The sequence below is a fragment of the Hemiscyllium ocellatum genome, chromosome 2 (genome assembly GCF_020745735.1).
Source record: "Hemiscyllium ocellatum isolate sHemOce1 chromosome 2, sHemOce1.pat.X.cur, whole genome shotgun sequence".
NCBI lineage: Eukaryota > Metazoa > Chordata > Chondrichthyes > Orectolobiformes > Hemiscylliidae > Hemiscyllium > Hemiscyllium ocellatum.
Genome location: NC_083402.1, coordinates 93,014,090 through 93,075,037, shown reverse-complemented (window position 1 = coordinate 93,075,037; position 60,948 = coordinate 93,014,090). Strand labels below are relative to the sequence as shown.

The following is a 60,948-nucleotide window of genomic DNA, read 5'->3' as shown; positions in this document are numbered from 1 at the left end:
ATGCATGGTTATTCATGACCTTTCTTCTATAACAAAAGTAACTATTGTACGTTCATGTTAGAAATATCCAGATTGTAATATTATTGCTCATCTTTTTCATTTGGTCATGTAATCATCTGAACATTTACTTCAATCAACAAATCACCTCTGGTCAGTCTCGGAAATGTGCCAGAATTAAAAGTCAACCTACATATGGCAATGTGAATATCTAACTGTCCTCTAAACCCTTAAATCAGATCGATATTTGTTCTCATATCTCACTGCTAACTTGCTTATGTCATTTTCCTAGTAGATTGGATAGATTCTTCACAAAGTGTCACCAAGTTTCATTCTCTTCAGATCCACAATTTTGGTAGTGTATGTTAGAGCTGTAGGCTTAGAGATACCCTTGTAGTATAAGCAGGAGCTGTTTCTGAAGCAAGGAAAAGAAAGATTGTTTTATTTTATTGATAAATAGTCATAGAATTCCTACAGTGTGAAAACAGGCCATTTGGCCCATCAAGTGCACACCAACCCTCTGAACAGCATCCCACCAAAGACCCACCCCAGTACTCTATCCCTGCATTTCCCATAGCTAATCCACCCATCCTGCACATCCCTGGACACTATAGCAATTTAGCATGGCCAACCCACCTAACATGTATATCTTTGAATTATGGGAGGAAACGAGAGCACTAGGAGGAAACCCACGCAGACATGAAGAGAATGTCCAAACTCCACACAGACAGTCACCCAAGGATAGAATCAAACCAAGCTCCTTGGTGCTGTGAGGCACCAGTGCTAACCACTGAGCCACCATGCTAGTGTAACCTGGTTATAGGTAATTTTAACTGCTGCGCCAAAAAGCTGGTGGATTAGATTACCTTGACTTTTATAGAACACACCCAATTTCATTCTCTGAAAGGTCACAACTTGAAGAATAATTTAGTCAGGTTGGAGCCTAGGTATTTGGTGGTAACACACTTTGGGTCTTGCAAAATGCCTGTCCACCATCTACAAGGCACCAGTCAGGAGTGAGAATGAATATTGGCCTTGATGAATGGAACTCTCACAACACAAAAAAAAACTTAACACCATCCAGGACGAGGCAGCTAACTTGATTGGCACTCTACCTACAATCATCAACGTATGTTCTCTTCGCCATCAATGCACAGTGGCTGCAGTATGTAACCATCTATGCACCCCAGCAACTCATCAGGGCTCCTTTCTAAACAAAATAAAACAAAGAAATGCGGATGCTAGAAATCAGAAACAAAACCAGAAATTGCTGAAAAAACTCAGTAGGTCTGGCAGCTTGTGTGGAAATTCTGAGTTAATGTTTCAGGTGCAGTGACACTTTTTCAGAATTGACTGGAGCTAGAAAAATATTGGTATACAGTATATGCTAAAGATCAGGTGAGGAATAAATGATAAATGAAGAAGGAGCCCAGCGGTCTGGTGTTGGGGGTTGGGGTAAGGACATTAGAGAAAATGCCCAGGCCCTAAAATTATTGACCTCAATATTGAGTCCGGAAAGCTGCCCTGCAAAGGTACTAATCCTTGTCATTATACAGGCTGTTACCACAACCAATTCATTGTCACTACTAATGGTCCCTGTTAACAGCTATTAATTCTCTTAGGCTGACCTTTACCCATTCCTTTATCTATCCATCTGTTGTTCTTTCTCTCTCTGGGGTCTCCTTCTCCCCACCCTACCACATCTTTTATTTCCCACGTCCCCCCCCGCCAGCCCACCTTCAGCATACGTACCAACTTTCCCCCACCTACAATCAGTTCTGAAGAACGCTCATTGTACCCGAAATTTTAACACTGCTTTTTCTCCACAGATGTTGCTAGACCTGCTGAGATTTTTTCCAGCAATTTCTGTTTTTGTTTTCCTCGTGCCATCCACCATGTAGAATAGGCAAATGACTGAGAACACCACCATTTGCAAGTTTCTCTGCAAACAGCATATTATCCTTTAATATGTGACTGGGTCAAAATCTGGAATTCCTGGTATACCCACACTTCAAGGACTGCAGCAAGTCAAGAGGACAGCTCTTCACCATCTTCTCATGGGCAGTTCTGGAAGTACTATGAATATTGGCTAAGCCAGAAATTTCAATATACCATGAACAAATAAAAAGGAGAATTCCCAGGAACAGAAAATTATAGGACTTACTTTTCTCGCACCATCCAATTCTTTTTAGCTCTGGTGATGATAAACCTCTTCTTCAAAATTAGTCTTTACTTAGTTTTTCAATTTAAAAATGTCCCCAATTTGCATACAAATGAACAGAACTGCTCCAGCAAAACTGTGATCTGGATCTTCAGCCTTTGTGAGACAGGCTCTGAGACAGATAGGCAATAAAATTAGTGCTATTGGCTAATGTGCCAATTCTCCAGTACTTCTTTATTTTTTGGCTATTGTTGTATAGCCGTTCTTTCAAAGTTGCCTGTCTGCCTGCAGTCATTAGGTGTCTGATTAAGACCAATTGATGTAGTTAACTGAGATATTCCAATTTGTCTCCAGAGTCCTGCAAGCGGTGCCAGCCAGCTCAGGAACCTGTAGATGGGCACCTGATGGCTGGCCAGGGGACGAGCACTCCAGGCAGGTCTGTGAGTAACCATGTGCTACTTATAGAGGATTCCCATCTTCTACTCTACTGTGCCGCACAGGCTTGTGATTTTAAAAAATGGAAAGGGAGGAACTCCATACTAAATTGCCTTCTCCCTCTTATTTGCCTTTCACTGCAATCTGCTGTTTCTTTCAAGATTGGCCCTTCAGATTCAAGTGAACATATCCACTGACTACCATTTGGTTGCCCCAAGGAAATTCAAAGGTGAACAACTGTTTCCATCCAGGGACAGGTTTGGAGCCCAAAAAGAGTTTCAACCTCTGCTTCTGGCCATGGAGGGAAAGCCAGCTGTTCATCTTTATATCATTATGTCCCTTTGCTGTTGTAAGGAATGAATTTTAAAGATACTCCAGTAGTTACCTCTCTCTTCCAAATCCTTAAAATACATTTGCATCAAGTCTTTTTCAAATTCTTCTTGGTCTTCATCATTTTCAAAGATTTCATTGAGCACCCAGTCTTCAAGCAGATTTTCCCTCAGATCAATATATCTGTTAATAGGAAAAAGAGATTTAATCCATCCTTTTTGTGTTACATTGACCTTTTATTCAGGACACTGAGCACTTCTTTTTGCAAACTGCTGAGTTTTAGGAAATATATCTGAGATCACTGTCTGACTGTTTGCCCTCCATTAACTGGCAACAAGGGATTTTCAACCACTATTTTTATCAATACAATTGATAGAGGGGGCCTCCATTTAATATCATGGCCATTTTTTTATTCACTAGTGAGACACGGGTGCTGCTGGCTGGCCAGCATTTATTGCCTGACCCGAGTTGCACTTGAGAAGGTGGTGGTGTCCATGTATTGTAGGTAGACCCGCAATACTTTTAGGAAGGAAATTCCAGGATGTTAACCTAGTGACAGTGAAAGGGAAGGAACCATGATGTATTTCCACATCAAGATGATGAGCGGCACCATTGCAGCTGGTGAAAGTACCATATATCTGCTGCCCTTATCCTTCTAGATGGAAGTGGTTGTGGATTTGGAAGGTGTTGTCTCTGGCAAATTTCTACAGTGCATGTTGTAGATGCGACACATAGCTGCTACTAAGCATGAGTAGTGTAGAGAGTGGATACTTGTGGATTTGGTGCCAATCAAATGAGCTGCTTTGTCATAGATGGTATCAAGCTCATTGAGAGTAGTTGGAGCTGCACTCATCCAGGCAAATGGGGAATATTCCATAACACTCCTAACTTGTGTGTACTAGGATGGACAGGCTTTGGGGAGTCAGGAGGCGAGTTACTCACCGCAGTATTCCTAACCTCTGCCCTGCTCTTGTAGCCACTGTATTGATCTGATAAGTCCAGTAGAGTTTCTGCTCAATGGTAAACCCAAGGGTATTGTCAGTGGGGGGTTCAGTGATGGTACCATCATTGAATGTTGGCGGGCTGTGGTTAAATTGTTTCATGTTCGAGATGGTGATTGTTTTATATGATGTGACTTTCAATAGTACTGTTTTAACACTTTATTAAATTTGTTAGCTCCAGGAACTGGATTTGAGTCACAACCCAATGACCAAAAAGCAGAACTGTTGTCAAATGAGCTGTAAACTATATCATTGGTAAATCCTTCCATAGAAATATAAAAGATGGAGCAGGAGTAGGTTATTCATCCCCTCAAATCTGCTCAGCCATTCAATATGATCATAGCTGATCATCTAACGCAATACTTTAATCGCACCACACCCCCCATATCTCTTGATTCCTTGGCCAGAAAAGCTACATCTAAATCTGTCTTGAAAACACAAAGTTTTGGCTTTAACCACTGACTGTGGTAGTGAATTCCACAGGCTCACCACTCTCTGGTGAAAACTCTTCTCACCTCTTTCCTAAAAGAATTATCCCTTACCTTAAACTATGACTCTTGGTTCTAGAGTTCTCCACCGTTGGGAACATCCTTCCTGTATGTAATCTGTTCAGTCCTGTTAGTGTTTAATAGTTTAATGAGTGGTCCCCTTATTCGTCTGAACTCCAGTGAATACAATCATAACTGACTCTATCCCTCCCATACATCAGTCCTGGCATCCCAGAAATCAATTTAATTAACCTCCGTGTATTCTCTATTGCAAGAACACCTTTCCTCAGAGTCCAAAACGGCACACAATATTGCAGGTGTGACCTCAACAGTATCCTGTATAATTGTAGCAAGACATCCTTGTTCCTGCACTTAAATCCTCTTGTTATGAAGGTCAGTATACAGTTTGCCTTCTTTACTGCGTGCTGTACCTGCCGCTTACTTTCAGTGACTGGTGGATGAGGACATGCATGTCTTGTGCCCCACCCTTAATTTATAGCCATTCAATTAATAATCTGACTTCATATATTTGTTACCAACGTGGATAACCTCACATTTACCAACATTATACTACATCTGCCATGCATCTGCCCACTCACTGCCTAAATCTCACTGCAACCTCTATGTATCCTCCTTGCAACGCACCCTTCCATGCATCTTTCTATCATCTTGTAAAAGGAGGAGATGGCCTTCAGCTATTATCACTGGACAATTAACCCAGAGACCCTGCCAATGTTCTCAGGACTCAGGTTTTAGTCCTGCTATGGCAGATGGTGGAATTTGAAATCAATTCATATCTAGATTTAGGAGTCTAATGATGACCATGAAACCATGTTGATTGTTAGAAAAAAAAATCTGGTTCATTACTGTCCTTTAGGGAAATAAACTGCTATCTTTACTTGGTCTGGCCTACATGTGACTCCAAACCCACAACAATGTGGTTGACACTTAACTGCCCTCTGGGCAATTAGGGATAGGTAATAAATGCTTGCCTGGCCAGTGACACCCACAACATATGAATGGACTTCTTTAAAAATCATCTCTGGCACCTAGTTTTGGTCTTCCCCACTAGTGGACTCATCATTTCTGCAACTGCCCTATCAAACCATTCCAATTTTTTTTTAAACATATGTATTACTTCACCTCTCAGCTTTCCTTTTTTAGAGGAGGAAGTCCCATCAGAATAATTTTTTCCCAATATAACTTTTCAGTTGTGATGCCATCCTAGTTAATCTTTTGTGCACATTCTTTCGTGTTTGTATTGCGGAAAACTTAAGAATGCAAACCCAGGAAAACCCCAGCAATTATACATCTGATCTCACGTGAGAATTGTGCATCCAATTCTGTGTACCACACTTTGGAAAGGATATGAAGTTCTTAGAAACGCTATGGAAAAGATTCACAAGAATTGTTCCAGGGATGAGGAACATCATCATGTGAAAAGGTTCTCTTCTTTGATAAAAAGATTGAGTAGATTTGATTGAGGTACTCAAAGTCATCAGGGGTACGGACAGGGTGGATAGAGATCATTTGTTTCCGTAGGTGGTTGCATGATTTAAAGTTATTGGCAAACAGCAATGGTGATATGGGGAAACAAATTAAAGGGTGTTTATGATCAGGAATACACTGCTTGAAAGTGTGCAAGAGACAGATTTAATCAAAACATCCAAAATGTAATTGAATAATTATCTGAAAAAAATACATGTACAAGGCTACAGTTAAAAGCCAGGAGAAGCCTTTAGGTGAGTTGCTCTGACACAGACACTGAAAGACATGATAGGAGAAACGGCATCCTCTTCTGTCACCATTCTCTGATTTTGTGTCTAAAAAAAATGTCATAGCTGTTTTAAAACCTCAAACATCGGAAACAAAGAATATTCCTGATTATCTGCCTAATTTGCAATGTTTGATCAGATGCAATAATCTTGTTTAACTTTTGTCCCTCCATCTCAGCATTTTCAGGTCATTTTTGTTGGAGGAGTGGACAGAATTAAATTCTGTCAGAGTCTTTGATTCAGGGACCCTGGGGAAAAAGAAGTAGAGTCCCACATAGTGAAAGACAGGAAGACAGCAGCTGTTGTGGACAGCATGGGTAAAGGTTGCTTTCTGATCACTACTTTCTTAAAATTGAAAGAGACAGGACTGGTAAAGATTGAAGGAATGCACGATTTATCTTAACATAGCTAGGAGAAGCAGTCACTAAGGTGGGCATTCTGTTGAAAGTTGGTTCTGGGGTGCTCAGCAGAATGTTAGAAATAACTTTTGATGGATACTCAACTTTACAAATCTCCAAAATGGAGAGAAGCAAGCCTTTTAGAAGGTAATTATAACTTTGAACTTGTTTTGATAAAGAATACACATATATGGAGAGTATGCCATGAATCTAAAAGGGATATCTTTCTGTAGTTTAGTGAATCATTTACCTACTAATTATTTTTGATTCATAGTGATTCTTGTTTGCTTGTTATAGTAAAAGTTTTAAAACATGAAATCTGGTTGTGTGATCCTTTGAGCCAGTCACAGGGCCTGATGAAGGGCTTTTGCCTAAAACGTCAATTTTCATGCTCCTTGGATGCTACCTGGCCTGTAGTGTTTTTCCAGCACCACACTCTCGACTTTACAAATTATTGGCTTGGCTGGGAAATTGGTTAAGTGGCAGGCAACATAAATTGGCACTGTGCAACCAGTGATCTTCCACATAGATTTTCAAGAATGATACCTAGGGGTTAAGTGATGAAGAGAGGTTTCACAAATTTGGTCTGATTTCTCTAAAATTTAGAAGTTAAGGAGTAATCTGATTGCAGTCTTCAACGTATTAACAGAAAAAGACAGGCTGGAAAAATATAAACTATTTTCACTGGTTTGAGATTTTAGACCCAGGGAGCATAGAATTAGGACCATACCATTTAGGAAATATGTTAGGAATTACCTCTACCCAAAAAGTGTGGTAGATGTTTGGAACAAAAAATGATGTTGCCGGAAAAGCTCAGCAGGTCTGGCAGCATCTGTGAAGACAAATCAGAACTGGGTTCCTCAAAACCAAAATATTAGCTCTGATTTCTCTACACAGATGCTGCCAGACCTGCTGAGCGTTTCCAACTTCTGTTTTGTTTCTGATTTACAGCACCCGTACTTCTTTGGTAGATATTTGGAACTCACTTCCACAATCAACAGTGGATGCTGGATTAGCTGTTAATTTTAAATCTGAGATAGATCATTTTTTGTTAAGCAAACGTGTTAAGAGCTAAGGGCCAAATTTGGTATTTAGAGTTAGGCCACAGAGCAGCCATGGTCTCATTGAATGGTGGAACAGGCTGAAGGGGGTGATTGGCCTACACCTGGTCTGATGCTCGTACATGGCCTGAACTTTCATGAAGATAAAGAGGCTCAATTCTAGCCCATGAACCTAGCACATACATGTTTTTTGTTTGTGGAGGCAGGGGGTAGGGGGGGTGGGGGGGGGGGGGGGGGGGGGAGGGGAAGGGGTGGATTTGCTAGTGAAATAGGTGAAGGTGGTAGCTATCATATCCATGGTAAATGAGAACAACTGCCAGGTCTTAATTTTGCTCAAAAGGTGTGCAATAAATGGGCTTGGCTATTGGATTCTTTGGTAATAGGGTTTAGGGTGTAGGTTTGCTCACTGAGCTGTAGGTTTGATATCCAGACGTTTCGTTACCTGGCTAAGCAACATCATCAGTGGCAACCTCCAAGTGAAGCGAAGCTGTTGTCTCCTGCTTTCTATTTATGTTTGTGCTGGATGGGGTTCCTGGGGTTTGTGGTGATGTCAAACCTTCACAAACCTTGCATAGGGTATGCTTTTGTAAATTCCTTTGGATTTATCCACAGACATCTTTGAATGTATTGGTAAGTTCCATTTTGGGATTGGTAAAAGTGAACATGAATATGTGTAGCTATGGATAAATTGTCAAACTTTTAAGGCAATTGTTAAGTTGTCAAGGGAATATTTCAAACCTTCAAATCATTCAAATCCCCTACATTGTAAATTTTGAAAAACTGCAGCTTAGAAAAATCAATCCCTACTATTTCACTTCACACAAGTTGCCATAAGTCTGAGGGCTTTCATTGAAAGATTTTGCTGCATGATCGATTTTCCATCATATCATAATTACGGTGGGATCTCTGTCAGTTCACAATTTGTTCGATATCTTGAAGTCTTTGAAGTGGGCTATGATTACAAATACTTGTTTTTGAAAGGGATTAAGTAGTTGAAGGAACTTAAATATTGTTAATGGTTTTTTTTATCAATGTATGTGTTTTTAAAATTTCAAATTTCAAATTTCTCAATAGGCACTTGGAAATCTACCTAATTTCTTCTCACCATGGGTTCTAGGGTTTCTTAGGTATGCCCATGTTAAATATTGGGTGATTTGGCAGTTCACATGAGCTTGCTGTAAATTAGCATAGAGACTATAAGGAACTATTATGGTGGGTGGACAGGCATAAGTTGGCATGGAGGGTGTCAGGGACTATGGGCTTGTGTGGACAGCATCAGTTGGCATGAGTTAGCATGGATCAGCAATATAACACGCAACTTATGGTGTTAGGAGTATATTAATGAAACTGGTACCACTTTTATCCTTGACATGAACAAATCCATAAGTCAGTCATGCAGTCTCATTATGAACACAAAGAAATACAAGACTATTCATCTCTTACAGTTGAAGATGAAATGGTGACTGAATCAAAATTGAAAACTGGAGATAGTGTTTAAATATAAATTTTAAAAACGGAAAGAAAAACATTGAATTCAGCACTTACTTTAAATTGGGGTCAGTTGTCAGAGAAGTTGGCAATTTCTTTATGTCATCGCCACTGACAACTAGTACCTTTAGTTTATTCATTCTGCACAAGACTTTGGGCAGATAGGTCAGCTTGTTCTTCTGAAGGTACAGGGACTCTAGCTCAGCAAGTCTGCAAATTATAAAAATAGCACACAAGGGTTTCAAATATTATTTTCAAAATATTTGTATCTAGATTTGTTAATGGCTTACAACGTATTTTAACCCTTAAGATTTTGATGTCAGTTTTGAAATTACATTGCAGTGGCAATATGCAGTGACTAGATGCTGTGCCTCCAAGAAAGGTTTTAGAAAGAAATGGTTAATTCATAATCGTTAAACCTGCTGTTTGTGTGTTTTGGCCCAGGCAAGGAATGTGATGGATGCATGGGCAGAATTTCTAATGAATTGCGTCTTCAAAGAGCAGATTAGCTATGAAGAAACTATTTTTTCTCAAGGTTTAGAACTAGGGCATCAGGACCAAATTAGCAAGCATTTTTCACATTAAAGGTAATATATATCCAGAACATTTTTCTGACTCCAGATGGATCACAAAATAGGAAGCTAGTATTCTAGATGAAACAAGCAGGAACCATAACTGAATAGTTAAATCTTTTGAGACAGTTTCAATTTAATCAGTTTTAAGACCTTGAGACTATACTTACATTCTTTATTTTGAAGCATATGCCATGGACATTCTATCTATTGGTATTAATCAGTAACTTGCCCAACTAATCCTTCTTTAATGGATCTTTGGAGGCTGCTCAGTAAATGGTCAGAAAGGTCTTTTATTATCATTTATGCAGAGTCAGGAGAATTGTGAAGTATGTGAAAGGTGGTAAAAACAAGATAGAGTGACAGCGCTAGGAGGGTTTTAGTTGAAGAAACAGAAATGGGGCATACAAGATATTTTGTTTAAGAAAGCAGAATAATAAGAAGCAGAGTTTAGAAGCTTATTTTAGCAATGAACAAGTCGCGAAATAATCTGGGGGCAAATAAAGTTTGCTTGTGACTGTAGTGGTTAGTAGGCAGGATCAAGAGGGCTTTTACTCAGAGTTACAGGATATGATTCAGCAGAAGCTTGAAAAACGACATGAAATTCTGTGTGGGGGAAGCATTGGAATGTAGCTTTGGGATTAAGACACTGGCAGAGAAGTGCTGGATGCAGATGGAAGGTCAAACTGGATGTAGCATCATGGAGTTTGCAGTGATGAATTGGGGTAGCGCAAACAAATGGATGTTGGATGTGGATTTTGTGGGAGGGGAGTCTAAGGGTGTGGCAGCACCAGAAAGACAATGGTAAGGCATCTGAGGCTGATTGATGCCAAAAGATATTGTGATATACTGTTGTTAGTTGCTCAATTAAAGGTTTTTTTATGGAGTTGGATTGGCAGTGAGTTTAAAATATTGAGTACTTGGCACAAGGCTGGAACTACCTCTAATTGAGTGAGAAATAGTTCAAAAAAAGGTTATATGTTTTCTGAAAACAGAATATAGATCAAACAGATTCACTTCATACAGAATCTTTAGAGGAAGCTGTTGATTTATCAATCTGGAAAGAATTTGAACGGGAAGTTGAAATGCCATGCAACATGGTACCAACCTCAAAAATGTACCCTCAAGGATCAATTGATGGGAAGGTCCCTGCATTGCAGTTTCTATTGTATTTGCATATAAAGCCATGTAGTATTAGATAGGTGCATAAATCACATTGTTTGTGTTCTCTGCTATTTTGCATATGAATTGAGCTCTAATGAGCCTAATATATGGTCAGTACACCGAGTTCAGCTGATGGAATCATTTTAGATCTTTTAGATAGCACTGTCAGCATTGACACCCCGTAGGCTTCAGGATCCCCTAATGCATCAAACCAGAGCTTTGAGGGGAACTGAATTATGACTCCAAAAATAATTTCTCCTTGAAGTTTTTCATGAGGGAGAACACCTTGGAGGGCTCATCCAGCAAGGCTATATGGTAGAGCTCAAAAATCAGATGATGCAATAATCTTTTGTGGGATTGGACTACATCCCTCCCAATAGCCAGTAGCTATCAGTACAACAGATATGTGGATAGATTATGAAAAATGTGGGTGATTTTAACTTTCCCTGTAATGATTGTGATTTACTTGGTGCTCAGGTCTCAGATAGGGTGGAATTTGTTATTCCTGTGAAAATTAAGGATGAAGATGGCAAGATTCAGGAACCTTGCATGACAAGAGAAATGGAGAGTTTAGTCAAGAAGGTAAAAGGAGGTATATGTAAGGTTTAGGAAACTGAAGACAGACAGAGACTTCAAAGAATACAAAAATAGCAGGAAAGAACTCAAACAAGGAAATGAGCAGGCTAAGAGGCAGCATGAAATTTCTTTGGCAAACAGAAATAAAGGAACATCCCAAGGTATTTTATACATATATAATTAAGGAGAAAGAGAGTAGCGAGGGAATGGGTTGGTCTACTGAAGGGCAAAGGAGGCAATTTATGAATGTAGAGACAAAAAAACTACAGATGCTGGAATCCAAGATAGACAAGCAAGAGGCTGAAAGAACACAACAAATCAGGCAGCAGCAGGAAGTGGAGAAGCCAATGTTTCGGGTGTAACCCTTCTTAAAGACTGGAAGTGGGTGTAAGGGGATCTGTAGGGGGGTTGGGAGAGGGCTTTGGATGGGGAGAAGAGTGAAGTAGTGAAATAGTGATAGGTGAACGCAGGTGGAGGGTATGGCCTGGTTGGTTGATGAGTGGAATGAATCCAGTTGGGAGCTGGAAGGAAGGGTCAGTCAGAGGAGTGGAAGGAAAGAGGAGGGACTGGAAAGAGAGTCAGAGGATGTGAAGGGAGCTTATTTGAAATTGCACAATTCAATGTTGAGTCCTCCAGGCTGTAGATTTCCCAGGTGGAAGATAATGCAGTCTGATTCACTGTGGCAATGGAGGAGGGTGAGGATGGTCATATCAGAGACGGTGTGGGAAGGGGAATCGAAATGGGTAGTGACAGGGAAGTCAGGTTGGCCCCTGCGGACCTGCCTGAGATACTCGGTGAAAGGTACCCTTAGTTTACATCAGGAGCATTGGATACAATTTATGAATGTATCTAGAGGAAGTGGCTGAGGTCTCTAATGATTATTTTGCTTCGATGTTCACAAAGCAGAAGGACATAGAGCCATAGAAATGTACAGCACGGAAACAAACCCTTCAGTCCAACTCATCCATGCTGACCAGATATCCCAATTTAACCTAGTCCCACTTGCCAGCAGCTTGTCCATATCCCTCCTAACCCTTCCTATTCATATACCCTTCCAGGTGCCTTTTAAATGTTGCAATTGTACTAGTTCTGTTCGCCGACCTGGGAGTTTTTCTTGCAAACGTTTCGTCCCCTTTCTAGGTGACATCTTCAGTGCTTGGGAGCCTCCTGTGAAGTGCTTCTGTGCTAATTCCTCTGGCATTTATACTGGTTTGAATCTGCCGCTTCCGGTTATCAGTAGCTGTCCGCTGCAGTGGCCGGTATATAGGGTCTATGTCAATGTGTCTGTTGATCGAATTCGTGGATGAGTGCCATGCTTCTAGGAATTCACTGGCTGTTCTCTGTTTGGCCTGTCCTATAATGGTGGTGTTGTCCCAATCAAATTCATGTTGTTTGTCATCTGAGTGTATGGCTACTAGGGATAACTGGTCGTGTCGTTTCGTGGCCAGTTGGTGTTCATGGATGCGGGTTGTTACCTGTCTTCCTGTTTGTCCTATGTAGTGTTTTGTGCAGTCCTTGCATGGGATTTTGTAAACCACGTTGGTTTTGCTCATGCTGGGTATCGGGTCCTTTGTTCTGATGAGTTGTTGTCTGAGAGTGGCTGTTGGTTTGTGTGCTGTTATGAGTCCTAGTGGTCGCAGCAGTCTGGCTGTCAGTTCTGAAATGCTCCTGATGTATGGAAGTGTGCCAGTCCTTTGGGTTGTGGCATGTCCTCATTTCGTTGTCTTTCCCTGAGGTATCTGTTAATGAAATTGCATGGGTATCCGTTTTTGGTGATTACCTTGTATAGGTGTTCTTCTTCCTCTTTTTGTAGTTCAGGTGTGCTGCAGTGTGTTGTGGCCCTTTTGAATAATGTCCTGATGCAACTTCGTTTGTGTGTGTTGGGGTGGTTGCTTTCATAGTCCAGGACTTGGTCTGTGTGTGTGACTTTTCTGTATACCTTCATGGTGAATTGTCCGTTCGGTGTTCTTTGTACCATCACGTCTAGGAATGGGAGCTGGTTGTCCTTTTCTTCGTCTCTCGTGAATCGGATTCCTGTGAGTGTGGCATTGATGATCCGGTGTGTGTTCTCTATGTCTGTATTTTTAATGATTACAAAGGTGTCGTCCACATATCTGACCCATAGTTTGGGTTGTAGTTGCGGTAAAACTGGTTTTTCTAACCTTTGCATAACTGCTTCTGCTATCAGTCCGGAGATCGGTGAGCCCATGGGTGTTCCGTTAATTTGTTCATATATCTGGTTGTTGAAAGTGAAGTGTGTTGTGAGGCACAGGTCTAGTAGTTTAAGTATGCCGTCTTTGTTAATAAGTTCAGTGTCCTGTTGTCTGTTATGTATGTCCAGCAAGTTGGATATTGTTTCGCTGGCTAAGGTTTTGTCAATAGAAGTGAACAGTGCCTTTACATTGAATGAGACCATGGTTTCTTCCTTGTCTATGCGTATATTTTTAATGCTGTCCAAACATTCTTGTGTTGGCTGTATAGAGTGTCTGGATCCGCTAACCAGGTGTTTCAGTTTCTGTTGTAGCTCTTTAGCCAGTTTGTGTGTTGGTGTTCCTGGTAGTGATACTATGGGTCTGAGTGGGATGTCTGGTTTGTGTACTTTAGGTAGTCCAAAGAATCTGGGGATGTTGTTGCTTTCCGGTTTCATTCTTTGTAGGTCCGACCTGGTTATCTGTCCGCTGTTTTGTAGGTTTCTCAGTGTGTTGTTTATCCTATTGGTGAGCTGTGGAGTGGGGTCAAACTCCCTCTTTTAGTAGGTGTTGGTATCTGCAAGTAGTTGTTCAGCTTTGTATATGTAGTCTGACTTTTCCAGTATAACTGAAAATGTGTTGCTGGTCAAAGCACAGCAGGCCAGGCAGCATCTCAGGAATAGAGAATTTGACGTTTCGCGCATAAGCCCTTCATTCCTGATGAAGGGCTTATGCTCGAAACGTCAAATTCTCTATTCCTGAGATGCTGCCTGGCCTGCTGTGCTTTGACCAGCAACACATTTTCAGCTGTGATCTCCAGCATCTGCAGACCTCATTTTTTTCCAGTATAACAGTCATTCTGCCTTTGTCTGCTGGTAGTATGATTATGGTCTTATCGTTTCTTAGTGATTTTAGTGCTTCTTTCTCCTTGGTGTTGAGGGTGTGTGTTTGTCTTTTCCTTGTTATCATAGGTACGATACTTTGTCTCACTCTTTGCTGTATCTCTTCTGTTAATCCATTGTTCCTGAGTGTGCATTCTAGTGCTGCTAGGAAGTCTGCTGTCTTGGCGTCCCTGTGGTTGTAGTTAAGTCCCTTGGCCAGTATTGTTCTTTGCGTGTCTGTGAGCTGTCTGTGGGAAAGGTTTTTAACCTAGGTGTGTGTTGTGGTGTCCTTTTTGTTGGGTGTTAGTTTGTCCATTTTTTCTTTTAGTGCCGTTTTTTTTGCGGTGTGTGGTCCTATTTTGTACGATAGTGATAGCTTGTTCTATGGTCCGGGTCCGGATCTCCGGACTGATAGCAGAAGCAGTTATGCAAAGGTTAGAAAAAACAGTTTTACCGCAACTACAACCCAAACTATGGATCAGATACGTGGATGACACCTTTGTAATCATTAAAAATACAGACATAGAGAACACACACCGGATCATCAATGCCACACTCACAGGAATCCGATTCACGAGAGACGAAGAAAAGGACAACCAGCTCCCATTCCTAGACGTGATGGTACAAAGAACACCGAACGGACAATTCACCATGAAGGTATACAGAAAAGCCACACACACAGACCAAGTCCTGAACTATGAAAGCAACCACCCCAACACACACAAACGAAGTTGCATCAGGACATTATTCAAAAGGGCCACAACACATTGCAGCACATCTGAACAACAAAACGAGGAAGAAGAACACCTATACAAGGTATTCAACAAAAACGGATACCCATGCAATTTCATTAACAGATGCCTCAGGGAAAGACAACGAAATGAGGACATGCCACAACCCAAAGGACTGGCCACACTCCCATACATCAGGAGCATTTCAGAACTGACAGCCAGACTGCTGCGACCACTAGGACTCATAACAGCACACAAACCAACAGCCACTCTCAGACAACAACTCACCAGAACAAAGGACCCGATACCCAGCATGAGCAAAACCAACGTGGTTTACAAAATCCCATGCAAGGACTGCACAAAACACTACATAGGACAAACAGGAAGACAGGTAACAACCCGCATCCATGAACACCAACTGGCCACGAAACGACACGACCAGTTATCCCTAGTAGCCATACACTCAGATGACAAACAACATGAATTTGATTGGGACAACACCACCATTATAGGACAGGCCAAACAGAGAACAGCCAGTGAATTCCTAGAAGCATGGCACTCATCCACGAGTTTGATCAACAGACGCATCGACATAGACCCTATATACCGGCCACTGCAGCGGACAGCTACTGACAACCGGAAGCGGCAGATTCAAACCAGTATAAATGCTGGAGGAATCAGCACAGAAGCGCTTCACAGGAGGCTCCCAAGCACTGAAAATGTCACCTAGAAAGGGGACGAAACGTTTGCAAGAAAAACTCCCAGCTCGGCGAACAGAACCACAACAACGAGCACCCGAGCTACAAATCTTCTCACAAACGTTGAGCAATTGTACTAGCCTCCACTACCTCCTCTGGCAACCCATCCACACATGCACCATCCTCCGTATGAAAACGTTGCCCCTTAGGTCTCTTTTATATCTTTCCCCTCTCAAACTAAACCTATGCCCTCTGGTTCTGGACTCATAATGGATGATGAGTCTCCAGAAGGGCATGTTGCTAGCCTAGGAAATATCAACATTAAAAAGGATACAGTGTTGGGTGTTTTGAAAAGTATTGAGGGGGACAATTCCCTGGGACCTGATGGAATGTATCCCAGAATGCTGAAAGAGTCAGGTGAGGAAATTGCTGCGGCCTTGTATGAAATCTTTGTATCCCTTTAGTCACAGGGGAGAATAATTGGAGAGAATAACCAACCACAGGAAGAAAAGACTGGAGAATAACCAACATTGCTCTTTTGTTTAATAAAGGCAACGGGGATAATCCGGAAATTACAGGTCTGTGAGCCTTGCGCAGTTGTAGGGAAATTAGTGGAGCAGATTCTTAGAGATAGGATTTACACACATTTAGAAAAATATGAACTTATTAGTGATAGGCAGCATGGCTATGTGCTGGAAAGGTTGTATATCCAAACTTGTTTAAGTTTTTTGACGAAATGACAAAGAGGATAATGAGGATAGAGCCAGTAGGTGCTATCTATATGGACTTTAGCAACCTCTTTGACAAGTTCCCTCATGGCAGGCTGATATAAATGTTGAGTCAATTAGATACGTGATGAGTTGGTAAGATGAATACAGAACTGGCTTAGTTATAATACTTAGAGTGTAGCAGAGAAGCAGTGTATTTTCTGACAGGAGATGTTTGAACAGTGGTGTTCTACAGAGATCAGTGCTGGGACCCCTGTTGTTTGTAATAATATATAAATGCTTTAGAGCAGAATGTAGGTGGTCTGAATAGTAAGTTTGCAGATGACACAAAGATTGATGGAGCTTCCAATAATGAAGAGGATTGGCAGACAATACAGCAGCAACTAGAAAGGCTGGAGACTTGGTTGAAGAAATGACAGATGGAGTTTAATCCAGACAAATGTGTGGTGATGTATTTTGGAAGATCCAGTGTAGGTGGGTAGTATACAGTAAATGGCAGAACTCTTAGTAGCATCAACATACAGACAGATCTAGATGACAGTTCCCAGAAAGTAGCAGCTCAAATGAATAAGGTAGTCAAAAAGCCATTTGGCATGCTTACCTTCATTGGTGAAAGCATAGAGTATAGAAATTGGCAAGTCACGTAGCAGCTGTATGAAACTTTAATTAGGCCACATTTAGAATATTGCATACAATTCTGGTTGCCAAAAAGATGTCCAAGACTTTAGAGAGGGTTTTTTTCTCGACTGGGACAACACATCTATCCAGGGACAGGCTAAGCAAAGACATGCCAGAGAATTCCTCGAGGCCTGGCACTCCAATCACAACGCCATAAACAAACACATAGATCTAGATACCATCTATCAACCCCTCAGAAAACGAACAGGAAATGACATCACCACAAACCCCAGGAACCCCATCCAGGACAAACATATAAATAGAAAGCAGGAGACAACAGCTTCACTTCACTTGGAGGTTGCCACTGATGATGTTACCTAGCCAGGTAATGAAACATCTGGATATCAAACCTACAGCTCAGCAAGCAAACCTACACCCTAAACCTCAACCTGAGCTACAAACCTTCACAAACCTTGCAAAAAGTACAAGGACTGTTGCCATTTAAAAACTGACTGTCTCATCACCACCTGCTCAAAGGAATTTGATGATGAACAATAAGTGCTTTGATCTTTCCAGCAATGGCTAAATTCTATGAATGATCAAAAAAAGCCCATATTGAGTGCCAATAAACTGTATTTTCATATTTAACATACAGTTACCTGTCTAAATCTTGAGGCAGGTCTTTCAGTTTATTGTTGCTAATGTCTAGATTCTTGAGGTTTGTCATTCGGAGCACACAGATAGGCATGCTTTGAAACTGGTTTGAGGACAAATCCAAGCTACTCAGTTTTTGCAGATCCCGCAGCTGAAACATAAACAAAATCCAAATCATTTTGGTTGGATGGCATTGCAAACTTGGCTGAGGCATTCTATTCCTGTACATGGTTGAAATTATTCTAAACAGTTAATGAACCCTTATCCATTTGCTCCATTTCCTAGCTTCAACAAAGCAATGTAAATCTTCAATCTCCACCCATACAAAATTTCTGATATTAGCATTATCAAAACAGGAAGTGATCATAAGGATGTACTAGTGTGACCAAACAACACCCAAAGATTATCAGGTTGTTTAGAATCTTGGATTCTGAAAATATCTTAATCTGAAATAAGTAGCTAGACTGGCTAGCTTTTTTGCATTGACCAGGTGTTGCCACTTTGACTTCATTTCTTGTTTATGTCTGAAAGTAATTTCCACATTTTGCCATGACCATTTGCACATTGAGAAATTCTGGGGTATATATGTCATTAGTCTGAGAGTTTTATCTGGTAATAAAGAAGTTTGCTATTCAACCATTTCAACAAAATGATAGCAGTGGTCACTGTGCTGCTTATTACAATATGACCAGTTGTCTTCATTAATAATAGTGTAGGGTGCTAGCTCGTGCACTGGAAGTGGACAGCATAAAGTTTTTCTCAGTTTTCAAACAAAATATATTGAAAGCTAATAGATTTCAATGAAATTTTGCATATTGAAAGGTTATGGCTCAAGGAACAACTGACTAACTTTGGCAAATATGCAGTTTCAGGTTGTGGGATTTTCTTTTTGGAACCCATTAACATTGGCAGGTTGGACAACTTTGTTTTTTGAATGCTGTGAGTTTGGATGTGTAGAATATTATGATTATTTTAACATGTTATGAAGTGTCTCAATGGCTGTAGTGAAACTTGCAGTACAATTATAAATGTGAGCAGAGTTTGCAGACCAGGTTGTTGGATATGGATTGGCATGAAGCCTCCTTAGTGAGCTGGAAATTGTTAATAAAAAAAATACCTTTTTCAGCTTTGCAGTTACAGCATGTTGTCAATCTACAACTACTCACTAATTAGTATGATTGTCCCCATAGAAAAATCTGTATCACTGGTCATGGATGCTGTTGGTGATGGGTGGCTGATGGGCTTGTGTGGCTGAAGAGCTTGATCTTACAGCCGCATTTCCAATTACACAGAGGTGGTGTTTTGTCTGTGCTTCCAGGAGGTGGAAGTGGTCCTTGATCCTGAGATTATTGGCATTCCTTTCTCTAGTTCCTTTTCTGTACTTCCTCTTGTTGAAGATTGTTCTCAAAGAATTATGTTTTTCCAAGTCAGTTTCTTCTGCAGGAGAGTGTCCCATGCATTGACATCTATGTTGCATTTCTTGAGGGAATCTTCAGTGAGTTTTAGAAACACTTCCTTTGTCCTCTTCTTATTCAAGTGCCTTCCTTAAGCTTTGCAAAGAAAATTTGCTTTTATAGTCAGAACTCAGGCATCCTCAGCACATGGCCAGACCTGCAGAGTTGATTTTGGATGATCATGGCCTCAATGCTGGTGCTATTGGCTGCTTCAAGAATGCTCTCGTTAGTACATCTGTCACCCAGTTGATACAGAGAAGCTACCTTAGACAACGCTGATGATAACTCTCAAAGATCTTGAGGTGGCATCTGTACGTAGTCTAAGTTTTGGAGCATTTGGAAGAGTGGGAAGAATGATTATCTTATACAGTATGCAATAATATTGGCATCACCAAGCATATCATGGCCATTGAAAACTCTCATCTTTAAGAGTCCAAAGGACTCAGTTAAAAGCCGTGACTATGTAGAGTGTTTTGTGTTGTTCCTGGCATTTCTCTGTGAAAATCAGGTCCATAGTTCCATGATCAGGTCAGAAGCCACACTGACTTTCACGAGGCATCCTCTGAGACTGGGAAAAGGCACCTAGCAAGAATTCCGGTGATGATCTTCTCAGCGATGGAGTGTAGGGAAATTCTTCGGTAGTTCCCGCTTTGTCTTCTTTCTTGAAGGTGATGGTGATGGCAGCATCATTGCAATCCACAGGGATTTCTTTTTTATCCCAGATTTTCACGAACAGTTGATGAAGATGACAGCTCCTTCAAATTGATGGAAATGATGGGAAAAACTCTGCACTTCCAGTATAACTACATAAAAAAGAACTATTAAGTAAAGCCATGATTATTAACCCAAACATGGACTAAATGGCAGTACCCAGAATGCAATTAGCTAGTGCATAACAACGGCAAAGTGTCTGTCCTAAAGTGATGCTTGATGACGCTTTGTATTTAGTACATAACTGCCTCCCTTTGGTAACACTTGTGCCTTCCAGATCCTGGGTGGTTTCAGCCTGACAGGAATCAACTCCAGTATTGTATCCTAGTCGAAGTCTCTTGGGAAGGAGATGGTCTTCCACTTCTCTGAGCTAGTTTTTAAATGATTTAGTGTAGGACTTCATAAAATTCTCAGCATTGTGGGATACCATAGCATTGCACACTTTGTCTCACATTTACAATAATTAGAGTGAGAGACGAATTGATAATAACAATATATTGTTGGTCTATTCCAACTTTGCCCTGTTATTGGGTACAATTTCATAATCCCTGTTGATTCATATGGCAGCAAAGCTGATGGGAACAATGTGAAGCACTCAACAATAGATCTTCAAATGTAATCTTTGAGCATATGGAAATCAGAGGAGAGCCCATGGCACCTATGTGTTGGTCTTAGATTTAATAAAAAGCAGTGGCATGTATCAGAACACTTGTTGTGTGAATATTGTTGCATATGACTTACCAATCCTCCATTGTGGTTTGCAGTTCTACAAATCAATCCATTTACACTGAACTGACGTGGGGATTGTACTCATCCACCTGACCCTCACAGTGACAGGTTTCAGGGTATGATGGTGCTGTAAGTGTATTGTGTCCAGAAAGTATTTTACTTTAAAGCCATGTCTTCTAAAACGTGCACTCCAGGATTCAGCAGCTGAGGATAATTATGAGTTGATCCTTCAAAAGCAAATTAATTTCCTCTTTCAGCATTACCACCTGATCTTGTTCAAATTTGTGCATCACCTAATGCACCCACCTCTACCTCTCTTTAAATTTGTCAGGTGGATGAACTTTGACCGGTGTTTACAAGGGTAGGAGTGAATGCAGATGGAATGCTGAAAGGTGCTGGCCAAGTTTAGATTTCTTAGCCCTGGCACAGGTGCTGGCCAAGTGTAGGCTTCTTAGCCCTGGCACAAATTCCAGAGACACGCCTGGAGAAGGAGAACAATGCTGTCACCATGGTGACCTCTAAAATGAAGCTTAGAGTGGATTAAATCAGCATTACAGCACGTCTAGGAAAGAAGTAGAAAATTGCAGAATTCCATTGTTTTAGGGGCAAACCCAGACTCATATCACGCAAGAGCTTCAAGTTCCTCTGCAGCAAAAACAGAAGTTCGGGTTCTCTGCATCATGAGGTAGCAGGCTGATGTTTCATGTTCCGCAAATATATTTGGAATGTAACCAATTAGACCGGACTGATATACATGCAGTGTTAAGTGAATTATAGCATACCAGCGTGGATTTCCACCTTCACTGCTTGTGTGGTCATTTGGTGGAGCAGAATGCCTGCTTGCTGTAGAATTCCCTTGAATCCCATTTCTTTGGAACCAACATTAATAAAAATGATCCTGTTTTTATATTTTAATCATTGCTCCCCCAATTCACCACACATCAAGGAAAAGCAATCGCACTGCGACTGCTTTTAAAAATGCAATTCGCACTGCATGAATCTGCAAGTATGGATGTCAAACAATTACTTGCTTGATGGGCCTACCCATCTTTAATATTTGAATGTGCCCCAACTTATTTCAGGTGGGAGCTTCTTGTGCACTTTGAGATCCACTGGAAAGGTTCATTATCATTTCTGTCCTGCTCATTAATTCATGTATCATATAGTCACAGGTCATAACAGACTTGAACATTGACTCCATGCATTTTTAAACATTAGTATCTAATAATCAGCATTCTTTGTGGAAAACAGTTTTGAAGCGTGAAGTGTGCTGTTAGTTCAAAGTTCGCCTGGAACTAGTAGACAGCTGCCCTCTGCAGGTGACGAATGTGTCAATCTGACATTGATACATCCAGATCTTCGATAAACTAAAGAGAAAAGAATGTTTTTAAAATGCACTCCAAAACATTTCACAGGAGCATTACAAACAACAAGCTACAGCTGCAGCTAAAATGACATATGATCAAAAGTCTGGACAAACAGACAGGCTTTAAGGAGCATATTGAACATGTCAGATCCCATAGACAGCTGAAAACATGCGACCATTGTTGGACCAACTAAATTCAGAATGCCCAAGAATACAGAATTGAAGAAACGTAGAAATTTCTGAGGATTGAAGGATGGAAAAGGTTAGTAATAGGGAGGAAAAGGGATAAGGAGGGACTTGAAGCCTGATAACTTCGAGGCTCATAGACCAAGAGGCAATTAGGTCAATAAGCACAGAGGAGGACAGAGTAGGTGCAAGTAGGACAGAGGAACAGAATTTTGAATAAGCTCAAATTTATGAACATAAATGATAGAAGACTAACCCAAAATAGTCAGCTCCAGAGGTAACAGTTCCTGAGGCAAGGCAAAGGCAGACAATATGATAGACACTTATGGTTTTGATGATAGAGTTGATATATCATCTCAGGTCAATTAGAATTCCAAGATCAAGATGTGGTTGTTTTAGCCTGAGGCAGGTATGAGAGAGAGAGAGATGAAGAATTAAGAACCAATTTGTGGTGGAGACCAAAGACCTTAGTCATCGCAAGATTTAGTTGAAGAAAATTTCTGCTCATCCTCGACCGACTGTCAGACAAGCAATATGACAAAGTAGAGGCAATGGAAGTATTAAAATGAGTCATGTTAAAGTAGAAGTGTGTGTTGCCTGCAAACAAATGCTCTATGATGAGTTTTTGATAATGTTATCAAGAAGTAGAAAGAAGCTAAGAATTAAGAGAGAACTAAATAAGAGACACTAGAGGGAAACTGCAGAAAAGGAAAATGCAGCCATTGCAAATGATTATCATGTTATCTTTATATAGATAGCAACAAAGTCAGAGGAGACAGTCCCAGCTTGATGATAAACAAAGTCAAATATTGCAGACTTTCTTAGAAGGATGAGGATGAATAGATTATCACAGTCCCAATCATGTATGCTATTTGTCACTTTGGTAAAAGCTGCTGCAGTACTGTGACAAGGTCAGAAACCTGATAGCAGTAGTTAATACATACACTAGCAACAAAGATGTGAACGGGCTTGAGAGACTGTATGCAACATGTTTAAAGATGTTGGATAGGAAACCAAGGATGGAGATGTGATATACATTTGCAAGGGTAAAGATTAGGACTGTAACTAAAATGTCTTTGATAATAATTTAAAATTATTCTTCAAGCGTGTGTCTGCTCAGTTAATTAAATGGGCTTCAAAGGGCTTCCAAATTAATAATTAGAAGGTTATACCATGATTGAAAATAGTGTGATAATATAGAATTACTAAACTTGTTTTTTTTAAAAAAATATGCTGGAAATCAACATTTGATCATCCATGCAGCAATACCCTAATGAAATATTACAACTCAAAGTGCAACCCCTTGAAAATGCATCAAATGAATGACTGGACCAAAGAGCAGTTTTATATATACAAGTGCAGCTCTTGTGATTTTTATGGAACAACTTGATTTAGATCATATATAACACAGAGATCTCAGCTGTATAAGCCAAAGATATTACCTCAAATGGGAGCTCTATCAATTCCAGGTTATTCGATAAATTCAGTTTCTCTAGATTCTCGCAACATCCAAGCTCCAGTGGGACTGATGTCAGCTTATTGAAACTAACATTCAGTTCTTTCAGGCTGACCATTTTGCCTGTCAAAACACAACCAAAAACTTTAGCTTTATCAGGACTTTAAATCTTTACAGTAAAGAAACATGGCAAACTGTAATTAAGATATAAAGTACACACTATTTGTTTTTTTTAAAATTCTTTCATCTGAATTAATACCTGCAACTTTCATGGACTGAAATAGATTTAAACAGGGACCAAAAGACATTGACTTAAAATGGTCACAGATATCATCCAGCCATTCAGTGTTCAGGTTGGAACAGGCTTGAAGGGACCAATAGCTTAATCCTGCTCCTATTTTCTTCTATGATTTCAGAAAACCTGTCCTGGGCCTTCCAAATAGATGCAACAGTCAAGAAGGCACAACAGGCAACTTAGGAAATTTGGCATGTCCATAAGGACCCTCACCAATCTTTACAGATGTACCATAGAAAACATGGCATGGCAAATGTACTGCCCAGAAACTACAGAGACTTGTGTGCACAGCCCAGCCCATCATGGAAGCCAACCTCCCAGCCAAGGAATCCATCTAAACTTCTCGTTGCTGCGGAAAGGTTTCAATTTCATCAGAGATCCCTCCCATCCAGTAATGCTGTCCTCCAACCTCTTCTATCAGACAGAAAATGCTGAAGCTTGAACACACGCACCAACAGATTCAAGAACAGCTTCTTGCTTTTATTAGACTCCTGAATGGACCTCTCCAACTTCAAACAATGTTGATTTTGTTTGTGCAGCTCCATTTCAGATGTAACCTTGTATGCCTCTCTCTTCTTAAGCACCCTATGATCTTTATGTCCTTGTTTCCCATGATTTGTCTGTACTGCTCACAAAATAAAGCTTTTCACTGTACTTAGGGAATGTAACTACATTAAATCAAATCAACATTAATGTGGACAGCTGAACTGAAAGCAATATTTTATCAAAAGGAAATGAGAGCAGCCTGAAGACCCCCTGATTAGGTATGAAAAGGCCTTATCTCTTATTTTGATTTACAACTTCTTCAACTGCTGCAGACATGGAGTAGACAAACAAGTTGATATTTCAAGGAGCTGCTTTTAGTGGAGAGGTAGATAATCTGCTGAGGCTGCAGCACAGGCTAACAACTCTGCTTCTCTCAAGGAGAAAACTTGCTGGATGACAATTGTAAAGGAAACCATAGCAGCACATTTGGAAAATCATAATTTTTCAAGCAGAGTCAGCATGACTTCATGAAAGGGAAATCATGTCTAATTTAATTGCGTTTTTCAGAAAGTTTCAACTATCGTGGATAAAGGGGAACCAGTAGATATATCATATTTGGATTTTCAAGGTGTTCGACAAGTTAATTCACAAAAAGTAAAGTCATAGGCGCCCATGATGTTGGAGTTAGTGTATTGGCGTGGATAGAAAATTGGCTAATGGGCAGGAACAGCAAGTGGGGACAAATGGTTTCTATTTCAGGTTGGCAATCTGTAGCCAGTTGGGTTCCACAGAGATCAGTCCTGGGGCCACACTGTTTACAAAATGTATTAATGACTTGAAGGAAGTACGCAAATATACTGAAGCCAAATTTGCAGACGACACAAAAATAGGTGGAAAGACAAATTGTGGGAGGAATATAAACATTTTACAGAGCGATGTTAATAGGTTGCATAAATAGTCAAGAAGTTTGCAAATGGAGTATAATTTGGAACAATGTGAAGTTGTTCATTTTGGAAGGAAGAACAAAAGAAAGGGGTATTATTTATTTACACAAAAACTGCAGAAACCTGCAATACAAAGGGACTTTGTACAAAGAGGTACTCATACATAAAACTTCATGCTAGCAACAGGTGCAGCAGGTAATCAGGAAGGCAAATGGACTGTTTGCGCCTTTTTGAAGGAGGTTGGAGTATAAGAAGAGGGAACAGCTGAAAATGTGTTGCTGGTTAAAGCACAGCAGGTCAGGCAGCATCCAAGGAATAGGAAATTCGACGTTTCGGGCCAGAGCCCTTCATCAGGAATGAGGAGAGGGTGCCAGGCAGGCTAAGATAAAAGGTAGGGAGGAGGGACTTGGGGGAGGGGCGATGGAGATGTGATAGGTGGAAGGAGGTCAAGGTGAGGGTGATAGGTCGGAGTGGGGCGGGGGCAGAGAGGTCAGGAAGAAGATTGCAGGTTAGGAGGGCGGTGCTGAGTTCAAGGGAATCGACTGAGACAAGGTGGGGGGAGGGGAAATGAGGAAACTGGAGAAATCTGAGTTCATCCCTTGTGGTTGGAGGGTTCCCAGGCGGAAGATGAGGCGCTCTTCCTCCAACCGTCGTGTTGTTATGTTCTGGCGATGGAGGAGGTGTTGCATTTCCTGCGGTTGCAGGGGAAGGTGCCGGGAGTGGAGGTTGGGTTGATTCCACCGCATCTCCTCCACTTCCCGCTCCACCGCATCTCCTCCACTTCCCGCTCCTCCGTCCTTGAGCCCCGCCCCTCCAATCGCCACCAAGACAGAACCCCACTGGTTCTCACCTACCACCCAACCAACCTCCGTATACAGCGTATCATCCACCGTCATTTCCGCCAACTCCAAACGGACCCCACCACCAGGAATATATTTCCCTCCCCTCCCCTATCAGCGTTCCACAAAGACCACTCCCTTCGTGACTCCCTCGTCAGGTCCACACCCCCCACCAACCCAACCTCCACTCCCGGCACCTTCCCCTGCAACCGCAGGAAATGCAAAACTTGCGCCCACACCTCCTCCCTTACCTCTCTCCAAGGCCCCAAGGGATCCTTCCATATCCGCCACAAATTCACCTGCACCTCCACACACATCATCTATTGCATCCGCTGCACCCGATGTGGCCTCCTCTATATTGGGGAGACGGGCCGCCTACTTGCGGAACGTTTCATAGAACACATCTGGGACGCCCGGACCAACCAACCCAACCACCCCGTGGATCAACATTTTAACTCTCCCTCCCACTCCACCGAAGACATGCAGGTCCTTGGACTCCTGATGAAGGGCTTATGCTCGAAACGTCGAATTCCCTATTCCTGAGATGCTGCCTGACCTGCTGTGCTTTAACCAGCAACACATTTTCAGCTCCTCCATCGCCAGAACATAACAACATGACGGTTGGAGGAAGAGCGCCTCATCTTCTGCCTGGGAACCCTCCAACCACAAGAGATGAACTCAGATTTCTCCAGTTTCCTCATTTCCCCTCCCCCCACCTTGTCTCAGTCAATTCCCTTGAACTGAGCACCGCCCTCCTAACCTGCAATCTTCTTCCTGACCTCTCCGCCCCCACCCCACTCCGGCCTATCACCCTCACCTTGACCTCCTTCCACCTATCACATCTCCATCGCCCCTCCCCCAAGTCCCTCCTCCCTACCTTGTATCTTAGCCTGCCTGGCACCCTCTCCTCATTCCTGATGAAGGGCTCTGGCCCGAAACGTCAAATTTCCTGTTCCTTGGATGCTGCCTGACCTACTGTGCTTTAACCAGCAACACATTTTCAGCTGTGATCTCCAGCATCTGCAGACCTCACTTTTTACTATAAGAAGAGGGAAGTCTTACTGCAATTGTACAAGGTTTTGGTGAGACCACATCTGGAGTTCTGTGAGCAGTTCTAGTTCTCTTATTTAAGGAAAGATACTACTTCATTGGAAGTAGTTCAAAGAAGGTTCATTAGGCTGATTCCTTCTATGGAGGGATTGATTGTCTTATGAGCAAACGTCAAATAAGTTGGAACTCTACTCATTGGAGTTTAGAAGAATGAGAGGTGATCTCTTTGAAACATATAGGATTCTTAAGGGGCTTGACAGGGTAAAAGGTGAGAGGGTATTGCCCCTCATGGGAGAGTCTAGGACCAAAGGGCTTGCACTCAGAATAAACAGGCACCAATTTCAGACTGAGAAGAAGAGGAATTTCTTCACTCAGAGAGTTATGAGACTTTGGAACTCCTTGCTATGGAGACCCGTGGGGACAGAGACCTTGTGAACATTTGAAACTGAGATAGATAGATTGCTGATCATTAGGGGAATCAAAGGTTACAGGGAAAATACAGGAAGTTAGACAAGAGTAATGCTGGATCAGCCATGATCCTTTTGAATGGCAGAGCATGCTTGACTGTCCGAATGGCCTGTTCCTGTTCCTGTTTGCTATGGTCCTATGAACAATAGCAACTAAAAAGAAAATCCTGAACACCAAGGATAACTACAATATTCACTCATTCTGATGGTTCAAAACAGCATCGAACTGTGGTCTCAGCTTAATTTCTTGAAACTGAACAAAATTCTAATGACTTTAAACTGCATTTTCTTTCCTTTTTTTTATATAGGACACCAATCCCCTTTAGCTTTATTGAAAACAACCAGTGCCAGAGATCACAGCAGGTCAGACAGCATCCACAGAGAAAATAAGCTAATGTTTTGAGTCTAGGTGACTCTTCATCAGCTCTGAATTCAAGTGTGGAGGGAGCAGCATTCATGCTATAGTTTGGGGTGGGGGTGTATGGAGGTAGTGAGTATAGGTTGCTGGTGGAGCAACTATCAAAATATTGATAGTTCAGATTAAGTGATCGGAATGTGAGAATGACAGACCAATAGTGTGTCTCCTGCCAGACTTGAAAGGACAGCCAGTCACCCTGGGGTGGGAAGAGGGAGAAAGAATATGATAACAGAATGTAACAGACTAAAAGATAAGGGAAGAAATGGTTCAGAATTTAAATATGAAAGGTTCAACATTGTAATGTGTCTGAAATTCATTAAGATAGGGGTGTTAGGGTATGAAGCTGAGTCCTTTGCTGAATACAGGTAAAAACAGTGACTGCAGATGCTGGAAACCAGATTCTGGATTAGTGGTGCTGGAAGAGCACAGCAGTTCAGGCAGCATCCAAGGAGCAGTAAAATCGACGTTTCGGGCAAAAGCCCTTCATCAGGAATACAACTTTGCTGAATACAGTACGTTCGGCCTCAGAGAGGGAAATGTCAGGAGGTGTGGTGAATGCATCGCAAAGGCTGGCTTTGGTTGGAGTGGCTTCAGGGAGACAGAAAGTGATGGCATCTGACGGCTGGAGAGAAATGAGTGCTAAGGGATGGTCCGCAGGATGGATTGGAGTCCTTAAGTCACTGGAGCTTGCGTGTCTTGATGCGATGGATGAGGCAAAGGATGAAGTGAGCTGAAAATGTGTTGCTGGAAAAGCGCAGCAGGTCAGGCAGCATCCAAAGAGCAGGAGAATCGATGTTTCGGGCATAAGTCCTTCTTCAGGAATCCTGAAGAATTCCTGAAAAAGGGCTCATGCCTGAAACGTCAATTCTCCTACTCTTTGGATGCTGCCTGACCTGTTGCGCTTTTCCAGCAACACATTTTCAGCTCTGATCTCCAGCATCTGCAGTCCTCACTTTCTCCTCGAAGGATGAAGTGAAACTTGGGACCAGCAAAGCTTTGAGCAAGGGTGAGTCGATGTTCCTGCAGAATGGAGTCAAGTATGCACATATGGTGTGCATATGGTGTTGATCACGGATCACAGGATCCAGCAGGAATAGCAGTCTGAGAAATGTTACACATCATGGAGATACTAGTAACCCTGGGTGGATTCGAACCATAAAAGGTGAAACTTGAGTTGAGATCCATGTGGTGTAAGTCTGAGTTGTTGGCAGTTGCTGAGGAAGGAAATTTAGCTGTGAAAATAAGTTTTGGCAAACAGCTTGTCAAACACCAGCAGTGAAATGGACAACAACGAACATGTACAGTATATGGTGAAAGATGCAACCAGAAGTTACCTTCAAATTGTGAACCATTTCTTCCCTTATCTTTTAGCTTGTTACATTGTGTTATCATGTCCTCACTCCCCTCCTCCCAATGCTGGGGGACTGGTTGTCCTTTCAAGCCAGGAGATGCACCATTGTTCTGCCGTTCTCACATTCCGAACTTAATATGAACCAGCAACATCTTTTCTCCACAAGCACCCTACACCCACTACCCTCACATTGCCCAGTCCCAAACTATAACACAAATGCTATCCCCTCCACCCTTCACCAGCTACGATGAAGAGTCATCTAGACTGGAAACATTAGCTTGCTCTCTCTCCATGGATGCTGTTTGACCAATTATGATTGCCAGCATTGATTGTTTTCAGTACAGATTCTAGCATCTGCAGTAATTTGCTCCTACCCTTTAGCTTTATATTGAGTATGTGAAAGACGGTGCCCATGTAATTTCACAGATATGCTTGATATTTCATCTTTATTATTTTTCTCAGTGTTAGCAAGTAATAAATTTGCTCTGTCCTTCACTCAGAAATTTTGTAATTGGCTCTCATTTTTTTGTGAAAGTAGGTAACTCATTTAATTGGGAAAAGATACAACCACATACCAAAAAGAACTTAAATCTTTGGTGCAATCAACAGAGAGTTTAAAAAGAGCCAAGCTGATTTGCTTCTTTCCAACTTATCAGAACAAAACTAGGCTCTTAAAACCTGGTATGGTTACCACAAGCTGAGGAAAGAATTGGTGTTTGGAAAATAAATTACTCCTTCTAAGCTAGGGAGTTTTGAGATTTGTAGCTCAGGTTGAGGTTCTGGATGTAAGTTTGCTCGCTGAGCTGTAAGGTTCATTTTCAGGCATTTCATCACCATACTAGGTAACATCATCAGTGAGCCTGTGGTGAAGCACCGGTGGTATAGCCAGTTTTTATTAATGTGTTTAGGTTTCTTTGGGTTTGTGATGTCATTTCCTGTGGTTGTGTCATTTCCTGTTCTTTTTCTCTTTCCTTTCAGAGCTATTTTCAAAAACTAGGAACGGCCTATTTAGGTTTGAAATAATAACTAGCTAAGGTAGCTATATTTGATATCATGTGTTCATAGGTCAGGACAAGAAACTTTAAAAATGCTAGAGGTATTGTCCTTGAAAGATTTAAAAGCTATGCATCTAGAGGTGGAGTTATGCCCAAAATCCAAGAAAAAAATAAATCACAGAAAGATGACAAAAATTCTTTCGTGATGGTGATTATGAGTAGGCTGTTTATTTAAAAATTCCATTATCTGATTTTAATAACGGCGATCCTTGTGAAGAAAATGTCATGGACTTTTAAAGTAATGTGCAAAAGAAAATAGTGTGATATGGGAAAATACTTTTTCACTCAATGAGCATTTAAGGTATGGATTGCATTGCCTGGTGATGTGGTGTAGGCAAGTTTATGTCTCCACCCTGGAGGCTTCCTGTCTCGATTCCTGATGAAGGGCTTTTGCCCGAAACATTGATTTTCCTGCTCCTCGGATGCTGCCTGACCTGCTGTGCTTTTCCAGCACCACTCTAATCTAAACCTCAGGTTCATTTGAAGCATTCAAGAGAGCATTTGATAATTATTTGGATAGAACGGTATGTAGGTTGTGGGGAATAGGCAAGGGATTGGCACTAGGTAATAGAACCAGTGCAGGCACAATGGGCTGAATTGCACCATAACAATTCCTGTGATTCTGTATATTGTTTTAAAACAAGTTAAAAACTGCTGACTGAAAATGGTCACAACAAACCCCTGACCACAGATCAGCTAAGCCATGAAAGCAATGTGAGAACCAAAGACTGACTGTGCTGAAAAAATCAGAAGGCTCTGAAACTTTGTCAGGTCTGAAAAACCCTTCATCTCCTATTTGGATTTAGATCTGCCTGATGGATTTTGCATATTGGAAGTGAAAGACATTGCTAACATTATAAGACATTGGAATACACAAATAAGCTGCTTTGTTACAGCAAGAAAGAAGGATTTGTGACTCAAACCAGCTGGAAAAAGCCTCTGTTCGGTTATCAAGAAGGCAATTACACAGTGACACTAGATTAAAAAGAAATATTGGGTCACTGACGACATAAGGAACAAATGAAATACGTGCTACTGTTGGAGCGCATCAATTAAACAACTGTGGGCGAGGTTAAAGCCATATGCCTCAAGGGCACCTTTCCTCCGGGTGCTCCGCTTTCCCCCACAGTTCAAATATGTGCAGGTTAGGTGAATTGGCCATGCTAAATTTCCCGTAGTGTTAGGTGAAGGGGTAAATGTAGGAGAACAGGTCTGGGTGGGTAGCTCTTTGGAGGGTCAGTGTGGACTTGTAGTGCCGAAGGGGCTGTTTCCACACTGTAAGAAATCTAAATCTAAATCTAAAAATTGTTATAATATCCCTTTCATGTTCCTTTTGAACAGGGCACTATCCCTTTTCAACTTTGTACCTCTGTAAGCTTGGCCTCACATCTTTATTATCTTTCCCACAGTTCATATATAATAGTACCTTTCTTCTCTTCACTCAAGAAAACATTGTTTTATTGTTTCTGTGAACTAGTTAACTACATTTTAATTGGGGTGAGGTACAGTATCCCACATGCTAAAAAGAACATTAAAATTTCTGTTACAGCCAACTGACAAGGTTGAAACCAGGAGAGCCAATTCATCTCTGCTCATCCGGTTGTCACAATCTAGAGGCTGAAATTGAGGATACTGAGACAGATAAATAAAAATTAGAACAGCAGAATTTAGAGAACCAGAAGTCCAACAGTAAAAAGAAGAAAGAAAATTTTCAGTCACAGGAAAGAAAGAGCGCAGTAGAAGTAAAGAAGAGTGAGAATTTCAGGAAAGAAAAATGCAAAAAGAAAGGCAGAAAATCAAAAGACTTAAAGGAGATTAGATTGAAACTGTTCAAGATGGTGGTGGGGGAATCCCAACATGTCCGTTGAAGAAATTGCCCTAATTCAGACTTAAGGGCTGAGATACATAGGTTTACCCAGTCAATGAAACTTTTCAAGAAGAAGAGGTGGAAACCTTCCATGTTTCTTTCAAATGGTTAATGGAATCAAAGTAGCCAGTCCCACACTGGCACTGCTGTTGCTGTGTGAGCCAACAGGACATACTTAAAAATTAATCCCTCTTACCTGATAAGAGTGCAAGCAACTATGAAATGAGAGTTAATGCCTCGGCACACCAGCAAATAGTCTTGGAGCATCATTTGACCTTGACATCAGAAGTCTTGAAGCCCACAGGGCAGCATGGTGGCTCGGTGGTTAGCACTGTTGCCTCACATTGCCATGGACCCAAGTTTGATTCCAGCCTCGGCTGACTGTCTGCGTGGAGTTGCACATTCTCTCTGTGTCTGTGCGGGTTTCCTCTGAGTGCACTGGTTTCCTCCCACAGTCCAAAGATGTGCGGGTTAGGTGAACAGGTTGTTGCCCGTGGTGTTGCCCGTGGTGTTCAGGGATGTGTTGGCTTGGTGCATTAGTCAAGGGAAAGTTGAGTTAGGGTGGGGGAAGGGGTCTGGGTGGGTTGGCCTTCAAAGGGTTGGTGCAGATTTTTGGGCCAACAGGCCTGTTTCCACACTGTAGGGATTCTGTGAAAAATCATGCCCTCAGTCATTGATGCAATATAGGAATAAAGGACCCTAATTTGGGCATTAGAAATATTGTTCAAATATTATTATGATAATGACTAAATTATTTTTATTTTATTAATGCTGGTTCAGACATAAATATTTCCTAGGAAATGAAGGAGGACTGCACTTTTTCTTCAAAATAGTCTTTTACTTTTGTAAACAACTGAGTGTCTTGTATGCATAATGTATTTAATAATTATACAAGTTGTTTACATGTTGAAAAGCTGTTGAAAGATGAGTGAACCAAGTCAAAGAGTGATCGGTGATATTTGGCTCTCTACAGTTGCAGTCAATAACATGTGATGAACAAAGTAGATTAGCCGATGTGTGTGACACACAGCAATGGAAAATATTATACTGGCTTTGCTTAGTTAAAAATTACAACAGAACTCTTCAAGAACTGTAACTAATTAGCAAATGGAACAACTGTTTAAAAAGGTGCCAACATGCTTGAATTGTGTGATACTTTCCACAATTTCAGGAATTCGAAAAGCGTTCTTCAAGAAATAATCCACCATGAGTAATGCATTGATATTCATGTTACAGTCTGATATGGATGAACTAACATTACTGTTAATTCCACATAACTGGAAATGTTGCTCTGTGATTTCTGAAGTACAAAGTGTACGACTAAGTCTTAACAGGAAATAGATATCATAGCGATTCAGAAAGCTTAACTAGATAATTCCAACATGCTTTGATCACAGGCATAAGAAATAGTGGGAAATTCAATAGTAATTAAATTAAGAGATCAGTGAATAATGGAATGAAAGGATTATTGTATCTCTGGAGTTTAGATTTTATTCTTAATGACATGATAAATAAATAAATGATAAATTTTACATATGAGAGATTACAAATTAACATTGGTTCATTATTAAGTGGGATATTTCGAGATCAGAAATGCAGCATGAAGAGTAATAAAGCAAGATGGTACTACAAGGTTAACCTGTCATTGAGACATTTAAATGCTGCTGGCAGATTTAGCTAAAGGGGGAGAGATTAGTGATTCTGTTATTAGTGAGCTGTAAAGCTCAAATCAAAGGAACACAATTATAAAACTGAATCTATTACCAACTGAATAAACTACTTTTCTACCAATATTCTGTACTCATGCATAATAACCAGTACACTTATTCAAAATAATATCTGACAACATCAAACTTCACGTTAATGTTTAAAGAAGTATTATTTGCATACTGAATAACTATCTCAGTTGAATATTTTTCAAACAAGAGCTAAAATATTTAGCAGCAGATAGTGATGCAGTGAAGTATGGAGGTCCAGTGAAGTAATATAGTTCTATTAACTCTTAAATCGCTGTGACATTAGAATAAAAGTGTTTATAAACACAGTTTCATAGCATTCATTTTTATTAACATTTCTAAAATAAATAAGTTAACAACATGGCTGCAAATAGAATAGAGGAAGTTCATATTCATGGATTAAGTGTTTACACATTTATTTAAACAGTAATTTATAAGCTATTATTCTTTAAAAATGGAAAGGATTTGAAAAGGTCTGAGATATCATAATTACTAAATATACCATATGAATCTCAACTGGATTGATTAGCTTTGACCCTTGATCTGTCATACATTAGTTCAGCTAAAACAGCACCATAGTGGCAGAGTTCGCTTCAGCATTCATGATTGACAAGCAGGAGGCTGGGAGAACACAGCAAGCCAGGCAGCATCAGGTGGTGGAGAAGTCGAACGTTTTGGGTATAACCCTTTTCAGGACTGCATGAGGCAGGGAAGGAAAGCATTTGTAAGGGTTTCTGTTTCATATTTCTATTTGATTCACCATGTCAAAAGTATGCATTTTAATGATTGGTGAAGGCAGAACATGGTTCAGATTCCTCCATTGGGCATTAGTTCACTGACACTCAGTACTAATTAAAACTTGAAGAAAGAATCACTCCATTCCATTAGCACGCCCATGTACAGAAAGTAGTACAGTGCTGGTCTGAAGTAACAAATGAGCTCTGATATGACTGCTTGGAGTCGGGGGTGTGATCCATAGTCAGAACTCAGCAGCCAACCCAACTGAGTATGCTACTACCATCACAGACGTCATCATTAAATGTGCAGAGGGAGAGATCCAAGATGGTGGCGACTCAGCAAGTCTGAGTCTACAGAGCCCTTCCCAAAACCTGGGAAAAGTGGGTTTCCTGCCCCCACCACACTTGCCAAACCACCCAAAAAATTTCTTTAATCTTAATTAGTTGCTGAATATTATATTTAAACAGTCTAATACTGAGTGGATAATGAGTAAATCAAAGGGACCCCGCAGCTCTCAGAAAACAAAGACCCCTCCCCCACCCTCCTCTCCTCCTCCGGCTGCAGCTGATGTAAAAACAGGCCTTATAGAGATGATTGCTAGATTGGAATCGACACTCGTCAATTTCATCGCAGAATCCCGACAGAGATGGAATGCATTCGAAGAAAAGCTGCAGAAACAGAATCAAACTATCGGAGAATTGCAGGGCCGAGTGGAGGGGGCGGAACTAAAGGCCACGACCTCCGAGGCTGCAGCTCAAACAGCTGCAGAACAGGTGAGAGCTCTGGAGCAGAGAGTCCGGGCCTTTGAAATCTACATGGATGACCTGGATAATAGAAATCGGAGAAAGAATATTCGATTGCTGGGCCTTCAAGAACAAGAAGGGAAAGGACAGTTAGCAGCATTTCTGGAGCGATGGCTGCCCCAGCTTTTAAACCTGGGGGCTGAAACTGACCGGGTAAGGGTGGAGTGGGCCTACCGGGTCGCAGTACGCGGATCTGGCCCAAACCAGCGCCCACGCCCGGTCCTGTTCCTGCTACAGAGTTATAGGGAGAGGCAGATACTCCTGGATGCCTCCAGAAAGCTTGGAAAGGATCCTAAAGCCATGATCCATGAAGGATCCAAGATTATGTTATTTCAGGACTTCTCCCCGGCTTTGGCACGAAGGAGGAAGGCGTTTGATGAGGTGAAGAAATGTTTAAGGGACTTAGATATTCAATACACCTTACGCTACCCAGCGACGTTATGCTTTACCCACGAAGGATCCGAGTATAATTTTAGATCATCGGAAGAGGCCAAGAAACTTTTAGACTCGGTTAAATAAATCGTAAGAGACAATTTATGTTGGCTTGCCTCTCCCACACTCCGTGGGGAGAAATGGATACTTTATTCTACGTTACTTTTGCCTCTGGGAGCGGGGTTGTCTTCCTTGCTATGTTATTATACTTAACTGTAATCTGTTGGAGTTGTAATTTTATAGTTATGTGTGTTTGTACGTGGCATTGATGCTATTAGATATACTCAGGTATGGGTGGGGAGGGGTGGGGGTGCGGCGCTCACTGTTAACTCTAGCTCGGTATTATATCTAAATCCTATTAAGGAGCGCCCGGGTTGAGGGTGGGACACTGTTTGGGAGAGGATATGGTGGAACGTTGGAAAGGTAGTAAGGCCCCCTGAGAACAAGGGGGAAGATCTCCATTTAAACATGTTTAATTTTTTTTTGTTCTTATTGTTTGGAAATAACTTCCTTTTTATCATACTGTTATGAGTGTATTAGAGAACATTTTCTCTTATTTGAAGGATGTAAGCGACTCAACTATACACTCTGGATGATTGTGGATTAGTTGAATTTTGATGATTATATATTTAAGATCTATTTTTATATTAATGTTTGTGCTTGAAAATTCTGCTTATTTTTGTAAATTTGTCAAAATGTTAAATTCCCAATAAAAATATCTATTAAAAAAAAAATGTGCAGAGGACTGCATGCCAAAGAAGATAATCAAAGTGTTCCCCAAATGGAAACCATGGATGGACTGGAAGGTTCATTCCCTACCTAAATCCAGGTTTGAGGCATTCAAGTTGGATTACCCTGATCTACACAGAAAATCTACGTACAATCTTTGCAAAGCCATCAGGGATGCCAAGAGACAATACCAGACTAAACTAGAGGACCAGTCTAACCACACAAACACATGTCGACTATGGCAAGACTGACATGATATACATCAAGTAGAGTTGCTGGCAACAATGCATCCCTCCCTGATGAATTCATTCTATGCTTGTTTTGAACAGGTCAGTGCAATCCTGTAACCTGCCCAAATAGCCTCAGGTACACCTGTACCCATAGCCACTGCTGCAGATGTCACATGACCTTAATGAGAGTGAACTCCCAGAAAGTGTCTGGCCCAGTTGGAGTCTTTGGCTTTGCACTCAGCTACTGCATAGATCAGCCGGTAGGAGTATTCACATACATCTTTAACCTCTCCATACTTTGATGTGAGGTTCCCACTTGCTTCAACAAGACCACTTCATCTTAGTTCCAAGGGAAAATCAGGCAATGTGCCTTAATGACTATTGTATGGTAGCCCTGACATCCATCATTATGAAGTGCTTCAAGAGATTAGTAATTGCACACATCAACTCCAGGCTTTGATCCATTCCAATTTACCTACCACTGCAACAGATCCATGGCAGACACTTTCTCCCTGGCCATGTACTCATTCCTGGAACCTCTGGATAACAAGGAGACCGTTATCAGACTGCTATGTATTAATTTTAGCCCCACCTTTAACACCATAATCCCAATCAAACTCATCTCCAAACTCCGAGACCTAGGGCTGTGCTCCCACATTGCAACTGCATCCTCAATTTCCTGACCGACAGACTGCAAACACTAAGGATAGGCACAACACCTCCTCCATGATAATCCTCAACACTGGTGAACCACAAAGCTGCGTATTCAGTCCCTTACTATGCTCTTTATATTCATGACTGTGTGGCCACAGAAAGCAATTGACCCCAGTAGGTGTCTTCCGCTGTGCACGCAGATACTGCATGAGTTAGAAGACTCCAGTCACTTTCTATGGATCCACTGTCAATAAGACCAATTTGGTGTCTGCGGCAGTGACTATGAGTACAGGTGCACCTGAACCTATTTGGATAGGTGACATCATTTCGGGCGGCAAGGTGGCTCAGTGGTTAGCACTGCTGACTCAGGTTCCCAGGCTCAATTCCAGCCTCGGGCGCTTGTCTGTGTGGAGTTTGCACATTTTCCCTGTGTCTGCATGGGTTTCCTCCGGGTGCTCCAGTTTCCTCCCACAGTCCAAAGATGTGCAGGCCAGGTGAATTGGCCATGTTAAATTGCCCATAGTGTTAGGTGCATTAGTCAGAGGGAAATGGGTCTGGGTAGGTTACTCTTCGGAGGGTCGGTGCAGACATGTTGGGCCAAAGGGCCTATTTCCATACTGTAAGGAATCTAATCTAATCCAATTTCACTGACTTGCTGTTCAAAATGAGCATGGAATGCATTGTGCTCATCAGGGAGGAATGTATTGTTGCCAGCAATCCTACTCAACTTCACTTTGTAGCCAAGTTATATCATGTAAGTTTGCCACAGTCTGTGAATGTATGGCCTAATTCCGTAAGGGTCAGATGTCAAACAACGTCATTGCAGAGTATAGGACAGAGATAGACTGCTTAGCAGTCTGGTGTAAAAACAACAATCTCTCCATCAGTGTCAACAAAATGGAAGAGTTGCTCATTGACTTCAAGAAGCCAACAATGACTCTTACTAATTTTTATAGATGCACAATAGAAAACATCCTATCCAGACGCATCACTGGTATGTCATTTGTTGTGCCCAAGACCATAACTACAAAGAGGTGTGAATGCAGTTCAGTCCATCACAGAAACCAACCTTCCTTCTATTGACTCCGTCTATAATTCACGTTGCCTTAGGACAGCAGCAAACATAATCAAAGACCCCTCCCACCCTGGTTATACTCTCTTCCACCAGCCAACAGGTACACATACCAACAGATTCAAGAACAGCTTTTTCCCTGCTGTTATCAGACTTGTGAATGGACCTTTCATATATTAGAGTTGATCTTTCTCTGCAGCTACTTTGTAGTTTTAACACTATATTCTGCATTCTATTCTGTTACTCTGCCTTGCCTGGATAGCATACAAAATAATACTTTTCATTGTATCTTGATACATGTGACAATAATAAATCAAATCAAATCAAAAGTCTGATAAATGAGTCAGAAAAATCTACCTGACATGTGGCTCAAGTAGCAATGTTTGCTACAAAGGGTTTATTCAATTTAAATTACCCATCACGAGGTATGCCATCTTGGAGTCACTGGAATATAAGGAGAACACATTTATGTTCTGTAGGGCGGTGGTCCGAACCTTCCCTTTGTTTGACAAGCAGCAGAAATTCTCCTAAGTGGCACAGTGCACAATATAGTTCACTGTAAAATCTGTGAGGTGTTCCTAAACTCCTGACTACTGTATGGACCTTAAACATCCATTCTAAACTTAACTCTGGCTGACTAGATTCACAGGCCTCTGGGAGAACTGCCAGATAAAGGAAGGTAATTTGATTGAATAAGGACCTAAAAACCCTCCCACCTATTACCTGGATCTATTTCATAAAATCGTAGAATCCCTACAAGGCTCAAAAAGGTCATTTGACCCAATCAGGTTCACACCAACCCCTTGAAGAATGCCCCACACAGACCAACTCCCCTATAATCCTGCATTTCCCATGGTTAATTAACCTAGCCTGCACATCCCAAAACACTATGGATAATTTAGCATGGCCAATCCACCTAATCCGCACATCTTTGGACTGCAGGAGCAAACTGGAACATAGACACAGGGCAAATGTGCAAACTTCACACGGATAACTTATCCTCTCCCCATGAACCTGATACTTCTGATTTTCCCCCAGTTGGTCTGAACTTCACTTGAAACCCTTCCAGTTGTTCCACTGATGAACTACATTGCATAGCCTTTGTGGTGCAGTGGTAGTGTCTTTATCTCTGGGTGAAGAAACACTGGTTCAAGTCCCACCTGCTCCAAATGTGTGTTGCAACATCTCTGAACAGATTGATTTAAAAATTTCTAGTCTGCATTTAGAATGGCATAATGTTATGGGGGAAATGTAGATACATATAGAGCACCAATTTAGGATTGGTTTAAGTGTCATGATTTGAAATCATTCAAATTCCCAACCCTTTAAAATTGAATAAAATTGAACAGCTTTCATGTGGACTAAAAAAACATTAATTTTCAGCCTGTACTAAATGCCAAGTTATCTGATTTAATTTAGAAATGAAACAAATCATCAAACATTTGTCTAGATTCCCCCAGGTTGATAATTATAGTAGGGGCCATTCTGAATCCTTGGTTTGATTTCTATTGGTCCAGAGTCACTTAGCTCAGCACTAGGCTGCATAGAAAATTTGGTTGATAGATTTAAAGACATTATTAAATTATTAACTTCTTTGATGTGATTAACAATTTTATTTTTATTACAGATCGACTACTTTAGGATAATTACATTTTTGAAGTGGTTTCATGAATACAAATTTTTTTTCAGATTTGAGTGTGTTTTACTATTAAATTGTTAGATTTATTTTTGACTCCTCATGATTTCTGTGACTTGATCATAGTGGGTAAAGAGTGAATGGTTATGCAGTGTATGGTGGGGGGTGGGAAGTGACAAGGACATGAGGTTTGAGGGTACATTGGAAATAGAATGGCATGGAAAACTTTTTTTTTCAGGGGGCATGAGAGAGTATGGGAATAAAAAAGAAAATGTGGGGCAGTGGACATGAGGGTGTGAGTCGTGAAGACTAGAGGGCCGAGCAATCTTTAATACAATTGGGGTGAAGTCTAGTAAACTGAAGCAGGACTTTGAACCAGCCCTCTCAGCACGTGCCTGCCTCTGAGGCCTTTCCTGAACTGCTTCTGAAGGCAGTGGGCCAGATTCTATTCAAACCCTGGCTGCCTGGAACACAAACATGGCAGCTACTGTGTGTGAAATTTCCTAACTCAATCTTCCAACCTCTTCAATCAAAATTTAGTCCTAGATAAATGTTTGAGGGAGAAAGGGATAGAATGTTTTATGGGTAGTATTTGGTGAAAAGTGTTGGAAGAAATCTTGTCTGTAGCATCAAACTAGGATGGGTCTGGAGGACTGAATGGCCTGCTTCTGAGCAGAAAATCTTCTGTAAGGTGATTAAACCATGAATATTTAGTTACAATAAGATTAATAAAGGCCTTGCAAAATGTGTTAATGTCTACATTTTTCTCCCAGGTAACACTTGAGTAATCATTTCAATGTTACCATGGTTTCCAGACCTCTTGTTCTGCTTCTAATTGCTGAAATGACAGTAACTGGAGTCCTCAATCTGGAGATAATATTCTTTTATGCAACTGGCAATTCTGCAGCTGGACAATCTAGTAAGTGGGCTGTATGTTTATGTTTAAGTATTGACAATGTTTCAGGGACTTCTTATTTCAGTGTAACTTCACCAATCAAATTCTCGCTGGCTAGAATTCCATTCCAATCAGTTTCCAGTAGTTGGCATGCACTCCATTAGGAAGTTTGGTAAAATAATTTGCACTAAAAGATTTTGATTTTGATTAGACAATATGTAATTGTAATTTAAATTAAAGATTAAAATAGAGCAAGTGGATATGGTAATCCCAAAAACATCAGTTTAAAAATAAATTATAATTGATCTAAGTATATTCAATGCAAAGAAGAACTCATCTGTTGCCCAAAGCCTTTGTCAAGAATAAAACCATTGATAAAGTCAAAGCTGGACTTGCAATATATTGGGAGAGGGAAAGTTCTTGGGCTTAAGAAGTTAGATCAGAATTAATGGCCAGGGTACACTGAAATGATTACTCAAGGTCAAAGATGTGTTACCTGGGCGAAAAAAGTGGATTATGGTGATCTCTTTCAAGGCATTTATTAATAGGTTATAGCTACAACTACTTCCCATCTTACTAACTCTCATACACTCAACACCTCCTCACTGCAGCTATTTTGATTCTTGATACCAGTCATGGAAAAGACTGAATCCTGAAAGAAGGGTAAGCAATCCTCAACGGGTGGACATATGTTTCTTTAGAGGCCTGTAGCAAATGTTCCTGCTCCTCCTAGACCCCAAGTAGTGCTGAAAATGTGTTGCTGGTTAAAGCACAGCAGGTTAGGCAGCATCCAAGGAACAGGGAATTCGACATTTCGGGCCAGAGCCCTTCATCATTAATGAAGGACTCCGGCCCGAAACGTCGAATTTCCTGTTCCTTGGATGCTGCCTAACCTGCTGTGCTTTAACCAGCAACATTTTCAGCTCTGATCTCCAGCATCTGCAGACCTCACTTTTTACCCCAAGTAGTGCTGTAATACTGCTTGCCTCTTCCATACTGCAATTCTCACTATTCTTTAGTTACCCAAGGTTTGGAAAAAAAACATTGCAGCAAAAAAAAGAAATCAAATCTGAGGCACCAATCTGGTCTCTAGGAACAGATTATCTATTCCTTTTAAAATCAGAAGTAAAACAGTTTGAGATGGCTTGAGCCTGATGAGATTTTGTTTAAAAAGCATATCGCACTTATTCCAAAACTATCTGCTTTTGAGTTAAAATTTCCTATCAAAACCACTAAATTCTATATGTCAGGTTGTTGTACTGCATCCAGTTTATATTAGTTTCAACCAATCACTTTAAGTCTGGTGAGATGATTATTGTCAAAAATCTGCAGATTTACATGTTGGAAGATTGCAGCAGACTAGAATACTGGGGCTGAAATTTTGATCTTGCCAAATTCAAGAATGGAAGTGGTTGAGGCCAGAATTTTAAGCCCAGTTGGTGTGCCTAATTCTCAATCCCATTGTTGACATTAGCCATCATACTTAATAAAACTCAGCCAGGAAAAGTAAAGATTCTACTCAACAAGAATCCTAACTCTTTGAAGAACAGATTATTGAACATCAAAATTCAGTCAAAACATTAAAAGCCCGAAGGGTCGTAACACACATTGTCCTCAGACAGGAAACTTGGTAGCCAGCCTTAGAGACCAGGAGAATTCCAGACAGTACCAGTATGATTTCCAAATATGTGTGATCTGTAGGTGATGCTCTTTCCTGTACCAATCCAATTCAGTGCACATGCACTGAAAATGTGTCCTTTAGATGCCTGCACCAATCCAGTTTAGCCCTTACCTCAATAATCCATTCACCCTCCAACCAGCACAACCCATTCTATTAAAATGAGGGCTATTCTGTATTTTTAAAATTTTTAATGAAAAGTTTTTTTTATTCTTTAATTCAGCCTTCATAAGTACCTTAATTAGACAATACTTGATTGTGGAGAGAACTTGGGAGTGTTTCAAAATTTTCAATAATTTCCTCTGTAACCAGCAAACAGACTTTACGCAGGAACAGTTCAGAGAAACTGACAATTCCATTGTCCTCCTAGCCCATGAAAAACTCTTGGCCTCTGTTCAGCACTACTTTCAGTAACATGAAACTCTGGATACAGATAAAAGTTTACAAAAAGAAACAGAGTGATATTTATGGCATATAATCAGGCTTTTCAGCCTTCGTGACTGATATCATTGGATGAAACAGGAATGATCCAGCCAATCTCAGTGTTTAGTCTGTAGCCTTTAAAATGACACTTTTATATATCCAAGTGCATTCTAAAAGTGATGAGGGTTCTATCTCAAGCATCCCTTCAGCAAGACTTCCAAATCCTCATCACAGGCAGGATAAAGAAAGTCCTGCCTCAATTACTGTCTAATTCTGCTACTAATTACTTTAAATCTAGACCCCTGGAACTGACAACCCTGCTAATGGAATTAGGTCCTTCCAATCCATTTTGTCCAGGTGTCTCACAATTTTATTCCGTCAATTAAATCTGTGATTCAGTCTACTCTGCTTCAAAATAAATAGCCCCAGTCTATCCAATCTTTCCTTTAAGCAAAGATTCTCCATTCCTGCAATGTCCTAATAAATGTCTGTACCCTCTCTCATGTGATCACATCCCTTCTGTAGCTTGGTGATGAAAATGTTATACCATAAAATCACCATAATCCCAGAGGACCACAAAGTTGCACTCTCATGAGAGAGAGAAAGATGGCTGATGGTGGTTAAACCTCCACAGTCTGTTGTGGAGTGAAGTTGAGAAGGTGGATAACCTTCATGGTAACCTAAGTCAGTATGGGAATTGAACCTACATTGGTGGCATCATTCTGCAAACCAGTTGTCCATTTACTGAGCTAATAAACCCCCGCAGTATTATGTTTTATTTTAACTGCATCCTAAATAGTTTTTGCTTATATAGTTCTAGTGTTGCTCTTATATTCTCTGCCGCAGTTAGTAATGAAAACAATCTTTTATGTTTTCGTATATTTACTTCATATGATTTGTCTGGTTACCTTCAGGAATTTTCAGACATGATCTCTAAAATCCTGCTGTTTGCTCAGTAACATGCCATTTAATGTATAGTCTCTGACCTTGTTTGCTCTCCCCAAAACTGTTCTCTCTCAGTTCCCTTCATTTGCTACTTTTCTAGTTATCCAGCCATTCTAATAATATTTGTATATCGTCTACGGTTTTCTTCCTCATTACAACTGCAAAAGGTTCTCGTAAGAGATAAGCTTGTTATAGACATAGGAGCTCCTGCTGGGAAGGGATAAACTTATTCTCAATAAAGCAATCAACAAGCATTGAAACTCCGAGCTTATCTATCAATTATCAGCTGTAACATAGTAATGAGAGAACAAATGAAGTTTTGAATTACACCAAAAGGCATCCCAGGTATAATGAGAACAGCATATTGGATAAAGCAAAGAAATATTTGCAAAAAAGTCAGCAGAAAGATCAAGATTCAAGGCAGGGTATAAATATTGTGGAGGCCAACACAAAAAAAAGATAAAGGAAGCCTATTCAGTGTGGGGACAGCTGTATTTTAACTGCAAAAAGCTGAACTGCTTTGACACAATTATTAAGCTAGAAAGAAGCAAAGCCTTTAAACCTCTGGAGAAATGTCATCCAGTGATTCTCACAATTCACTCTACATCATACAACAGGTTGGCATTGGTTAAAGCTGATAAGTGGCTTACTTTTAGAATGATGTTAAAAATCACACAACACAACACAACACGTTATTGGTCAACAGGTTTATTTGGAAGCACTAGCTTTCGGAGCGCTGCTCCTTCATCACAACCATTTGATGAAGGAGCAGCACCCCAAACACTAGTCGTTCCAAGTAAACCTGTTGCTGTGCGATTTTTAATTTTGTACACCCCAGTCCAACACCGGCATCTCCAAATCAGGTTAGAATGATGACTGCACAAAGAGACAGCAAAGTGAACATGAAATGTCAAAAAGATGCTTTGGGAAACATTATGCATTTCACAGATCTGTGTGAAGTGGCTCAAGATAAAGACCCAATAATGAAACCCTGGAAAATAAAGTCAAAGCTAAATCGTACAACAATGCTCATTCCATGAGGAGAAATGAAGCTGAGAACTGAATGAATTGGGAATAATGAAGATCAGGAGATCTTGAAGGTTAAACAAAATTCACTTACGTCAGAGGAAGTAAGCCTAATGGTTGCACTAGTGACCAAAGATGTGAACAGATCCTAAAAGATTGCAAGGGTGTTTTTGTAGGGAGAAAATAAAATGTAGAGCTAGAAAAAGCACATTAGGTCAAACAGTATCAGAAGAGCAGGAGAATTGATGGTTCTGGTCAGGACCCTTCATCAGCACTGAGCTGGGGAAAGGGGCTGAGAAATAAGTAGAGGGAGAGGTTGAGGCTGGGGTAAAGGTAGGTGGAATGCAAATAAGTGGATGCAGGTAGAAGGTGATTGTGACTGATCAGGGGAAAGGGTGGAGCAGATAGGTGGGAAGGAGATGGACAGGTGAGGTTGGGTCAAGGGGGCGGGATGGAGAAGGAGGGATGAACGTGGGATGAGTTGGGGAGATTTAGAAGCTGGTGGCGTTTATGTTGAGATCATATGTTTGTAAGCTCCTGAAGCAGAAAATGAGGTTTTGATTAGATTCCCTACAGTGTTGAAACAGGCCCTTCGGCCCAACAAGTCCACACTGACCCTCTGAAGAGTAACTCACCCAGATCCATTCCCCTACACTTACCCCTTCACCTAACACTATGGGCAATTTAGCATGGCCAATTCACCTGACCTGCACATCTTTGGACTGAGGGAGGAAACTAGAGCACCTGGAGGAAACCCATGCAGACACGAGGAGAATGTGCAAACTCCACACAGACAGTTGCCAGAGGCTGAAATCAAACCTGTGACCCTGGTGCTGTGAGGCATCAGTGCTAACCACTGAACCACCGTGCTGCCCATTGGAGGTGTTTTTCCTCCAATTTGCATGTGGCCTTATTTTGACATGGGAGGATGCCGAGGATGGACTTGTCATCGGGGGAGTGGGCGGGGGTGTTGAAATGGCTGGCAACTGGAAGGTGGGGTTGATTGGAGCGTACGGACCATAGATGTTCCCCGAGTTTGCACTCAGTCTCTCCTGGAGGAGAGGAGACTACATTGGGAGTGACAGATGCAATAAATCAGGTTAGAGAACATGCAGGTGAAGGGAGTATCATTTTAAAATAGATGGCAGTGTTTAATCAAATCAATATCTGCCAAAGAGAGTTCGAGCACTCTCAAGTACAGCCTGAATGTCAAGATAGAGGAACTAACACCAAGATGGAGTCCCCAGAACCAAAGAGATCCTAAAAATTGAAAGAAAAGAAAGCCAATAAATCATTCTTTGAAGAGCTGGCAACTAGATGTAAGCAAATAGAAGTAGGAAAGACAGTTATCACAGATCAGCAGGAAATAAAGTGTGATAAGAAGAAAAGAAAGGATCAAGAAGAAAAAGATACTAACAAGAATCCTGAATTCAAGCATATTGGTCACTTACTGACAGCAAAAAATACTTTGTGTGTGTCCTGACTAGGTGAAGGTTGTAGCAGAGGTGCAGTGACTGACGGATTTGTTGAACTTGTGAACTGTCTTGCAATGTTCTTATCTAATTCATCATCTGAGTTTGAACCTCTTTGCCAGCTCATTGCTTAGGATGTGCAGTCCTCTTGGGATCAGAACAACAAACAACTTAGATTAAAATTGAACCCTAGCGATGACAACATCAGTGATGAGGTAAACCATTTGTCAATGCTGAAGTCACCTCGCAGTGTGTTGCCAATGAGGCAAGATTTGGACCAACCCTTATTCATCATGGACAACTAATTGCATTTGTAAGCTGACCAATGCTATGCTCAGATTGAAAAAGAGTACCAGCTCTTATTTTTACTTGTGAGTAGTTCATTCAAAACCTGTTTGACAAAGACAAAGTAAGTAGACCACAAAACAATTCAAAACCTCTTCCTCAAGCTGTTTCTACCTGGTCCGTAGCATCCACAAAGAATATTATTTCATCATAGAGCCATTATCTGGTCATGAAATACAGCAAAAGAAACAAAAATACATTTCTGGCATGCAGATGACAGCAGCATTCCCGTTGAAGGAAGTTGAGGATGCAAAGGATGTGAACGAAACTTCTAGAGTTGAATAAGGAGCAACAAGTAGACCAGGCCGGAAGTCAACAACCCATCAGAGACAGTGAAGTTGAAAAACAAGTATCTTTCTCAAATAAAGCAAACTATGCAACTCTTCAAATGATAGGAAGTGTGATAAAAGGATGGTGTGAAACCATTGAGGATACATCTATTGACATAACTGATTATTAGGTATACAGAAATGAAGTGATATCTGAAGATCATTGAATCGCTACAGTGTGAAAATAGGCCATTCAGCCCACTAAGTCCAATTCGATACTCCAAAGAGCCTCCCACCAAAAGCCATGCCCCTATTTCTGTGACCTTGCATTTCCAGTGCTTAGTCCACCAAGCCTGAAAATCCTGGACTCTATGAGCAATTTAGCATGGCAATTCCACCTAGCCGAAAGAATTTAGAGGAAACTCACGCAGTCAAGGGGAGAATGTACAAATTCCACATAGACTGTCACCTGAGGCTGGAATCAAACCTGGGCCCTGGTGCGGTGAGACAGCACTGAGCTACCTGCTGCCCAAGATAATATTTTTGACACAGCACTTTGCCATTATTGCTAAGGACAGAGACAAGAGATGCTGAAGCATGTCCATGAAAGACTTCAATGAATTCATCTAGTTTGAGGAAGGTAAGAGAAGTGCTTGATTGACCAAACATAAGCAATGTGACTAAGGACTCCATCAGCCTTGGAGTCATTGAGTCATAGAGATGTACAGCACAGAAACTGACTCTTTGGTCCAACTCATCCATATCAACCTGATATCCTCAAGTAATCTAGTTCTATTTGCCAGATTTTGGCATATCCCTCTGAACATTTCCTAATCATATACCTATCAGATGCCTTTTAAGTGCCTCTCCCACCTCCTCTGGCAGCTCATTCCATACATGCATTGCCCTCTGCATGAAAATGCTACCACTTAGGTCCCTTTTAAATCTTTCCCATTTCACCTTAAATCTATGAACTCTAGGTTTGGACTCCCCTACCCTGGGAAAAAGACTTTGGCTACTCACTCTCTCTATGCCCCTCATGATTTTACAAACCTCCGTAAGGTCATCCCTCAGCCGTTGATGCTCCAGGGAAAATCACTACAGCTTATCCAGTTTCCCCAGTTGCCCAAACTCTCCAACTTTGGTGATATCTTGTAAGCTTTTCTGAATCTTTCAAGTTTCACAACATCTTTCCTATAACTGGCAGACCAGAATTAAGTGCAGTTTTGCAAAAGTGGCCTAACCAATGCCCTATACAAAAACATGACCTCCCAACTCCAATACTCAATTCACTAACCAATAAAGGTAAGCATACCAAACACCTTCTTCACTACCCTATCTACCTGTGACTCCACTGTCAAGGAGCTATGAAACCTCCAGGAGCCTGCCAAGGGCTCTTTGTTCACCAACACTCCCCAGGACCCCAGTGCAGTCCTTGAAACAAATACTGAGCTATGCAAATTAAAGAGCCATTTATGATACATCACATCTCAGACAGACTATAGAAGATTAAGGAACTATCTTGTCACTAACTGCTATTCTGACCACAAGGCATTAGACCTGATATCAGCAACTGCCAGTGAAATTGTAAAATTCCCTGAAAACAAATCTCACTCAGTTCAGACATTGTAATGAATGACAATAACTTTCAGTGCACAAGTAAAGAATTCAGCCATTTTACAGAGGATTGCAACATTCAACAACTAAAAATTCTTACTTTATCTACATACTATCCCAATCAAATCAAAAAGCTGAGTAGGCAGTGAATCAGAATAAAGAAATCAAGCAAATCCAGTACAGACTTACACAAAGTAATCCAGAAGTGGAGAAATACTGCTACTGAAGTCAGTGAAAATAGTCTAATATTTAGATATTTAGAATATTTCTAATATTCTAATAGACTAATCTAATCCTGCACACACACACTAGTCATAGATCCATATCTAAGCATTTCCCCTGTCCAAATATTTTTACAATAGTGGTAAAAATACTGAAGAGCCAGATGTGGTAACAGGCATGAGACATAAAAATCAATGTAAACAACTGGAAGATAAATTTTATCTAGATAAAACTGTCAGCACTGGAAAGTTAGTCAAGAGTGCAAGCTTTCAACATTCTCAACAATAGTTAGCCGACATGGCAAATAGAAGTCAGTGTTCAGCAGTTGCCTCCTCAATCACACTTGGTGAACATGAATGACCAAATATATTGCTGCAAGCACAGATATATACTTGCAACCAAAGAAGCTGTTCCTTCATTTAAGGCAGTTGATTAGGATCATGATTTCACCATTTGCACACAGCATACAGAATGATCATCAGTCGCAGAACTCCAATGGAAACAGATCAGCAAACCAGCTCCCCACAGATCTGGAGGGGGTGAGGTTGATGTCAGGTTGGATCCAGTGGGAAAAGGGTTAGTCTCAATTTAATAGAAATCATAAATACCTATTTCAACTGGAAGTTCCTTGATACAGTTCCTGGACAAATCCATCACAATCAGGTTCTGAAACATGACAATAAAAGATGGGATGTGTTCTATGCTTGTTTTCTTAATATGCCACTCTTTTAGATAAGTCTTGTCCTTTAACGTTTCAGGAAATTCCTGCAGCAAAAATAATACACAGTAACATCACAAAGCAAATAATTTTCAAGTTGGCAACAAATTGGACACTTACAAATCATTTTAAACAATGAATTCACTTCCTTGAAGTGTTTGCTGCCACGTGTGACAAATAAATCAATTTGTTCATATATTTTCCAAGGAAAGAGCTACATTTTCCTAGGTTGTCGATTGTGACATAAACATAGTCTGTGCTGATTGAAAAGTAACAGCAAATCTTTCCTTATTCCATATTTACAAGGCTCAGTGAAAACTCAAAATACTCACAAAAATCCTTTAAAAAAATAAATTTTCATTAGTTCATATTGTACCTACTTATTGTTTCTTTATTGGTAATATTTACATTTAGGAGAAAGTGAGGAGTGCAGATGCTGGAGATCAGAGCTGAAAATGTGTTGCTGGAAAAGCGCAGCAGGTCAGGCAGCATCCAAGGAGCAGGAGAAAAGGTTCCTGAAGAAGGGCTCATGCCCGAAATGTCGATTCTCCTGCTCATTGGATGCTGCCTGACCTGCTGCGCTTTTCCAGCAACACATTTTCAGCAATATTTTACATTTGTCAATTACTCACTGGTACAATTCAGTTCTCATTGTATACATATTATTGTCAGTCAGCATTACTGAATTAATACTGAAAGGTCCTTATTTTAGTTTTGAATCAATATGTTGTTCTTTTACTTTAGCTGCTTGCCATATGTGACTCTTACACTGGATTTTAACTTGGCAAGGATTACACAGACAAGAGGATTAAAATGCCAGGGTATAGGTATGGCTGGGGTCACACGGTGTTCACAATGTTAACCATGCCTGCCACCTTGAGCTTATGGGAAAGATGATTTGCAGAACCCAACAAGACAAACCTTTCTTGCACACATAGAGCAGCATATTCACTTTTCCAGCTGTGAAATGGATTTGAGATCTAAACTGCCTCATCAGTGGAGCACAGAAATCATTTTTAGTCTTAAACAGGGTTTAATCTTTGCTTGACTTTGGCAATCCACCTTCCCACCACCAAGCCATATGATAGAGAATTTCGAAAAGATTTTTTAAAATCCTCTAAATGTGGAAGTATCCTTTGTTTTCAATGCTGACACTTACTGTTAAGTAACTACCTCATTATAAATATTACTAGCACCTGATATTCTATTCAAATCCTCCCCAGCTAGCTCTACCTCTGACAAGTTCACTCTCATCAGATCAGTATGTGTTGAAAATGCACTCTAATGTTTTAGGTGACCTATGCAAGAGCACTGATGTTGTGCTTGAATTGGTCTCAAGATCACATCATTGTTCATTTCAGGCAAATATCTAAACATCTCAGTTTTCCAGCACTTTGCCTAAAGTGAGGTTCAACCCACAATGCCACAACCTCTACCACAGATAGGACAATGGAGAGATCCTGGATTCATCCCAGCCAGAATGAAGCTCATGCTGTTGGCACTAACCTGCCATCCAATTCAGCCAACTGACCTAAACAGCCCCACAAGCAGTCTGAGTTGCTATGGCAACATACACTATGTTATACCCTGCAGATATAGATGAAGTAAAATATTTGAACAATGATGGTAATGGCTCCAAATTTTTTCCATCACATGGTAATCAACTATTATTGGTATTTGTTAGAAAGATTTACAAGTTGATACTTGTTATGAATGTGTCTCTAGCCACCGAATCCCAGAGTGAACCTAGAGCTTCTGGCTCAGAGGCAGAGACATTATCCACTGTACCTCACTGAAGGCCTCTTACATCATTCAAGCATCATGCTTTTTCTGTGCTTGAATGAGCTTTGTACCTGAAAAAGTGAAGCAAGTCATTTGAACAAAGCACGTGCTTTATTTAGACTCCAGGCATTATCATCCAATGCAGCCGTAACAAGAATGGGGTAAACCATGTACGAAAAAAGACTTTTCTCCAAACTAATAACACCTGTGGCACTGTTTTGATACTGCCTTGTTGATTGTCTGCACATGGGTACATTTCATTGTTACACAAGAAGCATTTTATGATGCTAGGGCACCTTCAACACTGTATTTAACTTGTGAGTTTACTTCAATAGACACAAAGAGGATTAGGGTTAGATTTCAGATTTCTGCTTATATCACTGGAATTCCCTCCCTAACAGCAATGTGGGTTCACCTAATGCACTTCAACTGCAGAGGTTCAAGAAGGCAGCTCACCACCACCTTTTTGAGGGCAACGGTAGACTGGCAATAAATGTTGTCTCGATCAGTGAAGCCCATGTCCCACAAGTAAATAAGGAGACTCCAGTCCTGAAAATATAATTAGTGTGTTTTCAAAAAGGAGTAATATATTTTTACACAAACCTTCCACTCTATTCCCCGCAGTTCGAAAATAAATTTTCTTTCCTCAATTGTGACATCCTTTCTCGATTCTGGTAAAATTAGGTTTCTATATCCAGTGAGCTGTGAGTTCTTTTCTGTGCCATTTAATTGATTCTTCTGAACATGCACTTCATCACTTAATTGATCTTTTTTGTTCTGAATATACTTGTTAATGGCTCTTCTTCTACGTTCAAGTCTCAGTGTCCACTCTTCAGTAATCCTTAAATAAAAGATGATGAAATGACGTGAAGATTTTTAACATTTACTACAAACAGGTACTAATCCAAAATCACGATCACTGAATTTGGATCTGTAGTGCTAGTAAATTGTATACTTTAGGTGCTATTTTCATACGAAAATGGGGCTCTAGCTATATGCACACTTTTGGTGCATGCTGCGTTGGTGCCATTTTGGTGAGGACATTGACTCAGGCATAAGAAGTTTACACTGGAAATATGCTAAATTTACACTATGTTTCTGACCCCATCACTCCTATGAACAGCTTCTCTTAAACACGGCAGATGAATTCAGCATCCAATACATTCAGCAGCAGGAAGAACTTTATTTTAAAAAATCAACCACATTCTGTTTATTTGCTGACTAATTTCTGCAGCTAAGTCTGAGTTTGTGGAATTGCTGTGCATTTTCTAATATTAATTAAAGTTGGTGAAATTTACAAAGTGTGCATGGGGCAAGGTGGATTATTCCTTTTGGTCTGCAACATGGCAGGGAGATTGTATAGAGACAACCAGAGGAAAACAGGATTCATGTCGAGGGATAATATTTGCGGTGGTGTTATGGAGGGAGGTGGTTTAGGCAGGTGTCCTTAGTCAGAGACCTGATCCACCTAGCAGTTTTAGAGATCATTTCTTTTATCTTGAGCAAAGAAAGGGACAATATATCTGAAAACTCTATTGGATGAGGGAGGTTCTCACAGAAATTTCATATCTTTTCTGATGTAGTTTTAAAGCAAGTCAATGCATTGGTGGTGAAGGTGACTACATCTATGAATTTCCTCATGTTGTGATCTTTCTATACTGGAGAAGGCAACATCTCCAACATCTTCCAACCATTCACTACTGCATGAAAGGATATGACTAATGTTGCTATGGTAGGGGATGATAGTACATGATATTGTCTATGATCAGAGAGAGAAATGTATGATTTTGTCAGGACTGCCAGCTTCCCTGTGTTGAGTTTTGCCATCATAGGTTGCTTGGCATTATAGTGAAATGCACAACTGAAAGGGCTCCACTTCCTCAATGTGCAGATTGCACAATTATACTTGACATATTACGTAGGTGAATGTCTGTTATCCTTGCAGCAGTGTTAAAAATAAATACTGTATATGAAGCAGATTATTGACTGGCATTATTTGAACTGTGTCAAACCAGAGGTGTTTGGATGACAAGGGTTATTAACTGACAATGATTCATTATACTGCATCTCAATCTTGCATAGGCAACATGCATTTAAGGAGACCCCTGGTCCTGCATGAAACAGTATAGTGCAGACAATTGAGAAGCTCAGACAACGCTTCTGCTGTTGGGTCCTCTCTGATAAAGGTACTACAGTATTTGCCAGGTTATGTGTCATGATTTTTCATTGGTTTCTGCAACCTTCACAACTTATTATCGTGAGGGCACAGACACTGCATCAGAGTTTATTGCAAGAAACTGAGGCAAAGCAGGAGGAAAGTAGGAAGCAACGAACACCTCTTTTTTGACTAGGCTGTTTGTAGTTATCTGATTGCAGTTGCAATAAATTATATCCTGATTCTCTGTTCTAAGACAGTCCAACACCTCACTCTACTCTGTCACTATCACAATGCCCTCCTGACTACCACATTGAAACAAATGCTACCACAAAACAAATTTTCCAAACCAACTTTATCCACCAATTACTCAACATCCAGTTCAAAAGTCAATAACTAAAATGTGCATTTCTTTAGTGCCCAATTTCTGGAACTTTGTCGAGTGCTCCCACATAGACACTTCCCTGAGGCTGCAGCATGGCTGGTGGAAAGCTGCTGACTTTCAGTGGAGGGAACAGCAGATAACCTGTGAGGATGCTATTGAGCATGTCTGATTCTATAAGGTCCAACTTTGAACTGCAACATTTCAGCATGGCAGCAGCAACCTGGGTTGGCTGGTTGAGAAACAAAAGCAAAGAAAATGAGGTGGCAGGGTAGAAGGACAAATCCTATTATCCCAAGACAGGAAGCAGTTTCATGTTTCATAGTGACATCATGACTTTCCCAGGTAGTGTCTCAATAACCTTAGCAATCCTAGAAAGTTGGAGGACAGATTGTTGTAAGACCCTACAAGAGCCTTTAAGTACTTGTATCAGCATCTGTGAAAGCAGCAGCTTAAACTCGTAGTAACCATTTGTCCTTGCACAGCAACAAGCTATGATCATATGACCTTTCACTGCAACAATCAGACCATACGAGACATCTGCTTGTACTGCCATGCAAACAAAAGCATCCACCTTCAAATCTGCTTCATGTCTGCAAATGTTGTCATAGGCTTGGCCACCACTTCCAGTTTGCAAATGATGGATTCTAATTTCTGAATGAAGCTGAATGCTAATTTGGAGTTGGCTTGTTCCATGCTCCTTCATATGACATCAAGAGATTTCAGTAGACCAGCCAATGCATTCACATTTCAGTCTGCACTCCCATCAGACTTCTCCTATGCTCCCCATTATAAAGATCTTCACCCAACTCTTTGCACAAGCCATTTGCATCTCTGCACAATTTTTTTCACCTAATCTGGCTGCAGTCCATTCATGCCCAGGAGCTCACCAGTGGGAATGTTCCCAACACTCATACAAGAGTTTGGAGGTTTTGGCATTGGGTTAGGGATGGGATGAGTGGTGTAAGTAGCAATAGATAATAGACTGATATCTCAATGTCTTTCTTGGGGCTTAGTTGCCACAACAGTGGGTGCAACACATAGCCAATTAGGACAAACTCATGTAGAACAATTAAGAAGCCAATAAAGAATTATTTTATAGGTATAATGGCTCATGCCCAATACTGCTAGGTTTCCTATTGTATTGGCAATATAGCAGAGGAAATAAGATGGGTTTGCAACGGAATGACTGGAGGGCTTAATCCACTATCCAGGAATTCAAAGTACAGCCATAATATAAAGTTAGCACAAATGTAAGCAAGAACCTTAGTATCATTTCATTGAAGAGGTTGGCTGTATTGACTTTTAAGACTATGTCCTTTCACGGGATCTTGGATTCCAAGTACATGAGGAGAAAGTGAGGACTGCAGATGCTGGAGATCAGAGCTGAAAATGTGTTGCTGGAAAAGCGCAGCAGGTCAGGCTGCATCCAAGGAGCAGGAGAATCGACATTTCGGGCATGAGCCCGAAGAAGGGCTCATTCCAAGTACACGAGGAATGTCTGGCTTCCTCTCATCATTCTCAATGGTATAAACAATATACCATAAACAATGTGCCTTCATACCCTCATTCCATCATGTCTTCAAGTGACATGTCCCTGGATCTCTCAGATACTGTTCTGTTCCTGACATCCATCTTGCTTCTCCTTTTGTTTCTGAAAGATTGTTGTCCACAACAGAGCCCTGCCACATTACATGCCTTCAGCGTCCCTTACAACAATCTACCCTCTCTGGGCTTCTGACCCTCTTTCTGCCAACTGCATCTAATTGGACATCAATACTGGAGGCTTGCACTTTATTGCAGGCTCCTGTAAAATTCAGGGGTAGGCCCACTAGTAGCAGTCAAATTGTTGACTTTTGAAATGGCCTCCATTCTCCATGATAAAACCAGACCACTAAGACGCCTTGGAATCCTAGTAGCACACAAACCCACCAACACTCTCAACCAAAACCTAACAAACTTAAAAGACACAGTACAACCCATGGACAAAACCAATGTCATTTACAAAATTCCATGCAAGGACTGCCAAAAACACTATGTAGGACAAACAGGAAGAAAGTTACCCACCAGGATATGCAAACACCAGCTAGCCACAAAAAGACACGACCCTCTCTCCTTTGTAGCCCTACACACGGATGAAAAAAAACCACCATTTCGACTGGGACAACACATCTATCCTGGAACAGGCTAAGCAAAGACATGCCAGAGAATTCCTAGGGACCTGGCACTCCAACCACAGCGCCATAAACAAACACATAGATCTGGATGCCATCTATCAACCCCTCAGAAAACGAACAGGAAATGACATCACCACAAACTTCAGGAACCCCATCCAGGAGAAAGATATAAATAGAAAGCAGGAGACAACAGCTTCGCTTCACTTGGAGGTTGCCACTGATGATGTTACCTAGCCAGGTAATGAAACGTCTGGATATCAAACCTACAGCTCAGCGAGCAAACCTACACCCTAAACTCCCTAGGACTTTACGATTAAGTGTATAAGTCCTGTTGTGCTTCTGTTCGCCGAGCTGTGAATTTGTGTTGCAGACATTTCGTCCCCTGTCTAGGTGACATCCTCAGTGCTTGGGAGCCTCCTGTGAAGCGCTTCTGTGATCTTTCCTCCACCATTTGTAGTAGTTTGAATCTGCCGCTTCCGGTTGTCAGTTCCAGCTGTCTGTTGCAGTGGTCGGTATATTGGGTCCAGGTCGATGTGCTTAATGATTGAATCTGTGGATGAGTGCCATGCCTTGAGGAATTCCCTGGCTGTTCTCTGTTTGGTTTGTCCTATAATAGTAGTGTTGTCCTAGTCGAATTCATGTTGCTTGTCATCTGCATATGTGGCTACTAAGGATAGCTCGTCATGTCGTTTCGTGGCTAATTGGTTTTCATGGATGCGGATCGTTAGCTGTCTTCCTGTTTATCCTATATAGTGTTTTGTGCAGTCTTTGCATGGGATTTTGTCCACTACATTGGTTTTGCTCATGCTGGGTATTGGGTCCTTCGTTCTGGTGAGTTGTTGTCTGAGAGTGGCTGTTGGTTTGTGTGCTATTATGAATCCTAGTGGTCGCAGTAGTCTGGCTGTCAGTTCGGAAATGCTCTTGATGTATGGTAGTGTGGCTAGTCCTTTGGGTTGTGGCATGTCCTCGTTCATTGTCTTTCCCTTAGGCATCTGTTGATGAAATTGCGCGGGTATCCGTTTTTGCCGAATACATTGTATAGGTGTTCTTCTTCCTCTTTTTGCAGTTCTGGTATACTGCAGTTTGTTGTGGCCCTTTTGAATAGTGTCTTGATGCAACTTCTTTTGTGTGTGTTGGGGTGGTTGCTTTCAGGACTTGGTCTGTGTGTGTGGCTTTTCTGTATTCCTTTGTGGTGAATTCTCCATTAGGTGTTCTCTGTAACATCACGTCTAGGAATGGGAGTTGGTTGTCCTTTTCTTCCTCACTAGTGAATCGGATTCCTGTGAGTGTGGCGTTAATGATCCGGTGTGTGTTCTCTATTTCTGTGTTTTTAATGATTACAAAGGTGTCATCCACATATCTGACCCAGAGTTTGGGTTGAATTTGCGGTAAGACTGTTTATTCTAATCTTTGCATTACCGCTTCTGCTATGAGTCCAGAGATGGGTGAGCCCATGGGTGTGCCGTTGATTTGTTCATATATTTAGTTGTTGAGTGTGAAGTGTGTTGTGAGGCACAGGTCCAGTAGAAGCACTTCACAGGAGGCTCCCAAGCACTGAGGATGTCACCTAGATAGGGGACGAAACGTCTGCAACACAAATTCCCAGCTTGGCAAACAGAACCACAACAACAAGCACCCGAGCTACAAATCTTTTCACAAACTTTGTATAAGTCCTGCTAAGATTTACTTTCCCAAAATGGAGCACCTCACATTTATCTGAATTAAACTCCACCTGCCACTTATCAGCCCATTGGCTCATCTGGTCCAGATCCAGTTGTAATCTGAGGTAATCCGCTTCGCTGTGCATGACACCTCCAATTTTGGTGTCATCTGCAAACTTACTAACTGTACCTGTTATGCTCACATCCAAATAATTTATGTAAGTGACAAAAAGTAGAGGTGAAAATGTGGTGCTGGTTAAAGCACAGCAGGTTAGGCAGCATCCAAGGAACAGTGGCACTCCACTGGTCATGGGCCTCCAATCAGAAAAACAACACTCCACCACCACCCTCTGTCTTCTACCTTTGAGCCAGTTCTGTATCCAAATGGCTAGTTCTCCCTGTATTCCATGAGAACTAACCTTGCTAATCAGTCTCCCATGGGGAACCTTGTCGAACGCCCTACTGAAGTCCATATAGATCACATCTACTGCCCTGCCCTCATCAATCCTCTTTGTTACTTCTTCAAAAAACTCAATCAAGTTTGTGAGACATGATTTCCCATGCACAAAGCCATGTTGACTATCCCTAATCAGTCCTTTCCTTTCCAAATACATGTACATCCTGTCCCTCAGGATTCCCTCCAACAACTTGCCCACCACCGAGGTCAGGCTCACTGGCTTGTCCTTACTGCTCTTCTTAAACAGTGGCAGTACATTTGCCAACCTCCAGTGTTCCAGCACCTCACCTGTGACTATCGATGATAAAAATATCTCAGCAAGAGGCCCAGCAATCACTTCTCTAGCTTCCCACAGTTCTAGGTACACCTTATCAGGTCCTGGGGATTTATCTACCTTTACCCATTTCAAGACATCCAGCACTTCCTCCTCTGTAATCTGGACATTTTGCAAGATGTCACCATCTATTTCCCTACAGTCTATATCCTCCATATCCTTTTTCCACAGTAAATACTGATGTAAAATACTCGTTTAGTATCATCCCCATTTTCTGCTGCTCCACACAAAGGCCACCTTGCTGATCTTTGAGGGGCCCTATTCTCTCCCTTAGTTACCCTTTTGTCCTTAACGTATTTGTAAAAACTCTTTGGATTCTCCTTAATTCTATTTGCCAAAGCTATCTCATGTCCCCTTTTTGCCCTCCCGATTTCCCTCTTAAGTATACTCCTACTGTCTTTATACTCTTCTAAGGATTCACTCGATCTATCCTGTCTATACTTGACATATACTTCCTTCTTTTTCTTAATCAAACTCTCAATTTCATTTGTCATCCAGCATTCCCTTTCCCTGCTAGCCTTTCCTTTCACCCTGACAGGAATATACTCTTTCTGGATTCTGATTATCTCATTTCTGAAGGTTTCCCATTTTCCAGCTGCCCCTTTACCTGTGAACATCTGCCTCCAATCAGCTTTCGAAAGTTTTTGCCTCTCACCGTCAAAATTGGCCTTTCTCCACTCTGCTGCTGTGATATCATATTCACACTTTTCTCAAGTCAGGTGTTCATCCTGAGCCAAGATCATCATCTCCTCCAGACAAAAGGCATATCCTTCAGTAGCTGCAGGCTAGCCTTGTACAAATTTGGTTCCTTTGCTGAGATGTGTATCCATTCAGCAGAGTTTAGGTTTTCACTTTAGCAACAGCAGCACAAAGTCTGCCTGCATCACATTGAATGGACTGAGCTTTATTCCACAATAGAATCTTTGCACCAGTTTGGAGCCTTATCCAATTAGTTCCATCATATCTTAATATATATTAATACATAGAAATTATAAACCATTATGAATCAGTGTTATTTTTCACCACCTTATGAACTATTTAAAAACTTTAAACATTAAGCTTTTCAAGCCATTATCAGCAAGACATTATGCAAACTTACTTTGTTAATGCACTGTTTTCCTGTCTTTCTCTTTCTCTTCGCTGCCGTTCTTTCTGTTTTTTTATTCTTCCTTCCCAAATGCTTCTTATAGATGATAAATCAAAAACAACAACAACAGGAGCCATTTTGGAATCTTTCACTGCTGTTTTCTTTAGCTGTTGATTAATAGTTTACTGTTAGAAAAAGAATAAACCACAAACAACTTGAAATTGTAATTTAGAACTTGAGCTCATCTCAAAACTAATTTTCGGCTGTCAGTTATGTTAGATCCAGAGATTTTACAATAATAACTGTGGTGGTACTAATCGCTTTTGAATCTATACTCATTGAAAAAAGACAGGAACTCCTGAAGTCTACAAAGGTGCAATTGGATATGGGGTTTCAGAAGTTGTTGTCAGTGATTCTAAACTTCTTCAGAAGACATGGTATTGAAAACGATGCATTTGCAAATGCAAGTCAAATAGATATTACTGAACTCTTAATAATTTCCCTTTTTATATTCTTTTTTAACAAAATTCAGGAACACTGTTAATAAAATGTACCAGGATTTTTATGACAATAACTATTCTTGAAATATGTCTCTGGTCCTGGAAAACTAAAGCATATTTGCGTAATGTCAATTTTTTCTATTATGATTTAAAA

At 40.9% G+C, this 60,948-nt stretch overlaps 1 protein-coding gene across 1 annotated transcript; it reads right to left on the bottom strand.

Annotated features, from left to right (window-relative positions):
- Window positions 1-223: 223 nt before the first annotated feature.
- On the bottom strand, window positions 224-60,452 carry lrrc2 (leucine rich repeat containing 2). The gene is made up of 8 exons (XM_060845323.1): window positions 60,307-60,452; window positions 52,645-52,882; window positions 50,150-50,306; window positions 23,834-23,970; window positions 17,951-18,096; window positions 9,192-9,344; window positions 2,979-3,106; window positions 224-412 (listed from the first exon to the last, which is right to left on the bottom strand). Exons 1-8 carry the CDS (start codon window positions 60,429-60,431, stop codon window positions 363-365), a joined length of 1,134 nt encoding a protein of 377 aa, XP_060701306.1. The 5' UTR covers window positions 60,432-60,452; the 3' UTR covers window positions 224-362.
- Between the last annotated feature and the right edge of the window lie 496 nt (window positions 60,453-60,948).

Bases quoted from the DNA above. Each gene is read 5' to 3' on its own strand.
- lrrc2 (XM_060845323.1), bottom strand. From the start codon at position 60,431: ATGGCTCCTGTTGTTGTTGTTTTTGATTTATCATCTATAAGAAGCATT. The intron at 23,971-50,149 runs GTATTTATGATT...GTGTTTTGACAG, and splicing joins GGAACTTCCAGTTGAAATAG to GCAAAATGGTCAGCCTGAAA. The intron at 413-2,978 runs GTAACTACTGGA...TCCTTGCTTCAG, and splicing joins TAAGGATTTGGAAGAGAGAG to AAACAGCTCCTGCTTATACT.